At 46.3% G+C, this 68856-nt stretch overlaps 7 protein-coding genes and 2 non-coding genes across 17 annotated transcripts in view; 3 read left to right on the top strand and 6 right to left on the bottom strand.

Moving 5' to 3' along the window:
- Positions 1 to 24565: 24565 nt before the first annotated feature.
- Positions 24566 to 28292, bottom strand: nkx6.1 (NK6 homeobox 1). Its single transcript, XM_068566982.1, has 4 exons — positions 27746 to 28292; positions 26336 to 26508; positions 25433 to 25584; positions 24566 to 25348 (listed from the first exon to the last, which is right to left on the bottom strand). The coding sequence occupies exons 1-4, from the start codon at positions 28290 to 28292 to the stop codon at positions 25231 to 25233; spliced, it is 990 nt and encodes a 329-aa protein (XP_068423083.1). The 3' UTR covers positions 24566 to 25230.
- A 2610-nt stretch (positions 28293 to 30902) lies between these two features.
- rpl17 (ribosomal protein L17) lies at positions 30903 to 34308 on the bottom strand. The gene is made up of 7 exons (XM_068566996.1): positions 34245 to 34308; positions 33791 to 33840; positions 33583 to 33623; positions 32769 to 32903; positions 32179 to 32277; positions 31437 to 31628; positions 30903 to 30986 (listed from the first exon to the last, which is right to left on the bottom strand). Exons 2-7 carry the CDS (start codon positions 33828 to 33830, stop codon positions 30939 to 30941), a joined length of 555 nt encoding a protein of 184 aa, XP_068423097.1. The 5' UTR covers positions 33831 to 33840; positions 34245 to 34308; the 3' UTR covers positions 30903 to 30938.
- Positions 33162 to 33226, bottom strand: LOC137779341 (small nucleolar RNA SNORD58). Its single transcript, XR_011077047.1, has one exon. It is a non-coding gene; the product is annotated as a small nucleolar RNA SNORD58 (small nucleolar RNA).
- Positions 33694 to 33757, bottom strand: LOC137779340 (small nucleolar RNA SNORD58). Its single transcript, XR_011077046.1, has one exon. It is a non-coding gene; the product is annotated as a small nucleolar RNA SNORD58 (small nucleolar RNA).
- A 777-nt stretch (positions 34309 to 35085) lies between the features above and the next one.
- Positions 35086 to 45028, bottom strand: mfhas1 (multifunctional ROCO family signaling regulator 1). Its single transcript, XM_068566992.1, has 3 exons — positions 41713 to 45028; positions 36364 to 36582; positions 35086 to 36259 (listed from the first exon to the last, which is right to left on the bottom strand). Exons 1-2 carry the CDS (start codon positions 44669 to 44671, stop codon positions 36452 to 36454), a joined length of 3090 nt encoding a protein of 1029 aa, XP_068423093.1. The 5' UTR covers positions 44672 to 45028; the 3' UTR covers positions 35086 to 36259; positions 36364 to 36451.
- Positions 45029 to 45697: 669 nt separating this feature from the next.
- Positions 45698 to 48644, bottom strand: ppp1r3b (protein phosphatase 1, regulatory subunit 3B). 4 transcript variants are annotated; one of them, XM_068566967.1, is made up of 3 exons: positions 48554 to 48644; positions 47636 to 47957; positions 45698 to 47490 (listed from the first exon to the last, which is right to left on the bottom strand). In XM_068566967.1, the coding sequence occupies exon 3, from the start codon at positions 47470 to 47472 to the stop codon at positions 46624 to 46626; it is 849 nt and encodes a 282-aa protein (XP_068423068.1). In that variant the 5' UTR covers positions 47473 to 47490; positions 47636 to 47957; positions 48554 to 48644; the 3' UTR covers positions 45698 to 46623. The 4 variants fall into 4 exon arrangements, with proteins under 4 accessions (XP_068423068.1, XP_068423069.1, XP_068423071.1 ...); XM_068566968.1 differs by having other exon boundaries at positions 47802 to 47957; XM_068566970.1 differs by having other exon boundaries at positions 45698 to 47957.
- Positions 48645 to 49894: 1250 nt separating this feature from the next.
- lmbrd2b (LMBR1 domain containing 2b) lies at positions 49895 to 57528 on the top strand. Of its 5 annotated transcripts, none has more exons than XM_068566985.1 (20): positions 49895 to 50071; positions 50580 to 50694; positions 51428 to 51591; positions 51695 to 51905; positions 52003 to 52115; positions 52244 to 52345; positions 52506 to 52673; positions 52826 to 53036; positions 53151 to 53225; positions 53306 to 53419; positions 53529 to 53712; positions 53835 to 54016; positions 54105 to 54238; positions 54365 to 54470; positions 55406 to 55503; positions 55614 to 55717; positions 55801 to 55848; positions 56031 to 56138; positions 56224 to 56329; positions 56412 to 57528. In XM_068566985.1, the coding sequence occupies exons 2-20, from the start codon at positions 50680 to 50682 to the stop codon at positions 56473 to 56475; spliced, it is 2307 nt and encodes a 768-aa protein (XP_068423086.1). In that variant the 5' UTR covers positions 49895 to 50071; positions 50580 to 50679; the 3' UTR covers positions 56476 to 57528. The 5 variants fall into 5 exon arrangements, with proteins under 5 accessions (XP_068423086.1, XP_068423088.1, XP_068423087.1 ...); XM_068566986.1 differs by lacking the exon at positions 49895 to 50071 and adding an exon at positions 50093 to 50502; XM_068566984.1 differs by lacking the exon at positions 49895 to 50071 and having other exon boundaries at positions 50093 to 50694.
- Positions 57529 to 58117: 589 nt separating this feature from the next.
- cfap53 (cilia and flagella associated protein 53) lies at positions 58118 to 62109 on the top strand. Of its 2 annotated transcripts, XM_068566955.1 has the most exons (9): positions 58118 to 58187; positions 58288 to 58363; positions 58455 to 58684; positions 59377 to 59550; positions 59791 to 60094; positions 60211 to 60429; positions 60808 to 61024; positions 61261 to 61363; positions 61692 to 62109. In XM_068566955.1, exons 1-9 carry the CDS (start codon positions 58141 to 58143, stop codon positions 61930 to 61932), a joined length of 1611 nt encoding a protein of 536 aa, XP_068423056.1. In that variant the 5' UTR covers positions 58118 to 58140; the 3' UTR covers positions 61933 to 62109. The 2 variants fall into 2 exon arrangements, with proteins under 2 accessions (XP_068423056.1, XP_068423057.1); XM_068566956.1 differs by lacking the exon at positions 58118 to 58187.
- A 3952-nt stretch (positions 62110 to 66061) lies between these two features.
- The window catches only part of myo5b (myosin VB), a 20962-nt gene continuing 18167 nt past the window's right edge, over positions 66062 to 68856 (top strand). The window contains exons 1-2 of the mRNA XM_068566957.1: positions 66062 to 66334; positions 68744 to 68854. Of these exons, the coding sequence (XP_068423058.1) occupies positions 66308 to 66334; positions 68744 to 68854 (138 nt within the window). The 5' untranslated portion in view covers positions 66062 to 66307. The remainder of the gene's footprint in view (positions 66335 to 68743; positions 68855 to 68856) is intronic.

The following is a 68856-nucleotide window of genomic DNA, read 5'->3' as shown; positions in this document are numbered from 1 at the left end:
GGTATTAATGTCGGAGCAGCAGCAGGTGTTTATTAAAATGAAATGCAGCAGCAGGAACCTGATGTGGATGACATGAATAATGTAGCTGACAGTAAAGGAGGTAATATAAATGCACACATATCTTCTAATCGCTGAGGCTCTGCCGGCGTCTCAGTGGAGGAGCAGCAGAATTAATCCACACATGTATCTCCGCCTCACAATTATTCACATACAGATGCATGATAATGATTCACAGATTAATCCGTGTTCCGGCGCCGCGGCGTCCTCGTCCCCGCTGACCTCTTCCCTCCGCGCGCTGCGCAGCCGCCTGATGGAGGCGCCTGATGGAGGCGCCTGACCGAGGCGGCCGATGGAGGCGGCCGATGGAGGCGCCCGGTGGAGGCGCCCGATGGAGGCGCCTGATGGAGGCCAGCTGATGAAGGCGCCTGATGGAGGCCAGCTGATGGAGGCGGCCGATGTAGCCGCCTGATGTAGCCGCCTGATGTAGCCGCCTGATGGAGGCGCCTGATGGAGGCGCCTGATGGAGGCGCCTGATGGCGGCGCCTGATAGAGGCCGGCTGATGGAGGCGCCTGATGGAGGCGCCTGATGGAGGCCGGCTGATGAAGGCGCCTGATGGAGGCCAGCTGATGGAGGCGGCCGATGTAGCCGCCTGATGTAGCCGCCTGATGGAGGCGCCTGATGGAGGCGCCTGATGGAGGCACCTGATAGAGGCCGGCTGATGGAGGCGCCTGATGGAGGCGCCTGATGGAGGCCGGCTGCAAGGCGGCCCTCGGGGCGCCCAGTTTTAGACTCCAGGAGGGAAACTACAACTTTTAGTCATTTTTCATCTGTTTCTAGTCGGATTTAAATATTGACGATTCGATTCATTTTTAAGTAATGATCAAAAAATGAATCAAACTAAGAACCACACTAGGATTCACATTCATAAATGATTAGTGAATGTTCAGGTTCTTCTACTTTGAGTATTTCCATTTTTATGCTACTTTATACTTCTACTGTAACCTCACAGGTTGTACTTATTACTGCGCTAGGATTCAAACATGGAGGACATGGAGATGGCTATTTTTTTATTATCTTCATTATCTCTATTTGTCCTTTACGTTCTCGAAAGATCTACCAGACACGTTAAAGGAGACAAGAATGGCTTCTATCAACATGCTTTAATACAACAGCAGCTCTGAAACACACACACACACACACACACACACACACACACACAGACACACACACACACACACACTGATCTTCAGACTCTGAAGGTCAGCTTGTGTCGGCCTGCAGCAGGAAACAGATGTTTGATCCAACAGGCTTCAGGTGCTGCTGACACAAATCACTGTGCACACACACACACTCACACACTCACACTCACACTCACTCACACACACTCACACACACTCACGCTCACACTCACACACACTCACACACACTCACACAGCTGGGATGTTAATGCCAGCAAACAGGATTATCCTCAGAAAGGAATTCTCTGTGAATCGCTTCCTCTTAATTAGAGCTGTTAGCTCCTTATAAGGAATTAAAGGGTTAATTAGTGATACAATTGCATTATTGGGAGGAGCCAGGAAGGGAGGCTGACAACTGAAAGTAGCCCCTCTGAACGTAGTCCCGCTGAAAGTAGTTCCCCCTAAAAGTAGTCCCGGACCAAGTGCCTGTTTGCTGCGGAGGTGAGTACAGGTAACACCCAGTGGGTCACATCTGAATGTCAGGTAGGTAGAGACACATTAACCCCTGATGCTCCTGTTTACTACACGCCCACGCTGACTGTTCCTGGTCAATTCATCATTAGGCTTCCTCGTGCACGCCCTCGTGCACACGCCCTCCTCCATGCTCTCCCCCCATCCTCCCTGAACCATTCATCACCGGGCGGCGGCTGACAGTGACGGATGGGGCGGCCCGCCACTGGCACTCTCCCAGCCGGAGACTCATACGGCCACGGCGGCGGACTGACAGCTGGAGCAACATGTCAAGTGGTGGAAAGACTGCGGCCATTAATAACCTCCGTCACATGATCGCCTCGGTGTGTGTGGGGGGGGCACGCCGTCCGGGAGATGTCACGCGAGCGAGGCCGACAGTCATGGACGCCTGATCTTTAATCAAGTGTGCGGGGATGATGGGTAATGAATATATCGCTCACAGATTGGAAGGTGTGTGTGAGGAGGAGGGGGGGTGACCCATCTGATGCTCAGGGCGACCCGGGGGAAGGGGAGGGGTGGGGGTCCTCTTAAGGACGATCCCCCCACTCGCCACACATCTGAGGACATGTGTCGTTCATTCAGTCAGAGATCGTAATCATGTGATCATGTGATCAGGTGATCAGGTGATCAGGTGTACCCATGCAGACAGACCACCTGACCCCATTCACTTTCTAAGGTTTTTAGCTTCTACTTCCTGTTTTCATCCGATTCAGGCTTTCACTGTGGTTATTATTTATTTTAATCATTATTATTACTATTATGATTATTTTTTTTATCATTTAATCAACACTAATCAAACTCTTTTCTGTCCAGATGTTGAAAAGTAGAAAGACACATCTGATGTAATTGTACTTGATACTTCATCGCAGAGGTACCCTCTCATCTTTAAACATAAGATATAACAGGAAAACTTTGCGTTTACTACATTTAGATACTTTTACTTCTGGAGGGTTTTATTGCAGTAATGTACACGTAGTGCAGTATTTTCCCCGTGTGTAGTAGTAAGCAGCTGAATACTTCCAGCAGTGGAAGCAACAGACCTTTCTGGCGGTGAACAGCTGATCGGCTTTGATGGACTTTCTCCTCCTCTTGCAAAGCAGGAGGTGTTTCCTCCTCTCAGAGCCGCCAAGATCCTTTAATCCCATTCTACACGCCAATCAAAGATCCATGAGTCAGGCCGCGATGAGCAGGCCGGGTCCGGCCTCCTGCATGTCATTATGCTAACAAAGCTGCTTTTAATGAGATTCCACAAAGCTCCAAATCAGGCCGTCCCATCATGCATCCTGGCTAATTCACTTAACAATAACTCATCCCCAAAGACGAGGAGGAGGTTTGTCCTTCACAGCCAGCAGGAGCTCCTCGTCCCCACGAGGAAATATCATTATCCATAAGAGGGACATTAGGGGGATGGGAGGGGTGATTAACTCAAACGTCCTCAGTGTCCCCGGCTCTCAGATGCAGATTTGGCAGAAAGCAGAGAGGATGAGGAGAAGTCCCATGTGAAGCTAATTTATGAAGAGAAATACGATGTCATATTGAAAGGATTCAGTCTATGACGTCATACCGAGAGGATTCAGTCTATGACGTCATACCGAGATGATTTGGTCTTTGACGTCATACCGAGAGGATTCAGTCTATGATGTCGTACCGAGAGGATTCAGTCTATGATGTCATACCGAGATGATTCAGTCTATGATATCATACCGAGAGGATTCAGTCTCTGATGTCATACCGAGAGGATCTCCTCTGTGATAAGAGTCTACCAGGGAAAATAGCAAACACATGAAGAAATCTGAGCTGTTCTGAATCTGTTCTGACCCTTCCTGTTAGGACTTCTCCACCTTGCCTTTGGCCCAGGTATGACCCTTCCTGTTAGGACTTCCTCACCTTGTCTCTTTCCTGGTACCACCCTTCCTGTTAGGACTTCTCCACCTTGACTTTGGCCCTGGTGTGACCGTTCCTGTTAGGACTTCTCCACCTTGTCTCTTTCCTGGTATGACCCTTCCTGTTAGGACTTCTCCACCTTGACTTTGGCCCAGGTACGACCCTTCCTGTTAGGACTTCTCCACCTTGCCTTTGGCCCAGGTATGACCCTTCCTGTTAGGACTTCCTCACCTTGTCTCTTTCCTGGTATGACCCTTCCTGTTAGGACTTCCTCACCTTGTCTCTTTCCTGGTACCACCCTTCCTGTTAAGCCTTCTCCACCTTGCCTTTGGCCCTGGTGTGACCATTCCTGTTAGGACTTCCTCACCTTGTCTCTTTCCTGGTACCACCCTTCCTGTTAGGACTTCTCCACCTTGACTTTGGCCCTGGTATGACCCTTCCTGTTAGGACTTCCCCACCTTGCTGCTTCCGTGGTACGACCCTTCCTGTTAAGCCTTCTCCACCTTGCCTTTGGCCCTGGTATGACCCTTCCTGTTAGGACTTCCTCACATTGTCTCTTTCCTGGTATGACCGTTCCTGTTAGGACTTCCCCACCTTGTCTCTTTCCTGGTATGACCCTTCCTGTTAGGACTTCCTCACCTTGTCTCTTTCCTGGTATGACCCTTCCTGTTAGGACTTCTCCACCTTGTCTCTTTCCTGGTATGACCCTTCCTGTTAGGACTTCCCCACCTTGTCTCTGCCCTGGTATGACCCTTCCTGTTAGGACTTCCCCACCTTGTCTCTGCCCTGGTAACCACCATCTTCTGTCCTCGACCCTGAGATTATGTATGTCTTCTCTTTACTGTTGTGTTCTGCCTGAATAAAGCTCTGCTCTTCACTCATCTGGTTTCTTGCATATAGACCACCACATTTTGTTCAGGTTTATAGTTTCATATAAAACAAAGATCAATTCCATAAACATATCAATATAATCAACTGTTGATCAAATTAAAAATATAAGTTGTACATAAATGTAATACTTGTGTATTAGGCTATAAAATATGTTTATAAAATGTTTACATAAACAACAAGAATATTATGAACAGTGCAGCTCATGTGGTTGTTTTACTTGATAGAAACAATTTGTTTCTATCCAGTAAAACATTATGAAACGTATTAATGGGTTCATCTATAAAGTGTCACGACATGAATTATTAAACATTAATAATATAACTAGTGTCTGTCTCTCTCTCTCTCTCTCTCTCTCTCTCTCTCTCTCTCTCTCTCTCTCTCTGTCTGTCTCAGCTTCTTAACCAGAGTTCCTTTAACTAAGCGCTCCCATCTGTTGAGGGTCTTTTGTCTGTTAAGTAATGCAGCTGCAGAGCTGCTCCTCCTCCTCCACTCCTCCTGTTATTATAATACTGTTACTAGCCACTGATTTATTCATTGGCTTTACACACAGACATGAACACACCCCTCCTCCTCCTCCTCCTCCTCCTCCTCCTCCTCCGGCCCATGACTCCTTTCTCTGCTCTTCACATCACCTCCTCCTCTTTCTTTCTGTCCGCTCAGACCTCCCAGCATCCAGCTGTCACTCTGAACCCTGCATGGTACCATCAGGGTTGTAATGTTATCATTGTAATTATTATGAATGTGTTTATATAATCATTATTATGTATAAATATCAATTATATGTATTAACTCCAGAGGACCTTCATTCCTGAAGCAGCTCAGAGTGTTCCCATCTTGGTAAAGGTGTTTCCGTCTGTTTAAAGGTGTTTTTATAGGTTTCTGTGTGTTTCAAGGTGTTTCCAGGTGTTTTTATAGGTTTCCGTGTGTTTCAAGGTGTTTTCATGTGTTTCAAGGTGTTTCCAGGTGTTTCCACATGTTTTAACGGCACAGAAAGACTTTAGCGGTTTCCAGGTGTTTCCCAGTGTTTTATTGCATTTCCAGGTGTTTCCAGGTGTTTCCATGTGTTTTAATGTGATTCAATGTGTTTGAATGTGTTTTCAGGTGTTTAAAGATGGTGTCATCTGTTTAAAGGTGTTTATAAGGGTTTCCATATGTCTCCAGGTGTATAAATGTATTTTTAGGTGTTTTCTTTCAGGTGTTTCCATCTGTGTCAAGGTGTTTCCAGGTGTTGCCACGTGTTTCACAGTGTGTCCACATGTTCTAAAGGTACAGAAAGACGTCCTCAAAGTGACATCACTTAAATCAACAAGTCGGAGAGAAATGTCCTCGAATGTGAGTTTGAATAGTTTGAGACAGAGAGCGTCCTGCCCGCTGTATGACAGACAGACAGACAGACAGACAGACAGACAGACAGACAGACAGACAGACAGACAGACAGACAGACAGACAGACAGACAGACAGCGTTTCAGGGACACGGGTGTGTTTTATGGTGTTAAGTGATAAGTCAGCATCATCGGCTGTGAAGCTGTCAGACCCCAAACTGTGGTGGGAATAACGCTCAGGGGGGGTGGGGGAGAGGGGGGGGGGGGGGGAGAGGGGGGGGGGCACCCACAGCCCGCTGCTCGTTACTCGTTGCTTGGCTTCAGTTCAACACTTTTACAAGCCGTCCAGTAGAGGTGCACGTTGTTGTAATAAAGCCCCCAGTGGACTTTAACTGGTCTTCAGATCGGAGCACGTGAAGCTACTTTCCTGTCCTCGCTTTGTGGCTCCTGAAGCGGTGGAGTGAGATTGTGAAGAGGAGGATGAAGAGGGTGAAGAGGATGAGGATTAAAACCATGAAGAGGAGGGTAATTCTGCTCTTCATCACAAATCAAACTGGAACTCTGAAGATCAGACGTTTAGTTTAGAAAAAGAAAACAAGACAGAAATAAGAATTTATGAATAATATATATATATATATATATATATATATATATATATATATATATATAATGTATATACATATACATTATATATGCTTAGTTAATTAGCCAGACATGCTGAGATCTGTTTGGTTTGATGGTCCAAACCTCATAAAGCTCCTCTTAGTGAGAAAGTCATCTTCTTCTTCTTCTTCTTCTTCTTCTTCTTCTTCTTCTTCTTCTCTGAGGGAAACCTTCCTTCATTAGTAATAACATGTAATTAGTAACTATTAGTCCGATCAGCTGTTCCAAGATTAAACATCATCAACAGACTAATGTGTGTTTGATGGTTTTAACTAACGACCATGACATCATTACATTATGACATCATTACACCATGACGTCATTACACTATGACATCATTACACCATGACATCATTACACTATGACATCATTACACCGTGACATATTGAGATCAGAATGTTGGGAGGTGTGAATTGATTCTCTTCATCTGTTCGACTCATTCATCGTCTCTCAGCACACGACCAGTTAAACTCTCAGTGGGGGGGCAGTGGGGGAGGTGGGGGGTGGGGTGGGGGTGGGGGGGTAGTGAGGGGCCAGTGGGGGGTAGTGAAGGGGTAGTGGGGGTAGTGAAGGGGTAGTGGGGGTAGTGGGGGTAGAAGGGGCAGTGGGGTGTCGCTGCCTCGGCTGTCGGGCAGAAAGAATCTTCAAGTTCATTCCGTGTGATTAAACCTTTTTCTTCCCGGCTAATTATGTGGAAATGAGGAGGACAATAAAGCATCTGGTTCTCATTCTCCCTCTTTCAGCCCACCCTCCATGTTGTGACAGGCTGATGCATTGTGGGTCAGCGGGGAGCAAATAGATGAATTTATAACTTTGTCTTTTCACGCTGAGATCTTTGTCCCTGTTCCACCCCAGAGACCATCACTTATTCTGAGGACCTCAAACCGAGACCGGTCTGGACCACTAAACCCCCCCCCCCCCCATGGGCCCAAAGGGGGAGGACCCTGACCCCCCCCCCCTCCTCGCCGCCCCCCATGGGCCCAAAGAGGGAGGACCCCCCCCTCAGGCGGGCCACCCTGCTCACCAGCTCTCATCAGGTCCCGTTGAACCGTCAGCATGTGAACAAATGTTGAATAAAACGTCATCATGTTCGTTGTTAAGGACATAAATCAACTTTCATCGAGTCGTTTAATAACCGTCAGAGTTCAGCAGCTGTCAATCATCTTCGTCTTTGGACTCGATCCATTAAAACTAATTGAACTGAATGAAAGCGAAGTGGAGCTTTTTGGCTTGTGTTGGGCCTCCAACCAGACAGGAAGTGGGGCAGCACTAAAGCCCGCCTCCCGCTTCATCTGATTGGCTGCCTTGTCTGACAACGACAGCTTCGTAACACTTTTAATTAAAATGAATAATAATTGGTTAGTTTTCAAACTTGTCAATATTTAAACAACTCAATCTGCTGATCTTTACTTTTTACTTTACTCTTTTCGACTTTACACTTTTTTTGTAAACAATAATACAATGACTACAATAACTATTATTGTTATTTTAAGAATATCTAAATAATAAAATATACGTATATAATGTTTTTACTATGATATAATTGTTTGACAATATATGATATATACATATATTATTGTCATTGTACACAGAATATTAAATATATAATATATGTTATTATATGTTACATTATTATTGTTATTATAACTCTTCGGTTTCTCAAAATGCTTTTTTCTTAACTTGTTGTAACAGTTTTGTCTGAGAAGTGAAGTGTAAAACAAACGTTCATGTGTATTTCTCCAGCTGGTGTCCAGCGCCTCCTCCACCGCTCCGCCTTAATTAAATGTGCACTTCATTAATGTAAATTGGGGGCTTTAATGCCCTTGTTGAAATTCTGAAGAAAGTGCAGCGGCCTCGTGAAATGCTCCAGCATCGTTGCAAATGAGATTAGGGAGCCAGAAAGGCAGTAAAATTAGAATGATAATGGTTGATATGGCTCCCTGACAGGCATGAGTATTCAGGGATCAATGGGACGCTGGATGCTCCGGCGGAGGCCGGGGACCAACGTCAGCCTACAGATGTGCCTTTTGGAAGCACTTGAAATTAGTTTAATTTGGTAAATGGTAGGGATTTAGAAGCTTTTAGCCCGACTGTAACGAGACAGGAATACATTGAAATGTTTTGCCCCGTTGGCATTAGCATAAAACCATTTGCATTCCCAACAAGTCCATTCGTTCCCTCCTCTCCCGGATTACATTTGCATTCGCTGCTGCTCAGCATGAACACTGTTTTTTAACTCGCCGTAATCCTTTTAAAGGGGCGGGGACGGCTTGATTCTATTCCAGCTAATCTAATCAGAAACACCAATTACACGATAATTCTGATTAAAGTCCAATAAGTCTAACGAGGAGGAGGCCTGAGGGAGGAATTATCATCTGTGACGAGTCCAGAAGCTCAGATATGGAAATGTCCGTCGCGCTGGAGACGAGGAGGAGGAGGCAGGTTAAACAGTCCTTTAATGACATCATTGACCCCGTGGCATTGTGGGTAAACAAACGGACCGTCTGTGGGGGAAGTGACTTTTTAATTCTCTTCAGCAGAAACAGACCTCTTCCCTCTAAATAGATTTCATGGAAGTATTCAATATATATTATTATATCATGAAGAATTCTACAGCAGCAAAAACACACCGGACAGAAAAATATGAACAATATTGTTCAATCTGCAGATTATTTCCAAAGTGAACGGATTATTTGTCTTCATGAGCAGAAAACACAGAACAGCGTGAAACATATTCAGATCATCATACGTTCATAAAGCAATTCATCAACGATCTTTATTACGTCTCCACATGAAAACAAGACGCAGCTCAAACTAACAAAACATTATCAACAAATGTATGTATGTATGTAATAATATATTTATTTATATTGTTTGAATGTGAGAATCTAAGACATTACATTAGACATATTGTATTTTAATATCATATTCATGCTGTGACCAAAGAAACAACGAGCTGCCTCATAATTATTCAGCTTCCTCTGTAATTAAAGCATCAAAACGCAGAAGAAACATGAAGGATCAAAGAGTTCACCTGTAACGAAGGATGCCGGCTGAAGGTCACCGGCCTCCTGAAGGTCACGGCCTCCTGGAGGTCACAGCCTCCTGAAGGTCACAGCCTCCTGGAGGTCACAGCCTCCTGAAGGTCACAGCCTCCTGAAGGTCACGGCCTCCTGGAGGTCACAGCCTCCTGAAGGTCACAGCCTCCTGAAGGTCACAGCCTCCTGGAGGTCACCGGCCTCCTGAAGGTCACAGCCTCCTGAAGGTCACAGCCTCCTGAAGGTCACAGCCTCCTGGAGGTCACAGCCTCCTGGAGGAATATTTCTCCTGTAGTATTTTTATGTATAAATCAGATGTTCGTGTTCTTTTCCTGGTTTAGTGAAAAACTTTTTTCTTTCAAATCCTGCCAATAAAGTGAATAATTGGAGCTGAATCCAGCGGCAGGTTGTGGCTCTGTGACCTTTGACCTTTCTGAGCCAGAAACAAATTCATTGTTCCTTCTGGGGATCAATAAACGCCATCTGCTGAATGGAAATGTTCCGATCTTCAACCAGCTTTGTTGTGACGTCTCCACGTGGAGGTTTCAGGACCTTCTAGTTGCTAAAAGCAGCGTCTACATGCATCGTTGTCCACATGCAGCGGCTACATGCAGCGTGTACATGCAGCGGCTACATGCAGCGTCCACATGCAGCGGCCACATGCAGCGTCTACATGCAGCGTCTACATGCAGCGTGTACATGCAGCAGCTACATGCATCATTGTCCACATGCAGCGTGTACATGCAGCAGCTACATGCATCATTGTCCACATGCAGCAGCTACATTCAGCGTGTACATGCAGCGGCTACATGCAGCGTGTACATGCAGCGGCTACATGCAGCGTGTACATGCAGCGTGTACATGCAGCGGCTACATGCAGCGTGTACATGCGGCGGCTACATGCAGCGTGTACATGCAGCGGCTACATGCAGCGGCTACATGCAGCGGCTACATGCAGCGTGTACATGCAGCGGCTACATGCAGCGGCTACATGCAGCGTGTACATGCAGCAGCTACATGCATCGTTGTCCACATGCAGCAGCTACATGCGTGTACATGCAGCAGCTACACGCGTGTACATGCAGCAGCTACACGCGTGTACATGCAGCAGCTACACGCGTGTACATGCAGCAGCTACATGCGTCTACATGCAGCAGCTACACGCGTGTACATGCAGCAGCTACACGCGTGTACATGCAGCAGCTACACGCGTGTACATGCAGCAGCTACACGCGTGTCCATGCAGCAGCTACATGCGTCTACATGCAGCAGCTACACGCGTGTACATGCAGCAGCTACACGCGTGTACATGCAGCAGCTACACGCGTGTACATGCAGCGTCCTGCGGCCCCTCAGTCGGGGATCAATGGGGAAAGAGGAATTAGTCATTGTAAATCATGCAGCTGTGGTCGAAGAGAGCTCCTCCAAAAATCATTAAACAATCATGTATTCTCATTGATTTATTCTAAATACCTGAGGGGAGAGCAGATTAAAGCAGAGAAGAGCCGGCTAATGCAGATGAAGCCGCTGAAGGATGGCCGGTCCTCTGGGAACGCTTTTGTCCTAATCAGAAGGAAACAATACTGCTGCAATTACCAGCCTAAGCAGGTCTATTAAGGCTCCTTCACTTGACATATTTATGTATTTCAGACACTGCAGGCCACATTAAATGGACTTTATTCAGGCACTTTTACATTTGTGCAGTAAACAGCGGGTCCACCGGGGCCGAGGTGAACTACCCATCTGCTCCTGTTGAGCAGCAGCAGACGTCACGTTCACATAATCAATCAATGTGCTGATTGTTCTCTCCCTTAATCAACTGATTGTTCTATAAAACATCAGAAAACGCTGCAAAGTGTCACCACGTCTGGTTTTGTCTCCAGATATCTTCACTGCAGGAAAACAAATGATTGATCTATTTCCTGCATTGATCAGCTGATCAGCTGCTTCACCGCGACAACACATGAAGCTTCTGCTTCTTTCCTCCGGACGACGTCACACATCACATGTGAACCTTCGCAATAGAAGACATGGTTTAAAACATAATGTCTCCTTTTCAACGTCTTTATTGAAGTTTTAAATAAAGCTTTGCGTCCACGACGTCGTGTTCTAGAAGAAATAGATTGTGTGCTTCATGAGTAACGTTCCTCCAAGGAAGAGAAACTAAAGACTAAAGAAAGATTAAACCAGAAGATTCAGTTTGATTCAAACATCCATCTTGTATTAAATGTTTGGATCACATGAATGAATATTCTGATATTATTAGTGAAGCAGCGTCTGATGCTGCAGACGGAAATATGAGAGATTGTAACGTTAATGTCAAACGTCAACACCAGAGGTCTGAACTAATAAACATCACAGATGCTCAGGGTTCAGTCTGGAGGAAGATTTCTAATAACGATCGTTTATTCTGTCATGAAGGATCAGCTGTGAGAGACCAGTGGAACCGGACCCTCTGAGGTTCCTCTGAGGTTCCTCTGAGGTTCCCCCTGTGGCCCTGTGGGGGGTGGAGCCTCAGCTTGAGAACCCTGCATGAGACTCAGAGATTATCCCTCACAGCTGCCGCTGACGCGGATATACAGATGTTATCATCCACTGAGACACAGATTAAAAGGTAATATCAGTGAAGATGAGAATAAATATGAAAGATTTAAATAAGTCTCACAAGTTGTTCCTCGTGAGACTTTAAAGCCTTGAAACTCATTCCCTCCCAAATATTAATCACAGCAGATTAAGAACTCGCGTCAATGTCTCGGAGGAGAAGTTTGAGATTAAAGCTCCAAAGGAAACGATGTCGTCTGCAGGAAGCTTCAACGCAGCGTCCTCGACCTCTAGTCCAGCTTAAACCTCTAGTCCAGCTTAAACCTCTAGTCCAGCTTAAACCTCTAGTCCAGCTTAAACCTCTAGTCCATCTTAAACCTCTAGTCCAGCTTAAACCTCTAGTCTATCTTAAACCTCTAGTCCAGCTTAAACCTCTAGTCCAGCTTAAACCTCTAGTCCAGCTTAAACCTCTAGTCTATCTTAAACCTCTAGTCCAGCTTAAACCTCTAGTCCGGCTTAAACCTCTAGTCTATCTTAAACCTCTAGTCCATCTTAAACCTCTAGTCCGGCTTAAACCTCTAGTCCATCTTAAGCCTCTAGTCCAGCTTAAACCTTAAATTACTTAAGCCTCTAGTCCAGCTTAAACCTCTAGTCTATCTTAAACCTCTAGTCCATCTTAATCCTCTAGTCCATCTTAAACCTTAAATTACTTAAACCTCTAGTCCAGCTTAAACCTTAAATTACTTAAACCCCTCGTGCAGTTTACTCTGTAACTTAAATTTTAGCCGCGGCTCGGTGGTTGGAGACCGCTGCTTGAAGAGACAGATTCATGCGTTCACCTGGTCACTGACTGGCTTCATGTGTTCACCTGGAGAGTCTCCGGCAGCGCGGTGTGTATCAGGTGTTTGATTATCAGAGTCCTGGATCAATATATTATGTGATCTTGTTCATCATTATTTGATTATCTGACGAGCAGCAAGAAAACAAAAAGTCAATTCAACTTTGATGAAACCTCAAAGACACCGTGTGTGTGTGTGTGTGTGTGTGTGTGTGTGTGTGAGATCGATATTCCTTCAGCACAAACACAGACCATGAAAGCACTTTTAAAGGCTGAGGTGACGGTTCTGCACAGCAATCAGCTCCAATGCTGATCGACTGCTGCAGCCTGAGAGCCAATCAATGAGCGGCAATGATGAACTCCATGAGGGGTCCTGAGAGGGGTCCTTATGAGGGGGTCCTTATGAAGGGTCCTTATGAGGGGTCCTGAGAGGGGTCCTTATGAGGGGTTCTTATGAGGGGTCCTGAGAGGGGTCCTTATGAGGGGTCCTTATGAGGGGTCCTGAGAGGGGTCCTTATGAGGGGTCCTTATGAGGGGTCCTTATGAGGGGTCTTATGAGGGGTCCTGAGAGGGGTCCTGAGAGGGGTCCTTATGAGGGGTCCTTATGAGGGGTCTTATGAGGGGTCCTGAGAGGGGTCCTGAGAGGGGAGATCCATACCTGGACATTTGTCACCACGTTCTGAAACTGCTGAACATCACGGTGCTCTGAGAACGAGAAGAAACAAGAAAAAAGAATAAAGTAGAATACTCCACAATGTTCCATTATCATGTAAATAAGGCAGGTTGATGATGTCATCACGTGTTCCTTCTGTGTGTAACCCTGATGATGTAATACCAGCTTCAATGGCTGCTGCTTCATGTACACAATGAAGAGGATCAATAGGAACAACCTGGTGACACCTTGTTATTTACACCTCAAACACTTCCTCCTCCTCTTCCTCCTCCTCCTCTTCCTCCTCCAGGAGGTAACGTATTGCCTTTTAAACGTGGCAGAGAGGAGAGGAGGCGGCCATTACTCTGATCCATCATGTCATGTGACCCAGCAGCTCAATCTGAGCTGGTCAACACCGTGTCCTCATCAGTTAGGAGCGTCACCACGACACACACACACACACACACACACACACACACACACACACACACACACACACACACACACACCCCATGTGACCTTAAATACCTTCAACATGAGTATCGTTGGTTATTTCTCCATCCAACTCGATACTTTCAGGACTGAAACTGATGTTATTGATCATCGATCAATCAGCTGATGACGGGCTGCAGCCTCGTGTGATGATGAGACATTTAGGCCACGCCCTCCTCCAGGGTCTAAACATCAGCAAACAGGAAGTAGCTCGACCGTTACGGGGTCGCCGGGTTTCCAGGTGAAACCTGCGACCTTCAGGTGACCTTCAGGTGCAGCTGGTGGGAACGCAGCGCGTGTTGCAGACGTCAGACTGGTTTTATCACACTGGTTTATCTCCTCCAGTGATTGAGTGTGTGAGTCTTTAAACTGCGGATCAATCATTACACTCTTATCAGCAGCAGCTCGGTTCCCACCGGCCGCGCTGGGGTCGGCTCCCAGTCCTCTGCTCCCAGTCCTCTGCTCCCAGTCCTCTGCTCTCTGGTTTCCTGGACTGGTTTGTGGTGTCCTGGACTAGTTTGTGGGTTCTTGGACTGGTTTGTGGTGTCCTGGACTGGTTTGTGGGTTCTTGGACTGGTTTGTGGTGTCCTGGACTGGTTTGTGGGTTCTTGGACTGGTTTGTGGTGTCCTGGACTGGTTTGTGGGTTCTTGGACTGGTTCCCTGTGTGTGGGTCCTCAGAGGCTCGGCGGTCCGGCTGGTCCGGCTGGCTGACAGCGAGGCGCAGTGAGCCGGACAGCTTCCTGCGGCGGCTCCCCGGCTGCAGAGTCTATCAGGATGTAAATGAAGGCGCTTGAGCCAACACGCCGCTACTTCCTCTCTATCATGAATAAATATTGGTGCTTCTCACTCGCCCGCATTCCTGCTTCCTGTTGCTGCAGCGAGCGTCTTCATTGTGCTGCTTATCAAACAGCGAGTCATTAACCTGCGACCCGCCGCCTGTTTGGAGAGCACATTCCCTCCGGAGGGTTCTGTCTCCTCCGTTTAGATGAAGCCAGGAAGCCTCGTGACCGCAAACACCAACGAAGAAGAAGCGCTCCCACCAGGTGAAGGTTCATAGTTAAACATCTCTGACACCAAACAGGAAGTAAGAAGATCCTGAGAGTGAACATCAAAGTCTCTGCTGGAATATGATCTGAGCTTCAGACAGGAACAGGAAACACTTCTTACAGGAAGCTCATCAGAGGAGCTGCAGAACAATTATCATTATATCTTATTACATTTTGTATTTTTTTAAACATTTTCATATTCACTAAATGATTTATCATTTTATTTTGTTATTTAGCTTTTGTCAACAAAAAAACGTAATATAAATCAGAGATGAAGATGAACTCGTCTTCCTCTTGGCTTCAGAGCGACAGCGGTAAAGACCCTCGGCATTGTGGGAACTGTAGTCCTCGCTTACAGGGTGATAAACTGTGTCTGGAGGGTCCAGGAATACGTCCCACAATGCACCTCTCCTTTTCTCTCTCTTCAATGATGAATTTAGAAAAGCATCAACATGTTTATGAAGGCAAACTTCAACAATATTAATAACAACAAATAAATCTAATCATGAAGTCATTAGTCAAATCTAATTGTTTTAATTTCTACATGAAATATTGATCTTAATCTTTAAAAGATCATATATCATGTATGTGTGTATATAAGTATAATTTCAGGAAGCATCTACTATGAAAAACTTATGATTTCTTGTTCTCTTATTAGTGAGTTTGTTTTTGTATATTTATTCCATAATTCTTGTATTTTCACTGTGAAACCGAGCCGGCCTCTTCGTTTCTATTGATCCGGTTTATGGTTTTAATCTAGTAATTGTGTCTCTTGACCCCCTAAATCATGGAGTGAATCATCTGTGAGTATTATTTCACAGCTGTTGCTTTCATTCATAGTCATCGTTATTGAACATCTGCAGAATCAAAGCGTTTAAAGCTGCTGAGGTGAAGAATCCGATGTCTGGCTGTCAAAGTATGGATTTAAACATGATTTAAATAATCCATCCGGCCGCAGCTCTGATCCATGCTAACGGGAGGATGCTCTGATCCATGCTAACGGGAGGATGCTCTGATTCATGCTAACGGGAGGATGCTCTGATCCATGCTAACGGGAGGATGCTCTGATTCATGCTAACGGGAGGATGCTCTGATCCATGCTAACGGGAGGATGCTCTGATTCATGCTAACGGGAGGATGCTCTGATCCATGCTAACGGGAGGATGCTCTGATTCATGCTAACGGGAGGATGCTCTGATCCATGCTAACGGGAGGATGCTCTGATTCATGCTAACGGGAGGATGCTCTGATCCATGCTAACGGGAGGATGCTCTGATTCATGCTAACGGGAGGATGCTCTGATCCATGCTAACGGGAGGATGCTCTGATCCATGCTAACGGGAGGATGCTCTGATCCATGCTAACGGGAGGATGCTCTGATCCATGCTAACGGGAGGATGCTCTGATCCATGCTAACGGGAGGATGCTGCTGTGGGCTGGGCTTGGTCAGTCCTTTAAGGCCCCTTTAAGGATCATTTAATGCCTCAGAGAAGACGTGATGGACGTCAGCAGCCTCACAGTTCGTGGATCAGCAGCAGGATTCACTCTCATCATCACAATAGCCATAAGCTCTGGACTTCAGCCGTCTAAGTGGACTGGGAGGGTCATCGATCCGCAGAACTCGGAGGGTTTCATCTGAACCGGAGGATCCATAACACTAAAACTCCTCCTGGAGGATCCTCTATCGACCCGGACATCAGAATTCATCTTGCTGCTCCAGCTGAACAAAGACCAATCAGCTGTCTTTATCGCCGTCTGATTGATGCGCAGTGTCGGCGGGGTCAAAGGGCGTCTGCAGGAATGAACTGTGTGTTTAATGTAGGGGCCGGCTGCTAGCCGCTAGCTGCTAGCTGCCAGCTGCTCGTAATCTCAGTCTCCGGTGACTCCGGTGGTACGGTTACCTTGTAATGTTGGTCAGTCCAGAAGCAGCGAACTCACCGTGTAGTTTACAGTCACAGCAGCAAAGTTACTGATACACATCGATATGAAACCAAACAGACTCCGAGCTGTGACTTCCTCAGAACGGTAATTTACACAGACTTGTGTTTAATGAGCACGTCTCATGAGCTTGAAGGTTTCTTCACACTGCTCTTCAGGAGATGAGAGGACGTCTTCCTCCAGTGGAGCAGAGAGTTTGTTTAGACCAGCAGACTGACCCTGACGGGTCTGCCAGCTGATTCAGAGCCTCTTTGTTTCCCTGACCCCCCTTCAGCCCCCCCCCCCCCCCCCGGGCTCAGGCTGTGGTCCACAGAGACGCCCCACAGGGGCCCCTTTGTAATCCTTTAAAGTGGAAAAATACCAATTTGTAACGATTTGTCCCACCACGGTGTTTGGTGTTAAAGTGTGCTTTAACCAGCCACCATGACAGTTACCCAGCATGCACCACTGCTGGCAGCTACATCAGAGATCCTTCTGTTGACTGAAAAACTAACAGACTTCAACATGAAGGAGGAGGAGGAGGAAGAGGAGGAGAAGAAGAACATAATAAATAACAATAATTGTAATAAATAATAAACAATAAAAATGGATATGAGTAATACATAACAATGATAATAATACAGAGCTTTGTGAGCATAGAGATGACAGCAGATTATATATTTACTTTCATATACCTTTCATAGGGGACACATCTATAAATATATACATCAGTGGCGGGCCCACTGCGCAGCAGACACCCAACCCACAGATCAATAACTGATCAGGTTTATGACACCTGATCAGATCAATAACTGATCCTCAGGCTTCTAGCGGTTCATGTCTTTGTGGTCTTTGTCCCCAGAGGACGAACCAGGACCCCAGATCGTGGTTATGAATGCTTCATCGTGGAATCACAGAAGCCGCCGCGCTATGACTCATCAATACCCGCTCCTATTGATCGGGGGCGGGGCTTCTGACGACCTCAGAGGAGCTGTTGATCCCAACACCGATGGATCGGACCGAAGGCGGTCTAAGTGCACAGGGGGTCTGTACCTCCTTTTACTCCCCTTATGACCGCTTCCCAAGGTCAGAGGTCAGAGGTCATGAGCCCACCAAGGTCACGCCCACTAACAGAGGTCATTCACTTTACACACAAGAAGACCAACATCGGGGGCTCAGCCCTTCGTCCAACGTCTTCATCGATGGAGTCCATGTATGAGCCTCTGGTGCGATGCAGCAGTAAAAACGCCACTTCCTGGTCCTACAAGTCAATAATATGAGAATGCAAGTCATTTTTTCATGTTTATGACACTCCTCCACAATAAATATGAACATAAACCATAAGTATGACTCTAAGGGACTCGGTGTCAGCAGCTGGGACCCGAATGCCGTTGCAACAGTTCAAGTACATGTTTTGTCCAAAGCAAAACTCAGGTCAGGCGTGGACGAGGTGCACGGACCCTCAGGGACAGAAGACAACCAGTAGCACACAGCAGGAGGCCGCGAGGGGTTAAATACCTGGGCGAGGTGACGAGGCTCAGGTGGACAGGACGAGGGCAGCAGGAAGACGACGGCGGCGCCTCCGGGATGCGGGCCGGCTGTATGGAGGCCAGGTCGAAACCGCACGGCCGCCATCGAGTGAGTGCGACCCCTCTCGGGCTGCGATGAACCTCTCGGTGTTTCTGCTGAGCTCGGCTTCTTCCACCTGACTCTCTGTTGACTTTACGCGCTCGTGAAACGCCGCGCGAGGCCGCGAGCCGTTAAAGCGTGAAGCCGTCAGGCTGCCAATAAAACACGAGAGCCAGTTGAGCCGACGCGGCGCTCTGCGGGCCGTCGATAAAGCAAACAGCCGGCCGGAGACGACAAGGTCACCGCGGCATCGGGACGCTTCGACCGGATGAAGCGCCGATACGTTTGAGTCCCGATCGGGACGTCTGATTGGTCGCTGACGATCAGCTTCATATTCATGTGTTCATGCTCTGTCATTGTTATTGATGCACAGCTCAGAGTCACTAATCCTTCACTAATGAACCTCGAGGTGCAGGAAGGACTCGTTGCTGCCCCCGGAGGCTGGAGGGCAGAAGCAGACATTCATTAATTATTCATAAATTACTCATTATTGTCTCTGAACCATCAAAACTAAATGATTTCATTCCAAATGAATCACATTCCATCCTTTTTGTTGTCTTTTTAAACAGATTGCGTCACTTTCAAATGTATTTTTAATATTACATTTAATTAATATTGGACCATAGTTTCACTTTGTTTGTATATTCATATTCTCTATAACATGTGATATTATTTCCCTGAACATGTGAGAATGAAGTGAATATGAATAAAAACATGAAACTCTGAGTGAACACGGAGCAGCGACACGGTTCCTCAGTTTCATGAGATCGTGCACAAAATAAATGTTCTCTGTTGTTTGGTCTTTTAAACGAGCTGAACCCGTTCACCGGTTTTAATACACGTCTCCTCCTCCTGCAGCACCGGGAGGAGGAGACGGATGAGGAGGCGCGCTTCATCTTTCAGGAGACGCCTCCTCTCTGCGATGGAGTGACACACACCATCAAAACTCAGCTAATGTGAGGCTGTCCCTGTTTATCATGGGATGGAGGAAGAGGAGGAGGAGGAGGAGGAGGAGGAGGAGGCCCATTGTGTGCATCATGCAGCAGCTGCATTGGTCCAGCATGATGTGTGTAGAGTCTAATGACCCGCGAGATATTAATGACTCCATAAAGGAGAAAAATCCAGCGATCAGCCGACGGTGACAGAATCCTGAGACTTTGATAAACCGTCAGGTGACAGGTGATCAGGGGGCGGGGCTTATCTGGGTAAGAGGTGCTGTGTCTCTATGTGAGCTGTACATGAGGAGGTGCTGTCTGTGTGAGCTGTACATGAGGAGGTGCTGTCTGTGTGAGCTGTACATGAGGAGGTGCTGTCTGTGTGAGCTCTACATGAGGAGGTGCTGTCTGTGTGAGCTCTACATGAGGAGGTGCTGTCTGTGTGAGCTCTACATGAGGAGGTGCTGTCTGTGTGAGCTCTACATGAGGAGGTGCTGTCTGTGTGAGCTCTACATGAGGAGGTGCTGTCTGTGTGAGCTCTACATGAGGAGGTGCTGTCTGTGTGAGCTGTACATGAGGAGGTGCTGTCTGTGTGAGCTGTACATGAGGAGGTGCTGTCTGTGTGAGCTCTACATGAGGAGGTGCTGTCTGTGTGAGCTCTACATGAGGAGGTGCTGTCTGTGTGATCCATTAAACAGCATGTTTCAGAATAAAAAAAAGTACTTTTCTGTGTATATGTATGTATTTGTACACCGACACTGCGTGTACTGTGTTACAAAGAGTACACGTGGTACTGCAGTACTTCCTGCAGCTCGTCTCCAGTGTTGTAATTTCATTAATGTAGTTTATTACCTTCTTAGTGTCGCCTCACTTTACGACACTGAGGCGCAGAGTGTTTGCAGAGCTGCTGACCGTATGCTGCCCCACAGCTGTAACTCTGCTTCATGGGGGGGGGGGGGGGGCAGCCTGTAGCTGCTCACTGGGGGGGGGGGGGGGCAGCAGCCTGTAGCTGCTCACTGGGGGGGGGGGGGGGGGGCAGCCTGTAGCTGCTCACTGGGGGGGGGGGGGGCAGCAGCCTGTAGCTGCTCACTGGGGGGGGGGGCAGCAGCCTGTAGCTGCTTCACTGGGGGGGGGGGGGGCAGCCTGTAGCTGCTCACTGGAGGGGGGGGGGGGGCAGCCTGTAGCTGCTTCATTGGGGGGGGGGGGGCAGCCTGTAGCTGCTCACTGGAGGGGGGGGGGGGGGGCAGCAGCCTGTAGCTGCTCACTGGGGGGGGGGCAGCAGCCTGTAGCTGCTTCACTGGGGGGGGGGGGGCAGCCTGTAGCTGCTCACTGGAGGGGGGGGGGGGGCAGCCTGTAGCTGCTTCATTGGGGGGGGGGGCAGCCTGTAGCTGCTCACTGGAGGGGGGGGGGGGGGGCAGCAGCCTGTAGCTGCTCACTGGGGGGGGGGGGGGCAGCATATTTGCATAGAGATGAATCACGGCCTGACGTGACTTTTAAAAGATGATGGAGGAGGTTGTTACTGCTGCTCTGTGGTTCCTGTTAGCAGGTTATTGTAGCAGCGCGCGCTAATAAACCAGAACAAAGGACTCAGGTGAGGAGGCCACGCCCCCTCCGACCTCGTGATTAATCACAGTTTGTTTCTACACCCTGAGACTCTCGAGGGGGCGGGGCCACGCTGTGATTGGTCACAATCACTGCGTGGAGGTGAGACAGGAGGCGGAGTTTCAACACCTCATTTGTGTCTCCAGATTAATCAGCAAAGTACAACATGTATAAACATGCAGTACATAGAATAGTATAAAGTAATACATACATCTGTGAGATGTAGTACAGTAGAAAGTACACTAATATACCTGTAAGATGTAGTATAAAGTACTTGTAAAGCTCATCACTGGATTATCTTCGTGTTCTTAACATCGTTCTCTGAAAAGCAGACGGAGGGAGACTTCATCACAGGAGATTATCTCTGAATAAACAGCTGAGGAGGAGCAGCTCTCCTCCTCAGGTGCTCCTCCAGGAGGAGGGCTGCTCCACCTGCAGGAAAAGAGCTGCTCCACCTCAAGGAGGAGAGGTACTCCTTCAGGAGGAGCAGAAGTGTGCTCCTCCTCCCGGTGATGAAGATGCTGAGCAGACGGAGTAATTATCAGCTGATGATCACATCCTGTCACAGGGAGCTGCACAACGCTGCTCTCAAGCATGACTGTGTTAGAGGGAGGAGGAGGAGGAGGAGGAGGAGGAGGAGGAGGAGGCTCCTCATAATGGAGCTCCCGAGGCGCTCCTTATCTCCGTCCTGCAGCAGAAGATAAGGAGCTCAGCTCGTGTCCTGGTGTGTAATCTGGTGTAGAACATGGCTGCCTGTCAGAGAGCTCTTTGTGAGCATGCTAACAGAGCCGTCAGGGGGTCCACAGGGGTCCACAGGGGTCCACAGGGAGGGCACAGGGGGGGCTCAGGGGGAGGCGCGACAGGTGGAGACTCTACAGGTGGAGGCAGGTGGAGATACCAGCAGGAGATCCATTGAACTTAGATGTGTTTCACACTAAAGCCTTTTGACATATTAACATCATCCATCTTTTAGACCATCCTCTCCTCCACCTCTCCTTCTCCTCCTGCTCTCCTCCTCCTCTCCTTCTCCTCCTCCTCTCCTCCTCCTCTCCTTCTCCTCCGCCTCTCCTTCTCCTCCGCCTCTCCTCCTCCTCCTCCTCCGCCTCTCCTCCTCCGCCTCTCCTCCTCCTCCGCCCCTCCTCCTCCTCCTCCTCCTCCTCCTCTCCTTCTCGTCTCCTCTCCTCCATCAGTAGACCACTGCAGAGGGTACCAGCAGTCTGAGTGCTGCAACAGGAAGAGAGAGAACAGATGCTGCAGAGGGTTCCTGGGGTCTTGGGTCTTGGGTCTTGGGGTCTGGGGGTCTTGGGTCTTGGGGTCTGGGGGTCTTGGGTCTTGGGCCTGGGGTCTGTGTTCATCACCTGGACCACGTTGTTCCTGCAGCTGCAGACGTCAGTGTTGGTGGTTTGATGCTTCAGAAGTTACAGTGAAATAGTTCAACAAGTTGTGCTCTCATTGAAATCAGAGGGATGTTTTTTTATGTTTTTATATTTTTGCATTTTCATATTTTTATATTATTATGTTTAATTATTTTATATTTAGAAGGTTAACTGCTCAAACACATTCAGACCTTCATCGGAGTCTTCGTCATTTTTATATAATTATTAATAAAATGTGTATTATATATATTAATAAAATTAACTCAACAAAGTGTTTTAATATTGTATTGACATATGATGAAATGTTAAATATCATTATGAAAAATCTTTCGTCTGATGATATTTTGCTGTTAAATATTACTCAAATGTTTAAAACGATCAGAACGTTTTATTTATTATTTACATTGAAATGTTTCTCCATAATTTAAAAATAATGAAACTTTCATCCAGGGGGCGGAGCTAACCCGAGGGGCGTGGCCAAACTGAGGGGCGGGGCCAAACTGAGGGGCGGGGCCAAGAACCCGAAACACAAATATATTCAATTATAAACAAAAAGATGTTTGAGGTCTAAACATTGAACGTTGAGTTTCAGTTCATGTTGAGATCCAGAAGAAACATTTGAATATTACTCGATTACTCAATATATAAATATACATATATATATACATATATATATATACGAGATAAAAATGTGGTTTCCCTTTAATTACAGATTAATTATTATGTGTTATTAACGGCTTCATTAAATCTTAATTGAATTCACAGGATGTGCTCATCATGTTATTTATGTATTCATGTATTTCTGTATATTTCATAGATGCTCGTTATGACTTCATGTGATGAAGATGATGATGAAGAGCAGAAATATTAAAGCTCTGAAAAAACCATAAAATATAAATATGTTGAAATATTCTCAAAGATTCAGCTGAAATATGAAATTATTATAATCATTATGAATATATATGATTATATGTAGTAGAAATATATATGGTCATATATAGTATAAATATAAATATATGGTCATATTTAGCATGAATGTATGATCATATACAGTATAAATATATATAATCATTTTTAGTATAAATAATTATATATGATCATATTTAGTATAATTATGATCATCTATAGTATAAATATATATGATCATATATATATATATGATCATATGTAGTATAACTATGAAATTAGATTAAACTTCTGTTCTTTAATGTAAAATAAAACGTATATTTCTGTCATTTAAACTGTTTTTATGTGAAATATGAATATACAAAATGTGTATTTGTTATTTATCATAAAAACAGGATTTCTCACTTTCACAGAAGGAAGTTCAAATTTTAAAGTTTCTTTCACTTTGTAATAATTCATTAAAATATTTTGTGTTTTCTGCACTTTTATTTCTTCTTGGGGGCGTGGTCTCCCCCACATCCGGGTCCTTTGGGAGACCGGAAGGAGACCCGTTATGAGACCGGGAGAAGACCGGGAGAAGACCGGGAGGAGACCGGGAGGAGACCGGGTCCAGCAGGCTGCGCCCCTCAGAGCTGCTGGTGTAAGGTGAAGCTTCACGGGAACTTACTATATATATAAATATACAAATATATATATATATATATATATATATATATATATATATATATATATATATATATATATATATATATATATATATATATATATAGGATGTTTTTTCTGTCCTCAACATTTAGTTATTTTATTAAAAAGTTCAGTGAATGTTTTTCGTTCAGAAAATGTTTTTATTCATTATTAATTTTAAAAGGGAAATAGTTCTCATCATGAAATACTAATAATAACAACCATACATATATCACTAATAAAAACAAGAGTATTACTATGGTAATAATGAAATCTTAATATAATAATAACAATAATATTAATATTAAAGTTAATGAATAAATGAGTTTGTGGTGAGACAAGAAGCCATCATTGTAGTTTTATTAAATAAAAGTGCATTACATAATGAGACTCTTCATCAGGTCACAAACATATAAATAAAGTAAAGAAGTCTCCTGTACAGGTGCGCGGTGCGTTCAGGGGCCTGGTGAGGCCTTCACTGCGTGCGGTGCGTTCAGGGGCCTCTGAGAGGTCTTCTCTGCGCGCGGTGTGTTCAGGGCCCCCGGAGAGGCCTTCACTGTGCGCGGTGCATTCAGTGCCGCACGTGGTGCGTTCATTGACCGAGTGAAGGTTAAATATATTTAGTTTGTCTCTGTGACGCCGAAACCAGCCGAGAGTCTGTTCTCTCAGCTTCTATTTACAACTGGAGCTCACAGGAAGTCCCAACAGGAAGTCCCAACAGGAAGTCCCAACAGGAAGTCCCAACAGGAAGTCCTAACTGGAAATCCCAACAGGAAGTCTTGACAGGAAGTCAAAAACTGAAAGTCTTGATAGGAAGTTTTGACAGGAATTCTCAATAGGAAGTCTTGGCAGGAAGTCCCGACAGGAAGTCCTAACTAGAAGTCTTGACAGGAAGTCCCGACAGGAAGTCTTGACAGGAAGTCCCAACTGGAATTCCAAACAGGAAGTCTTGACAGGAAGTCCCGACAGGAAGTCTTAACAGGAAGTCCCAACAGGAAAATGTTTGACTCAGAGAGTTCGTCTACTGCTCAGAAGAGGAAGAGGAGGAGTTACGAAGTTAGGAAGAGGAGGAGATGAAGAAGAGGAAGAGGAGCAGCAGCAATTAGGAGCTATCGTTCTCTGACGTGTGCAGCCGAAGCCCCGCCCCCGGCAGCAGAAGCCCCGCCCCCGGCTGCTGGTGCTTGTGCAGCAGCATGGAGATCTTGTCGTCGTCGGAGTCCAGGGGCTTGTTGTAGTCCTCATCCGGGTCCAGGGGCTTGTTGTAGTCCTCATCCGGGTCCAGGGGCTTGTTGTAGTCCTCATCCGGGTCCAGGGGCTTGTTGTAGTCCTCGTCCTCGTCCTCGTTGTCCGACGTCCCCTTCAGCCGCTCCGCGTCAGAGTCCTGCTTCTTCTTCGCGGTCGCCATCTCGGCCGCGTGCTTTTTCCTCCACTTCGTGCGTCTGTTCTGGAACCACACCTGCGCAGGCACACGCACAAACACGCGCGCGCGCGAACACACACACACACACGTTTCTGACAAGAACTGGATGAAGGATTCTGAAATAAATATTATTATTTAGACTGAATATATCATGTAATAATAATATAATCATAGTATAATAATATAATATCAATATATACTTAACGCGCATGTTTCATTATAATAAAGTTATATTAAAGGTAATAAAACATGATTTATAGATGTAAAGATGTGAAACCATAAATATAACAATAATAATTGCGTTATGAGCCATAAGGCTCGAGCATTAAATGTCGTTTAGCTCATGAGAGAAACATTAATAAAATAATAAACATTAAACATGTTTAACGTTAAACACCTACAATTATTTATTAATTATAGTCTTAAACTAATTAATTGCATATTATATTATAATAATATAATATTGATGTTCAGCAAAAATAGAAGATATTATTTATATTATTATTATTTAGCATGAATAACAGTTATTACTGTCAAGTATCAGCATAAATAGAAGATATTACTAATATTAATGTGCATCATGAACAGCATGATGAGTTTGAATATTATATTAATATAAATTTGAACATGTTTATGATGAGCTGTCTGCGGTACGTCCATATCGTATTATAGTATATAACAATATAATAAGATATAATAGAATACCTTGACCTGGCTCTCCGTCATGGCCAGGCTGTAGGCCAGCCTCTATATGATATATATATATGAATATAATAGTGTAGAATACCTTGACCTGGCTCTCCGTCATGGCCAGGCTGTAGGCCAGCCTCGCGCGCTCGGGCCCCGCGAGGTACTTCGTCTGCTCGAAGGTTTTCTCCAGAGCGAAGATCTGCTGCCCGGAGAACGTGGGCCGGGTGTGCTTCCTCTTCCCGTCCTTATCCAGCAGGATGGAGCCGTGGTCTGCACGGGGTTATGAATGTATTCATATTAATATATTAATATGAATACAGTTATTATACTGCATACAGTTATTATAGTGTAAACAGGACGGTGTGCTTCCTCTTCCCGTCATCCAGCAGGATGGAGCCGTGGTCTGCATGGAGTTATTAATATATATATATATACACATATATAAATGCTTATATATATATATATATATATATATATATATATATATATATATATATATATATATATATATATATATTAATACAATACAATAGTTTAAATATTAATATAACAGTGTATATTAATATCACAGTTTATATTAATACAATAGTTTATATCAGAGGGTTTATTGTAAATAATCTGCATTCATCTATAGGAAATATTTATTATTATGATATAAAATAATAGTTCATATTATATTTTATTAATTTGATGGAGATATTATAGTTTATTATATTATAAACAACCTGTAGTTTTATTGACATAATTACCATGATTATATGAACCTATGATTTATATGATTAATATAATGATCATGTTCATCATCAACATGATTAAGATGATGCTGCACATGAGTTATATATTTTAAACATAATGATTAATATGAAGTTACATTATAATAAGTATATTTTAAACACAACGATAACTATGAATTGAAATTATAGTTATATATTTTAAACATATTAATTAGCGTGAAGCTGCATTATAGTTATTATATTTAAAAAACAACGATTAATATGAAGACACATAATTATGAAATATAAAGCTTCATTACAAATATATATTTAAAACATGTTAACCAGCATAACGCTGCAATGTAGTTATTATATTTAGGACATATTAACCAGCATAACGCTGCATTGTAGTTATTATATTTAGGACATATTAACCAGCATAACGCTGCATTGTAGTTATTATATTTAGGACATATTAACCAGCATAACGCTGCATTGTAGTTATTATATTTAGGACATATTAACCAGCATAACGCTGCATTGTAGTTATTATATTTAGGACATATTAACCAGCATAACGCTGCATTGTAGTTATTATATTTAGGACATATTAACCAGCATAACGCTGCATTGTAGTTATTATATTTAGGACATATTAACCAGCATAACGCTGCATTGTAGTTATTATATTTAGGACATATTAACCAGCATAACGCTGCATTGTAGTTATTATATTTAGGACATATTAACCAGCATAACGCCACCTGGTCCCCCTCTCTCTTCCTCTCTCTTACGCGGGGAGCAGGAGAAGCGCGCGTCCCTCCAGTGCGGGCTCTGCATCACGCCGGGCCAGAAGATGGGCGTCCGGCCCGGGAGGTCGGCCAGCGGCTTCGGGTACCGAGCAACGGCCACGGCGGTCCCGGGGCTGAAGTACAGCCCGGGCGGCGGCGGCGGGCTGAGGCTGCTGAAGCGGGGCAGCGCCGCCAGGAGCCCCGCGGGGCAGGACGCGCCGGCCGCGGCCCCGAGCGGCGCCGCGGGGGGCCGGCTCAGGATGTCGTTGATCCCGTGAGGGGTCGCAGAAGACGAGCAGAGCTGCGGGGACCCGAGCCCGGAGCCCGGGCCCGACGAGCCCTTTCCCCCCGGGGACGAGGACGCAGCCACGCCGCCCGGGTTCGGGGACGTGGTGGCCGGGGACGTGGAGCAGTTGGGCCCGGCGCAGGACAGCGGGTAGGCCGGGTACAGAGGGGTCTTCATCTCGGCCATGCTGTGCAGGGCCGCCAGAGGGGGGGTGCTGAGGAGGAAGCTCTGCCGGGACCCGTCCATCGGGCCCAGCGCTAACATCACCGCTCTGCGGGGTCCGGGTCGCGGGAGCCGGGTCTGGGTCTCGAGGGCCCCCCTGCACACCTGACAGAGTCCGGACTGCGACTAGACCAGAACCCGCGCTGCTATGGACGCGCAGGGAAAGTCCATCTCAGACCCGATCCAGAAAGACTTCAGCAGCAAAGACCAGACAGAGAGAGGACTCGGTGGTCCGGGTCTCCTACAGACAGAGAGAGGACTCGGTGGTCCGGGTCTCCTGCAGACAGAGAGAGGACTCGGTGGTCCGGGTCTCCTGCAGACAGATGAGGACTCGGTGGTCCGGGTCTCCTGCAGACAGATGAGGACTCGGTGGTCCGGGTCTCCTGCAGACAGATGAGGACTCGGTGGTCCGGGTCTCCTGCAGCTGAGGAGCAAGTTAGAAAGTAACAGGAGCCTCTGTTCTGCGCGCGAGCTCAAACTTCAGAGAGGGGGCGAGGCCGAGGGGGAGGGCCCGAGGGGAGGGGGGGCGCTGCGCTCCGATTGGCTCACAGGACGGTGACGCGGCCAGCTGGGTTTCGGGAAGCCACCTGATTGGCTGAAGCTCTAATCAGAGAAGAAACAATATTTGATTTTAAAATAAAGTTCAGAAAAAGAATGTGGATTTATTAAGTCTTTATGTTCCTGTCGAGAGGAAACGAGTTATTCACATCTTTAAATGAGGGGTAATTATAATTATAATAATAATAATAATAGTTATAATTATTAGTGTTTAGTAAAGGATTAGAAGGTAAAGTTATTTAAATATTGAGTAACTTTCTTAAACTTTAAAATATATGAAAACATGAACTTCAATATTTATTATAATTTAAAGAAAATAAATGGTTTATTATTATTCAACATGTAAAGTTGCGTCGAGCATTAATGTTGATTTATATTAAATATGTATATTAATGTGAAATAAATATGATAAATTCATATTATACTATATTAACATTATATTAAAATAATGTGAAAAATATAATTAATTAATATTATATATAAAGTATATTAATATAATAATTATAATTAATGTGAAAACAGTTTAAGAAACAATAGTTCCGACTGTAGACCAGCTCCTCTCACTCATCTGATCTTAATATAAATCATTAATAAATCTTTAATACATCTTTAATAAATCTTGAACACATGAGTAAGTCAGTAATCAGTGCAGTGGTGCATCATGGGAGCCGGCAGGACGGTCATGTGACCAGAGAACAGCTGTCAGAACATTTCATCTTTTCATTGTTTCTTCTTCTGCGCCTCCAGCTGCTCTTATTGGACCACAGAAGAAGAACACTGAATATTAATGTACTTGTTGACATTAATCTGTTTGCAGATGTGAAACACAACAAAACATCTGGACTCACTTCCTGTTAACAAAGAAACATTCATGATTTATGACTTTAGAGGCCGAAAGTAATGAAAGAAAAGATTCAGAATGAAAACATTCAAAATTAAAACTGTTGAAGAAAGAGTAAAAATCAAAAAGAGTTAAAATCAAAAAGAGTTAAAATCATGAAGAGTTAACATCATAAAGATTTGTGATTTTAAAACAGTTGTGATTTAAAATCATAACGCGTTACGATTTTAAATCCTAAAGAGTTAACATCATAGAGTTAAAATCATACATAGGTTAAAATTAGAGTTTTTAAATAATGTAATAACTCATAATATACATTGAGTTTTTAATGACTCATAATGTAATAACACAAGATGATCAGTCTCTGTTAATCTATAATGTATGTCTAAGCATTATAGAATAAATAAAACATAAAATTAAAATAATGATTTGAGGCAGATGTAAATACATATGTATTAAATGAAATAAGTATGTTGTTGTCGTGAAGGTCCAGTTTGATATTAGTTTGTGTAAATAGTTTTAATATGAATACATTAATTTCCTGTGTGAGACTCTAGAGGAACAGCAGCGCCCCCTGCTGCTGGTGTGACGTCATCACAGGTCTTGATCAGAATAACGTGTGTGTGTATACACACACACACATATATACACACACACATATCTATATGTATATACACACATATATCTATATCTATATACATACACCATCTGAGTCCATGTGTACATAGTGTATATACTGTGAATGCTACCTTTAAGTACATGAATACCCCTCAGAAGAGGAAAGTGTTTGTGTGTATAAGTTTTACCTTTAAGGAGATTTACGTAGATATTAATTTTATTTGTACCACCAGAGAACAGTGTGGACATACAAGTACCCCTGAGTATATGAGTCTATAAATACTCCTGAATATATCTATAAGTAGCCCAGAGTACAGTGTTAAAAAGTACTACCTCTAAGTACATGTAGGAGTACCCCATGATAGACAAGTGTAGAAACACCACGTAGTACACAAAGTGTGTACAAATACCCGCGTGGTACACAAGGTGTGTACAGGTACCCCCATAGTACACAGTGTGTACATGTACCCTCGTAGTACACAAAGTGTGTATAATTACACCCCCTTGGGAGTACACAAAATGCATTTAAGTACCCCCGTAGTAAACAATACAAGTACCCCATGGTAGACAAAGTGTGTATAAGTACCCCAAGGTAGACAAAGTGTGTATAAGTACACAGAAAGACGCAGCAGAAGTTTTCCGGTCAGAATGTGTAGTTTTTATTTATAATTTTATTCGCGAGCCATCAGCTTCTGCTTCTTCAGCTTCTTCTGGGAAACCTGAGGAGAAAACACAAACCACAGGGTGAACACACAGACCCACAACACAGACCCACAGGGCGACAACACAGACCCACACCACAGACCCACAGGGCGACAACACAGCTGATACCCGTCGTGATCAGAACGCTCAGGTCTTGTAAGTCTCTTCATGAGGATCAAAGGTGTCCTAAATCATCATCACTGCGTTCACGGTTTAACTCGAGAGGTCTGACGTTCACGTCTACAGTTTAATGTGCCGCTGCAGGGCAGCATGACGCCCATCTATTACAAATATTCGTATACATTAAAAAATAAATTCTAAAAATATTCTTATATATTAAAAAAAACATTCGTATATACCATATATTTATATATATAAATAATATTTTTCATCTAATTCAGTTATGTTCTTCGTTTAAAATGGCCGCTGTAGTTTTATTTGGGTCAGACCAGCAGAACAGGACCCACCTTCTTCTTCTGGGCCACCTCCTCCTCGGGTTTGGGTACGATGGTCTCCTTCTCGGTGAGGATCATCTCGATGTGGCACGGAGAGCTCATGTACGGGTTGATGCGGCCGTGAGCGCGGTACGTACGGCGCCGCATCTTAGGCGCCTTGTTGACCTGGATGTGCTCGATCACCAGAGAGTCCACGTCCAGACCCTGCAAACCAGACCGGATCAGAACCAGAACACCCAGACCAGCTCGGAGCTTCAATAACACTATAAAAACACTAAAGCACCACAGAAGAAGAACAAGGGTCAAACAAATGTGAAACTGACGTCTGCAGTGATACTCTTCTTCCTCTTCACCAGTTACGTAATCAGAACGCTCAGATCTTACAAGTCATCTTCATGTGGATCAAAGGTGTCCTAAATCATCATCACTGCGTTCACCATGTGATATAAAATTATATATATATATATATATATATATATATATATATATATATATATATATATATATATATAAATAAATAAATAAATAAATAAATAAATAAACACTATTCAGTTATAAATCTCACTTCATTTAAATTGACCTCTTTAGTTTTATTTGTTTTTTAACTCTGAATGTTCTGTTTGTTTTACACTAAAAATTATTTCAGTTTTAAAACCACATCTATCCTGAAGCCCCGCCCCTTTCAGCGCTGATTGACAGTTGTCTCTTTCAATAGGAGTGTCTTCAGACTTCTTCCCGTGAGGCGTTCAGGTACCTTGAGCTCTGCGTTGCTTTCGGCATTCTTCAGCATGTGCAGCAGGAACTCTGCGCTCTTCTTGGGCCAGCGGCCTTGAGTCCAGCCGAACTGCTTAGCCTGCAAACAACAACAACAACAACAGTGTTTACAAGTACTAACCTCAGGCACAGTATGCACAAGTAGTACCTTTAAGTAACTACAAAGCATGTAAAAGTACAACCAAAAAACACTAACTACTAACCCTAAGTACGAAATGTGTGTGAGAACACAAAACATGTAGAAGTATCCTTAAATACGTATATAGCATGTACAAGTACCTCACTGTATACAAAGCGTGTACAAGTACACAGAAGGACGCTCTTAGGTCAAAAGTACTACTTTTAGGTACATCAAGTGCTTATCAGGGCGCTAGGGAACCAGGGGAACCACCGCAGAACTGGTTCCCGCCGCAGGAAAGAACCATTAGCTTCGTGATGAGAAGCGCCAGCAGCCGTTAGCATCTCAGCAAGCTAACTGTTCCGCTGCGGGGGGAACCGGGCTATGGTTCTGCGGGGAACCGGGCTATGGTTCTGCGGGGAACCCGGCGGTGGACCTGCGGGAGCACGTACCTGAGCGCAGCGGCCCACGCCTCCGTTGTAGCGCCGGAACGGGACGCACTGGTGCTTCACGATCACGTCCCGCAGGTACTTGTTGGCTTTGCGAATGTGCATCCCCTTGATGGCCTGGGCCGACTCACGGGTGTTCTGGTGGAGAAAACAAGCGCCACGCGGATTATGAAGGGGCGGAGCCAACAGCGGGGGCCAATCAGAGCAGTAATAAACCCATTTAACAGTTTGCTTCCTGATTAAACTACTTTACACAAACAGATGGTTTATCATTACTTAATTATCTACATGCTACTAGCCTTCTCCTCATAACATTTAAATCCTTTTTTATACATCATAATATTCCCATCACCTTCATGTTATTGATCCGCTACACTAGTGATCAATACTCATCAGAACGCTCAGATCTTATATTTCATCTTCATGTGGATCAAAGGTGTCCTAAATAATCATCACTGCGTTCACCATGTAATATATATATATACACGCAATATTCAGTTCTAATGTCATGTAAACTGACCAGTAATCAATATAAATGTGTTAGAGACATTTATTTTGACATAATCTAAAACAATAAATAAAGTACTTTTCTGCATTTTAATTCCTGTTTAATATTTCATGAATAAAATTCAAGAAAAAATGTAATATTTGTAAATGTCTCCACTACCAGACAGTATGATGTCTGACTTATAAAAAGATGATTATAGTAATATTCACTTCCTGGTGGGGAATAAAGGAACAGATAACCAGGTTTAAAACATTTAAGTAAAATAAACTAAAAGTTAAAACAATAAACTACAAGTGAAACACTTCAAACCTTGAAGTGAACGCGCAGGTTGGAGCCCCTCGACTTGCATGCTGTGGAACAAACCAGCAGAACCATTAGCACCATTAGAACCGGCCTGTACCGTTAAAATAAACACGTGCAGCAGCTCAGGTCATCGTGTAGTTTCACAGTAAATCAAAGGTGTCCTAAGTCTTCATCACAGCTGCAGAACGAGGCTTTAACCCCACGTGGGACTCACATTTAGTCGGGTTCTCCGGGTCGAGAGAGTAGCGGACCATCTTCAGGTATCTGGAGGATCGGAGACAGTTTATTTATTAAATAACACCACAAAAGGTTTCTCGAAACTTCCGGTTGATATCAGCTCGTGTTAGATGATGTTTCGGCTCTAACGGCCTCCACAAACAGGGATCAGAAACTACAGGACCCGTTGTGAAACACAAGAAACTATAGTTCAGAAATTAGCGTTTCTTGGCTGGGGTTTGGTGCAGAAGGATCCAAGATGGCGGACAGCAACGCAGAGTGACAAATATCACAATACAACTAATTTCCCGTCTTTAAACACAGAAATGCAACATTAGCTGACATGTTTAACGGTTGTTAGCTAAACGCAGCGGGTTTAAACGAATGATGGTAAAGATTCGGTGAAGATTGAACGTAGATTCTCGTCTCCGCTAGCGGGACGGTTGTGTTACCTCTGAGGCCGCGGAGGGAAGAGGAAGAACCGGGGACGGCGCGCCTCCTCTTCAGCCTTCCACGCCGCGGCACCGCCCCCTGGTGGCTCGGAGGCGCAGTGCGTCCACTCGGACAGCAGGGGGCGGTGTAGCTCAGCTGTTCTCACGCAGACGTATATATATATATATATATATATATATATATATATATATATATATATATATATATATATATATATATATATATATATATAAAAATATATATATATATATATATATATATATATATATATATATATATATATATATATATATATATATATATATATATGTATTCTGTAAGTTATACTTCTTGTTTACATTACACCATCTGCTGTTGGATTATTAAAGTATTATCTCATATTATAGTATCTATATTATCCTACCTATATTATGTTATCTTACATTTATCTGACAACTAATAAATGATGTATTATTAATTACACATTAAAATTTTAAATAAGTAATATATAATTCTGCATCAGGAGTAATTACATTTTGATCCTGATACTTTTACTTAAAAAAATAAAACACATAAAGTTGTTTAATTTGATTGTCTGATCTCAAGTTCATGAGATCACACACTCAAACGTGAACAAAAACGAGTTGAGTGTTTCCTGACATTTAATAACAATATTATCACGTTGGTTATTTAATAGTAATGTAATGGAATAATATTGTTACTTTAATAGTAATGTAATGTAATATTATTCATGTTGTTACATAGTAATATAAGGTAATATTCATGTTACTTAGGAACATAAGGTTCTCATTAAGGTTCCCTACAGAACATCTTAATAAAACACAGAGTTCTAAAGCAGTTGTTTATTTGGTTACTTCCTGTTGATTGTTTGTTCTCTTGTTTACAAAAATAAATTTATTATTTACACATTCAGTGAAAAACATTCAGACAAACAAAAGACCTGAAACTCTCCTGAAGATCCTCGAGGTCAAAGGTCATCTCATGTTGATCTTCCTCCTCCTCTTCCTCTCTCCTCTATGGAGATGCAGCTGTGTCACTTAGCATTTATTTTTATATATAGATATAATTTCTCCCTTTTGTGACTTTATGTATTTTCTATTCATCATGGTTGTGATAATTGGTGGAAAGTAATTACATGTACTCAAGTACTGTACATTTCTGAGGTACTTGTACTTTAGTGGAGGTACTTGTACTCCTTCAGTACACCTGAGAGTAAATATTGTACTTTATCATCCTTACATACTTTTACTTTAGTACTTTCAGTATATTTTGACGCTGATACTTTTTGTACTTTTACTTGCAACAAAGTATTTGCACAATGGAAAAAAAAGCATTTTTGCTGCAGTAAAACACTTGTGATAAATATTATATTGTGCTGCAGCTTTAATAATAATAGTAGTTTTTATAAAATCAGCCTCAGGATTATTTCACATGAACAGAATGTAAACACAGATGTGATGCATCACGGAACCAGGCTAGCAGTTTGCATCCGTTTACAGTCTTTATGCTAAGCTAAGCAGCTGACGGCTCCAGCTCTTCCTGCTTTGCTGCGTTCAGGTCGAACATTTCAACACATTTCAGTCCAGAAGGAATCAGACGTGACAGGAAGTGGAGAAACGTCTGATTGTCCTCGGAGGAGACGCCACGTTGTCCTCGGAGGAGACGCCACGTTGTCCTCGGAGGAGACGCCACGTTGTCCTCGGAGGAGACGCCACGTTGTCCTCGGAGGAGACGCCACGTTGTCCTCGGAGGAGACGCCACGTTGTCCTCGGAGGAGACGCCACGTTGTCCTCGGAGGAGACGCCACATTGTCCTCGGAGGAGACGCCACATTGACCTCGGAGGAGACGCCACATTGACCTCGGAGGAGACGCCACATTGACCTCGGAGGAGACGCCACATTGTCCTCGGAGGAGACGCCACATTGTCCTCGGAGGAGACGCCACATTGTCCTCGGAGGAGACGCCACATTGTCCTCGGAGGAGACGCCACATTGACCTCGGAGGAGGAGCAACCTGCAGGAGGAGAGAGCCAAAGTCATGTATGAAGACAAACACACATTATAAACACTTATCCCTAAACCTGCAGACATGAAACTGAGTAATGAAGGAGTACGTACGCGTGAGCCAGTGAGCTGCTGTCAGTATGGGCGTGGCTGCAGTGGGCGTGGCTGCAGTGGGCGTGGCCACAGGGGGCGGGCCCTCAGCTCACTTGAGCCCCGGGCTGACCACGGTGGGGGTGGGGGGGTAGACCAGCGCCACGTCGACACGCTCAGACCCGTTCTCTGGACAGATGAGCTCAGTCAGACCTTCAGGCCTCTGCTGACTCAGCAGCTCACCTGGAACACAGACAGGAAGTCAGACAGATAGACAGGAAGTCAGACAGATAAACAACAAGGAGCGTCACATCACATCATATCATATGTGTGAGAGAGAGTGAGTGTTGCACGTGGCCAGCAGGGGGCACCTGGTCTCTGTATTAAAGAGCACATGTTGAACCTGTTACTGCTGTTGTCATAGTGATCAGGGCCCGAGCTCTGACAGTCAGAGCGGAGGACCCATTGAAATGCAAATGTTGATTATAATTTGGTATTATTCACGTTCTCATGCGTCATATTATATTTCATCAGATATTTTCATTTTTCTTGATATCTCATTGTGTGTGGAAGATACAACCCAAGTAACCTCTTCGGGGCCAGACTTCGTACGTCGATACATAAAACTTCCAAATCACTTAACCTATCGCGTTGTAGTGCATGTCAACATCGTGTCCCTTAACGTACACACTTTTTTTAAACACCAGGGGGCGCTGCAGTGAATTGCTCAATTTTGGCGTTTTCCTTGATTTCAGGCATTGTACTCCAATTATTCCTACAAATTAAATACAATTGTTTTTTAAAGTGTTTTCAGTTTTCTAAGTTTAAGTGATTTAAGTTTTTTAAAAGTAAGTTTTTTAAGTTTTAAAAACTTAAACTCAAATTTTAAAAACTTAAATTGTCTGGTCTCCGACATGCTTGAGCGAAGGCCAGCTCACAGCAGCTCTAATTATTATTATTATGATTATGATTGTTGTTATTATTATTATTATTATTATTATTATTATTATTATTATTATTATAGGGGGCTTCTGTTGAGAGAATCAATCATAATATTGATAATAACCTGATGTTACTGAGTTTAGCAGAGTAGCTGCTAAGTTTATGAAACTGTCTGTTGGAATAATTTAGTAAATATGATCATTTGTCCTCTGACCATCAGGAGCAGCGCTGCTGTGAAGAGCGTGTTCCCTCTGCTCAGCAGGAGGAGGAGAAGTCTCACCCCCTCACCCCCTCACCCCCTCACCACTCAAACCATTCGGCTTATTGATCCGTTTACTTCTCTCTGCTGGTCTGGAGACGACTGGTCTGTCTGGAGCCGGAGATACTGGATCTCTCAGCTACAGCCAGAAGACAGTCAGAGTACAGCCAGAAGACAGCCAGAAGACAGTCAGAGTACAGCCAGAAGACAGACAGAAGACAGTCAGAAGACAGACAGAAGACAGACAGAAGACAGTCAGAAGACAGACAGAAGACAGTCAGAGTACAGCCAGAAGACAGTCAGAAGACAGACAGAAGACAGCCGACAGTCAGAAGACAGACAGAAGACAGACAGAAGACAGTCAGAGTACAGCCAGAAGACAGTCAGAAGACAGCCAGAAGACAGTCAGAAGACAGCCAGAAGACAGTCAGAAGACAGACAGAGTACAGCCAGAAGACAGTCAGAAGACAGTCAGAAGACAGCCAGAAGACAGTCAGAAGACAGACAGAAGACAGCCAGAAGACAGTCAGAAGACAGACAGAAGACAGACAGAAGACAGCCGACAGTCAGAAGACAGACAGAAGACAGTCAGAAGACAGTCAGAGTACAGCCAGAAGACAGTCAGAAGACAGACAGAAGACAGCCAGAAGACAGACAGAAGACAGCCGACAGTCAGAAGGCAGACAGAAGACAGACAGAAGACAGTCAGAGTACAGCCAGAAGACAGTCAGAAGACAGCCAGAAGACAGTCAGAAGACAGACAGAAGACAGACAGAAGACAGCCGACAGTCAGAAGACAGTCAGAGTACAGCCAGAAGACAGCCAGAAGACAGTCAGAAGACAGTCAGAAGACAGACAGAAGACAGCCAGAAGACAGACAGAAGACAGCCGACAGTCAGAAGACAGTCAGAAGACAGTCAGAGTACAGCCAGAAGACAGCCAGAAGACAGTCAGAAGACAGTCAGAAGACAGCCAGAAGACAGTCAGAAGACAGCCAGAAGACAGTCAGAAGACAGCCAGAAGACAGTCAGAAGACAGTCAGAAGACAGCCAGAAGACAGTCAGAAGACAGCCAGAAGACAGTCAGAAGACAGTCAGAAGACAGCCAGAAGACAGTCAGAGTACAGCCAGAAGACAGACAGAAGACAGACAGAAGACAGAGTACAGCCAGAGTTGAATGTCCTTATGGAGAAGTCTCAAATAAAGCAGTGACACACTTTCACTTCATAAATATGTAAATATTTCTTCCACCAGATTAGATTTGTTTTTCATTAGTAAGCAGCTCATGTGTCCAGCTGTGTGCCCGGAATTAGACCTCCTCCTCCTCCTCCTCCTCCTCCTCCTCCTCCTCCTCCTCCTCCTCCTCCTCCTCCTCCTCCTCCTCCTCCTCCTCCTCCTCCTCCTCCTCCTCCTCCTCCTCCCCTTCCTCTTCCTCCTCCTCCTCCTCCCCTTCCTCCCATTCCTCCCTCCTCCCTCCTCACATTCCTTCTCGCCGGCCGCCTGCCTCCATAAAAGGAAAGAGAGCGGCTCCTGTGAGGAGGTACTCTTCCTGTTTCCAGGAAGCTCTTCAGTCACTTCCTGTTCCATTGTGAGCCTCTTTCTGCTTTTATCCGTTTTATATTATGAGAAAGTCTTCATGTCTTTAAAGAAGTTACACACGTTCCAACATGTTTTTGATGCTGAATGATGTGTAAATCATTATGTACTAAACATTTCCTTCATGGGAGAAAAGAAAGTGAAGCTACTCCTCAGTGTCCTGATCTACATGAACTACTTCATAAATAGAAACACATCAATCTGAATCTCTTTGAATGTCCACATTCTTATCACAACAACAACAATAGCTGATCACAACGAGCGCTCAGATTAACAACGTCCAACTGCTTCAACCGGATTACACTGCTCCTCACAGTGGCGGCCATTTTGTTTCTGATCCGATAGAACGACATCGCATCACTTCCTCCTGCTCTCCGATTGGCTCGTCCAGCCGTCACTTTCATTTAAATATTTACAATCTTCCACCCCGAAATAGAAATGAGTTCAAGAGCCAAGGAGAGGAAGACTCCTCCTCTTCCTCACCCGTCACCTGGTAACTGGGTCACATGACCAGAACCAGAGATCATGCGAGCTTACGGTCACTAATCCTCCTCAGGACCAGAGCTGCTGCTCCCATCATGCACTGCTGCTCTCATTTCAGTTTCTGTAGTTCTGGTCTGCACATGCTCAGTAGGGAGCAGGAATATTCACGCTGAACATTAGTTATTAAACTAATCAATAGTTGTTTACTTTCCTATTGATCAACAAAACGTTCCTTCAAAACAAAAGAACCCGTCAGCCTGCGAGCTAACATGCTAGCAGCAGTCAGACAGCTCTCCGTCTCAAGAGACTCAGAGGAAAACCAGGACGTGAGAAACAGATCTGCTGACGAGAGGATCAACATAATCCTCAGTGATCAGCAGCTGCACCACTGAGAGCTGCTCAGGAATGTGTCCTACTTCAGTCCACAGGAAACACTCCAGAAATAACTCAGAGCCACAGAGTCACAGAGTCACAGAGCCACAGAGCCACAGAGCCACAGAGTCACAGAGCCACAGAGCCACAGAGTCACAGAGTCAAAGAGCCACAGAGTTACAGAGTCAAAGAGTCACAGAGTCAGAGAGTCACAGAGTCACAGAGTCACAGAGTCAGAGAGTCACAGAGTCACAGAGTCAAAGACCCACAGAGTCACAGAGCCACAGAGCTACAGAGTCACAGAGTCAAAGAGCCACAGAGTTACAGAGTCAAAGAGCCACAGAGTCACAGAGCCAGAGAGTCAAAGAGTCACAGAGTCACAGAGCCAGAGAGTCAAAGAGTCACAGAGCCAGAGAGTCAAAGAGTCACAGAGTCACAGAGTCAGAGAGTCACAGAGTCACAGAGTCACAGAGCCAGAGAGCCAGAGAGCCAGAGAGTCACAGAGTCACAGAGTCAGATTATTTAGTCTTCACCAAGTGAAGGTAACAATAACATCAATAACACCTTTAAAAGAGTCATCAGCTGATCAGCATATTGCTACATCACACCTGATAATGTCATCACAGGCCGGCCCGCCGGTCACATGACGCACGATGATGTCACTTCCTGTCTGAGCCGAGTCAACATGAAGCAGCAGACGAGTTTCAACATGTCGACTACAAAGAAACGCTGAGCTGTTAGTTTACTATGTACAGACACAAACTTACAGTCTGGAATCAATACACAGGAATTATTCATATAAATAAATAATTACACACACACACACACACACACAAAGAGAGAGAGTGAGGGTGAGAGAGAGATATGTGTGTGTATGTATGTGTGTGAGGCTGGTCGGTCGCAGCACTTTCCCTCTTGTGGATCTTTTCTCTCACTCTCTGCTCGTTTTAATCCAGTTACAGGATTTAAATCGGATTAAAACCAGAGAAGAAGAAGAAGAAGAAGAAGAAGAACCTGTTCTTCCTGACGTTTTAGGTTTCAGTCTGAACATGTTGAGACTCAAAACGGATCAGGATCCTGTACGTTTAGTATTTTGAGTTGTTTGTAAAACTGCTGCAGGTCTTTTATTTTGAAGGAGAAGTTATAAAAAACAGAAACTAGTTTAAAGTATTAGAACTTAAAACTCGGGAATCAAGCAGAAACATCCGCACAATGTCTGTCAGCGCATAGAAACCTTCTGACTAAATTATTGATTATGAATCAGAATAATCACATCAGGCCGCCACAATAAAAGCTCTTAAAAGCTGAGTGTTTAATGGATCAGAAAAAAAGAAAAGAAAACGAGGATGAGGAGACGACTTCCATCATTTAGTGGAATCCTCTTCCTCAGTGTCCCTCTGAAGCTGGTTAGCTTAGCTTAGCTTAAAGACGGGAAACCGGGGGAAACTGTTAGCCTCTGATAAAATTATTCATGATTTTACCCTTTGTGTCCTTTAATTTTTAAGAATCAAAGATCTCATCTCAAAAACGCATCTCATAAAATAAATGTTATTACTTTAAACATGTCTCATCTCTTTGGTGCTTTTCTTTGTAATATATCTTATTGTTATCGCTCTAAGTAAAATATTAGTTATGTCTAAATGTCGAATAAACACATTCCAACTGAGTATTAGTCATTACACTAGTCGGTTGCACAGGTGTGGGCGTGTCCTCGGGTCTTACCTGGGAAGCCGTGCGGCTGGGCTGCGCCCCTCTTCAGGCACTTGGAGCAGAGCACGTGGGCGGAGTACAGCAGACCGGGCCACTCCTGCAGCAGCGCGTCCAGCTGCTCCACCAGCGGTGTGACGGCCTGCCAGGCGGTCCAGATGTTGGGCAGCGAGGCGTGGCTGGCGATGGACAGCGTCTCCGGCCGCTGCGTCCCTCCGGCCGGCCGGTGGCTGATCACCACGGGGACTTTACCTCGGTAGGCCAGGATCTGCCGCCGGCCGTCCGCCCGCTGCACCACGTGGCTATTGATCTGCACGCTGAAGCGCGCGAACAGGCCGGGTGGAAACAGGAAGGGGAAGCTGTACCGGATGTGCAGCTGCTCCACGGAGAAGAAGGGGCACGGCGGCGGCGAGGAGCCGCCGGACGAGGCCTCCGCCTGCGGCTCCTCGCTGCTCACGTAGCTGGGGAACTTGTACCAGGCCGGAGCGCCGTTCAGCGGCCGGCCGCGCGGCTTGTTGATGCAGTAGCAGATGCCCATCTTCTCCAGAAGCTCCATGACAAGCTGCAGGTCCTGCTGCGTCCGGATGAGCGGCCGCAGCAGCAGGCGAATGACATTGGAGGGCAGGAGGCCGTGCTGAAGGAAGCCCTCCACGTGGGGCTGCAGCGGGGTCACTCTCAGGGGCTCCCCCGCCTCGTCCTCTACCACCAAACTCACCCGGCCCCTGTCCCCCCTCTCGCCCTCGGAGAGCAGCCGGGCCAGCAGAGAGCGCTCGTCCCTCTGGAAGAACACGTTCAGGATGGCGATGAAGCGCGGGAGGTTGTGGAACACGTACTCCTTCAGGGTGAGGCTGTCCTCAAAGTACAGCAGCTTGCCGCTCTCGTGCAGGTAGGACAAGGCGCTCTGCAGCCGGTCCTCCGTTAGCCCGGCCTGGAGGCCCAGACGGGCAGAGTCCCACCACGACAGCCACAGGTCTCTGGGCTTGATGTGCAGCTCCTCCAGCACCTGCCAGGACTTGGGCAGCACGCGGTGAAGGTTGGGGAAGATGTCCCTGTGGTCCGCAACGGACATGAGCTTGTCCCGCAGCCGCTGGATGTTCCTCTGGCTCTCCGTGCAGCTGACGCTCAGCACCGGAGACAAGATCTGCAGCCGGTGGTTCAGCATGTACTGCAGCTGCGACTTCCTCCGCCGCAGGTTTCTGTCGGAGACGCCGTAGAAGAGGACGTGAGGACTGGAGCAGCGGAGGTTGTAGCCCTGCTCCAGCCCCTGGTCCACCTGCAGGGCCTGAGTCCTCAGGACGTGGACGTCCCTCTTCTCCTGCAGGCCGATCTGTCTGTGGATGTCCAGACTCTTGTCCTCCAGCTCCGCCTCCCCACACAGGTCTGCATGCGTCCCCACCAGGCACACCACCGCATGGGGCACTTTGGCCCCGAGCAGGTGGAGGAAGTACCCCACGTGGGCGTAGAAGTCCTGGGGCAAATACGCCTTCAGGTTGACGGCGAGGACGTAGAGCGCCCCAGGCGAGAGGAAGAACGGGTTGATGAGGTCATAGTTCGGCTTCCCCGACAAGTCGAACACCAGGAAGCTGAGGCAGCGCTCTGCGTCCGCCACCCAGTTGGTGACTTCGATCCCTTTGTTTCCCGGAGCGCCCTGAACGCCCGGCTGCACGCTCGCCACGCTCTGCCTCAGTCGGGTCTTTCCGGCATTGCTGGTCCCCATCAGGACCAGCTTGAGGCGTGGCTTCACGGCCAGCTGCACTTGAGCCAGCTCCTTCTGGTAGGCCGCGATGTACGGGATCCCCTTCATGCAGACCTCGTACGGAGGCTGGATGAGGGGGTTGTCCTTCACCTTCCAGATGTTCACCTTGGACAGGTTCCCAAAGTCATCTGGGAGAATGGCGATCTGGTTCCCCTGGAGAACCAGCTCCTCCAGTCTTTGCAGATCCACGATGGAGTCGGGCAGGTACGTGAGCTGGTTGTTGTCCAGCCAGAGGTTGGCCAGCCGCCCCAGCTGCCCAACCTCCTCTGGGATGTGGGTCAGCCTGTTCCTGCTCAGGTAGATCTCCTCCAACCCTGCGATGTTCAGGATCACCTGGGGGAAGTTTTCGAACTCGTTAGAGGACAGGTTGAGCATCTTGAGTCTCTGCATGTTGCTGAACGCCGCGGGCAGCGCCGACAGCTGGTTCCCGTCCAGCATCAGGCTCTCCAGCTGGCACAGTAGGCAGAAAGAGTCCGGCAGCGTGGACATGTGGAGGCTGCTGAGCCACAGGATCTTGATGGACCGCAGCTTCATGATGTCCGCCGGCAACGCCTGGAACTTGTTGCCGGAGCAATCCAGCTCCTCCAGCTCGCCAAGGGCCAGGATCTCGGGGGGGAACCGGTTCAGCTTGTTGTGATCCACGTCCAGAGTTCGCAACCTGGCGAGGGCGGAGAAGGACCCGGGGAGGTCGTGCAGGTCGTTGAAGCTCAGGTCGAGTTCCTCCAGAGACCCGAGCGCTCCGATCTGAGCCGGCAGAGTCTGGATCTTGTTGTGGCTGACGCACAGCTTCTTCAGTGCCGTCAGCTGGCCCACGCTGTCCGGGAGGCCCCTTAGGCCATTGTGGCTCATGTCGAGCTCCACCAGCCGCACTAGCTCCAGCACCACCCGGGGGACCGCGCAGAACCGGTTCCTGCGCAGCATGAGCACGCGCAGGTTGTTGAGGCTGGACCCCAGCGCGTCCGGCAGCTCCTGCAGGGAGTTGTTGCCCAGGTTCAGCGCCTCCACCTCGGCGATGTCCTCCGGCAGGACGATCTGGTTGTCGGTGGAGCACAGCGTGAGCTGCCGCAGGGTGCTGCGCAGCTTCCTGGAGCGCAGGGCGGCGTCCCTCCACAGCCTGGCGGTCTTCAGGTCGGTCTCCTTGTCCTGCACGGCCCTGCAGCCAGACCCCCCTTCCTCCTCCGCCGCCTCCGCCTCCTTGTTATCATGGAGAGTCTTCATGGAGACCCGGCGCGCAGCAGCATGGTGGACGCGGAGCTTCAGAAACCTGCGCGCCCCTCGGCGGAACAAAAGACGGGTCGTGTCGCGGGATTACGAGGCGTAGGAACGGCGGCAGGAGCGCGTGCGGCCGCGAAGGCATCGTCTGCTCGTGCGCCACAGAGACCACAGCGCGCTACAGCTGCGGGTTGAAGCCCCGATGCGAGGCGCAGCGCCGCGGGGTCACTGCGTCCTTCAGCGGCGTCCTCATCGCTCCGTGCCCGGATATAGAGCCGTGTCTGTGGGGAGCCGCTGCTCTCCTTCCTGGGAGCGGGGAGTGGAAGTGAGGCGGCCCGCACACTGCGTCAGATCTGTGGACCCTCCTCCTCCTCCTCCCCTCTCCTGCGTGGGGAGGAGGAGGAGGAGGAGGAGGAGGAGAAGAAAGTGATTGTTACAAGTGAATGTTAAAAAAGGTGGTTGGCTTTAATATAAACCGTTCCAGAGTCACAATCAGTCAGCTTTATTTATATATATATATATATATATATATATATATATATATATATATATATATATATATATATATATATATATATATATATATATATATATACACACACACACACACACACACACACACACACACACGTAATCTTTAAATAAATTAAGTGATCATAACATGATCTAAAATCTTTACCTGAGAGACAGAAGAGTTTGTCTCCACCTGCAGGACACGATGAGTAATGACCATCAACAACAACATTTACTCATGTCCAGAACCACATGATCCAGAACCAGGACCAGGAGTCCGGGACCAGCAGCAGAGTCCAGTTCTATATCAGACAGTTTCCTCACATAACTTTGTTTTATTAAACTTTTCTCTTCAAATATATTCAGACTCTTTGTTTATATTTTGTGAATTTAAATAAAACTAAATGTTTCCTTAACCGTGTTACAAGATTAAATAATAAACAACATTAATAACATACAACAAGAAGTAAAAATGTTTCACTTTATTAATTAATTTATTGTCTAAAACATGAGGTCCATCAGACATTCAGGATGATTTTAATAACAAACAGACAACACAAGTAAAAAGGTGCAAAAGGTTCAGATCAATAACAACAAGACGACCTCATTAAAACCATTGTTTGTTTCAATGAGCAGCAACACAACAACAACAACTTCAGGTTCCTTCAGAACACGGTCACCCAGAGCCGGTCTGGTGGTCACCTGGGAGGGCGGGTCCGACCGGGAAACATGTCCTCAGTACTACAGTCACCTGTCCTCAGTACTACTGTCACCTGTCCTCAGTACTACTGTCACCTGTCCTCAGTACTACTGTCACCTGTCCTCAGTACTACAGTCACCTGTCCTCAGTAATACTGTCACCTGTCCTCAGTAATACTGTCACCTGTCCTCAGTACTACAGTCACCTGTCCTCAGTACTGCAGTCACCTGTCCTCAGTACTACAGTCACCTGTCCTCAGTACTACTGTCACCTGTCCTCAGTACTACAGTCACCTGTCCTCAGTACTACTGTCACCTGTCCTCAGTACTACAGTCACCTGTCCTCAGTACTACTGTCACCTGTCCTCAGTAATACTGTCACCTGTCCTCAGTACTACAGTCACCTGTCCTCAGTACTACAGTCACCTGTCCTCAGTACTGCAGTCACCTGTCCTCAGTACTGCAGTCACCTGTCCTCAGTACTACAGTCACATGTCCTCAGTACTACAGTCACCTGTCCTCAGTACTGCAGTCACCTGTCCTCAGTACTGCAGTCACCTGTCCTCAGTACTACAGTCACATGTCCTCAGTACTGCAGTCTTGTGTTCTTGTGTCCTCAGTACCCGTGACCTCAGTAGTACAGTACCCGTGACCTCAGTAGTACAGTACCCGTGACCTCAGTAGTACAGTACCCTTGACCTCAGTAGTACAGTACCCGTGACCTCAGTAGTACAGTACCCGTGACCTCAGTAGTACGGTCCAGTGTTCTCGTGTCCAGCGTAACTCGGCCAGTCGGGGAAGATGCCGTGTGAACATGTGGGGCTTCCGTAGCGGTCGAAGTGAATCCCAAAGTCAATGGCGTCTGCGTGGCTGCTGGCAGCCGGCCGGCGCCCCCTGCTGGAGGCCCAGACGATGCGGTAGTTGCTCCCCTGGTTGCTGTCCCAGTGCTCGCGCCCGCAGACCTCATAGCAGACGGCGAACTCCACGTGCTCGTGAGGCCCCAGGTGCTCCGGCAGCGCAGCGCTGAAGGAGAAGGTGTCGCTGTAGGCGGTGGGGTACGAGTCCTTCACGTACTCGCAGCTTACGTCCCGGTGGCTCCGCCAGCCGTCCGACGTCAGCCGCAGCTTCACGACCTTCTGGAAGGACACGTTCTTCACCTTCACGGTGCCGGCCAGAGCACGCTCTTTCAGCACGCAGTGCTCCAGACACACCAGGTTCCTCTCCAGGCTCTGGCGGAAGTGCAGGTAGTCCGAGGAGGGCTGAGTGAAGTCCAGCACCAGCGTGTCCTCCGTGCACACCAGCGACAGAGACAGGGCTGAGCTGAGCATCTCCTGGACGTTCAGCGGGATGTCGATGGGGTCGTCGAACTGGGAGAAGGTCTTCACTCTGGTGAGGGACAGGCCCTGGTGGTCGGCAAACGTCACCTGCTTCTTGGCCTTACCGGAGTCTTTACTGAGGGCCGGCCCGTCCTCAGGGTCCGCCTGGTCCACGCAGGGGGGGCCCTGCAGTCTCAAGCAGGAGCTCAGAGCAGGTTTGCATGTCTGAGACATCCGGTACACAAACGCCTCCTTGGACAGGTACAGGGGGAGGGTCATGACGAGGCCTGCTGAGGTCTGAAACAGAGAGCAGATGGTCAACAACAGAGACCTGATTGTCTGTATATACATGTATGTATAAATGCACACATGTATGCATGCATGTCTGTATCCATACACGCATACATGCGTGTATATCAGTGGCGGGCAGTGGATTTTCTACCTGCACATTAGTCTCAATCAGTTGGGCTGATTTTAAAATTAAAAAAAGTTTAAACAATAAAATATAACTGTGTGATTGTCCAGCAGAAGGCTTCGCCGGCCCTGACGGCCCGTCACTGGTATGCAGCTCATTCAGTCAGAAACATGTGAATTCTCTTTTTCAGTACTTTTGAACTTTTGGACTTGAGGACGGGTCCCCCGCCGTGTGGCTGAGGCCTAAATATGGAGTCCACTGGTTGGTTACAGTGAGGTGTTGAGCTTGAGTAGAGCGGGTCAGGGCAGCCGATTGGTCAGGAGCAGAACCAATCAGGGGTCTTGATGGTCTATGAGAGACAGAAGCAGGTCATGGCTCTGGAAGTACTTTAAGTTCATGGTTACCTGTCATACAGGTCTAGTTTCTGCTACTTGTCCACATGAACAGACCTGGAGCTACCTGCAGATACAGAGAGTTACCTGGAGCTACCAGTGTGCTGCTACCAGTGTGCTGCTACCACACACACACACACACACACACACACACACACACACACACACACACACACACACACACACACACACACACACACACACACACACAATAACTTGACTAGCTCTTGTGCTTCATCTCCTCCTCTTCCTCCACCATAGATAACGCCTTCATCCTCTTCCTCCATCATAGATAACATGTTCCTCCTACTCTTCCTCTCCTGGTCATTAAACCTGATGACGCCATCAATCAACAGCTTCACTACTTTCTGCTCCAGCTCGCGAGCACCGGACTAACTTTTCCTCCTCTTCCTCCTTTTCTTCCTCTTCCCTCCCCCCTCTTCCTCTCCGCCGGCCACTCTTCTCTGTTTCTTCTCTCCTTCCTTCCTCCACTCCTCCACCTGCTTTTCCTCTCCGGTCGCCTGTCGCGCGCCTCCGTTACCTGCGCACTCACCTTTACTGCGCTTCTGTCATGGCGACGGTCTGCTCTTTGATGCGCGCGTCCTCACATCATAATCCTGTTGCACGGTCTCACTCGCGACCACAAGAGCCTACCCGGAGTGCACGTGAACAGCTGCACGTAGCCAATGGGGAGGCTTCCGAGGGCGGGGTTATGGGTTAGGGGGCGGGGCCTCCCGCCTGTCGCTCAGATGCCTGAAGTACGGAAGCTCCTGCAGGTCAGAAAGATGACGTATTCACATTATTTAGACAGTTACAGGCCCGTTTCTATTCATTAACAGTGAAATCTTTATGGAGATTAACTCGGCTTCATAACAATTACTTATGTCATAATTATGGCATGAGTATTATTTTGTTATTTTATATTTTTCTTTTTTAGTCAGAATTTTTATTCAGAACAAAAAACATCAGAATCAGAATCATTTATTATAAAATGAATAGTATGAGGTGAAAGCTGCACAACAATAAACACAGAACAAAACAATAAAACAATAAAGATAAACATAGAATAAAACAATAGACATAAAATAAAACAATAAACATATACATAGAATTCAAAAATAAACATAGACATAGAATAAAACAATAAACTGTTATTATTACCAGCCTACCAGCCTCATAACTTGACATCTTAAATAGATTAGACCTGTTACACGTGTTTTGTTAATGTTCTATAAATGATTGCTTTTAGGTCGTATTCATAATCAGCTCATGAAGTTCTGATCGGTGCAAAGTTATTTTGGCTTCTGCTCAACAAAGTTAGGAAACGAGCGGCTGGTCGTGTCAATATTTGATGAGGGACAAACTGAACACGGTTCAAGAGGAGAAGAGGCCGGGGAGAGGTCTCTGATAAGGACTCCCTGTCCCGGACTGCCCCCCTGCTGTGACCTGAAGCGCTGTGGAGAAGCAGGGGTCTGGATCCAAGCAACCTGGACCAGTGAAGCAGGGGTCTGGATCCATTATATATATATATATATATATATATATATATATATATATATATATATATATATATATATATATATATATATATATATATATATATATATATATATATATGTATGTATGTATATTTATATATATGTATATATGTATATTTATATATATATATATATGTATATATATATATATATATTCTGTATAGACAGTATATTATATACACAGTTAAGAATAATAACGTTAAGTAATTCCTTCCCCTTCCTGTGGAGGGCAGTAGTGAACCCTGCAGCATCTGAAACCGAAGAAAAGAAGAAGGAAGAATCTGAAGAAGGTGTGGCCAAAATAAACTACTGCGCATGCGTCACCGCTGGTCGGCTCGTGTTTGACGTCCCCGTCCTCTCCTCCTGGCTGGAATACCCGGATGTACCTGGTGTTGGCAGCAGCCAGCGCTTCATCCAGCAGGAAACGGGTGTTTTTAACGATAAAGCTTGGCGGAATATAAACACGCAGTCGCGTAGAGAGTTCGCTGGACGTCCTGCTTCCGCATTGGAGGTGTAGAAACATATAAATACAGGTGAGAGCCAGCACGGCGGTGGCGGTCGTTTTTGTTTTGCTAGCAAACATGAGCTAACTGCTAGCTAGCTGTCATGTTAAGGTAGCTAGGTGACGTGGTTGCGGTCACGTGGCTCTGGTCACATGGGCGGGGACCAGCAGCTCGTGTTGACGTTGTGATGAATAACCTTTATTTCCTGTTTTTAAAGCTGATGAGTGACGTGTGCAGCGGTGTCTCTAACAACAGAGACCAGCTAACACATCATTCATTTATTATTATTACTGGTATTATATACAGTGAATGTTATTATATAGTATTATCTAGTATATAGTATTATTATTATTATTATTATTATTATTATTATTATTATGTAATATATAGTATTATGATATGTTACATATTGTCGTTGTTATTACTGGGTGTGGTGGAAGAAGTACTCCGAGACTACTGCAGTAAGTACTTGTGCTGTGGACACACTGCAATGAAAGCCCCCAGCTGTAACGTAATGTCTGGTTATAATTCTGCAAAGATTCCCAACATAGACGTGAACTGATCCAGAAGGAAGTTAACCGTAGAAGGACGTGCATATATTACAATCGCACAAAGCATGAGCGACCAGGAGGAATACTATGACTCACCAACAGGTATTTAAAGAATGTGCTGGTCTTTGTCTCGATGGGACCAGACCAGTGTGGTGCTGGTGCTTACTGGTGCCCCCCTAGTGCAAACACACAAAAGACCTTTTCATGGTTAACAGGTCAGCTCCTCCTGCTGCATAGTCCACATCTTCAATAACAGCCTCCATTATTATCATGTAGAGAGCAGTGAGGAGAGAGAGTTTCTGTTTGTCCCATCATCATCATCATCATCATCATCATCATCATCATCAGTTTGAATAAGTGGATTCCAGTTGTGTGTTGTGGTTTTTCCTCTCCCTATATATATATATATATATATATATATATATATATTTATATATATATAGAAATATATATAGAAATGTTAACATTAACCCTAAATGTTAACATTAACCCTAACCCTAACATAAAATCATTCATAATTAAAAATAGTTTCAAATAAAAGTCGTCATAATTATATTAAACATGTTAAATTAAATTTAAAAAAAATATTACTAATTATGTTTTAAAAATAAATACAAATACAATTAATACAAAAAAAAATAAAAATGAAAGTATTCATAATTAAATATGTTTAAATATACAATTATTACTATTTAATATGTTTTAAATATAGAATGTTCACATAAGGAATTAACACAGAGATGTTTGTCAGTGTGTAACCTGCTGTTGATCCTCATAACATAATGTGATGGAATGTTTTCTTTGCTGTGATTTAATCTCAATAAAACGGGTAAAGCAGCAGGGACGGCACGGTGGTTTAGTGGCTAGCACTGACACCTCACAGCAGGTTCAGATGCCGGTCTGGCAGGGTGTCCAGGGGGAACCCATTGACAGCTGGGATCGGCTCCAACGCCCTGCAAACCTAAAGAGGATAAGCGGTTCGGATAATGGATGGAATGGGTAAAGCAGGAGTAACAATGAGTCTCTGTGACGGTGCGGTCGTCTGGGTGTCTCCTGGTGGGTCTTGTGCTCATGATCCGGACCTGGTTCTGGTCTCCTTCAGGTCTGTGCCGGCTGCTGAGCGGAGGAGCGCCGGCGGGATGAGCGGCGCGGCTCTGGGCATCGAGATCGTGGTGGTGTTCTTCCTGGCGCTGTTCCTGCTGCACCGCTATGGAGACTTCCGGAAGCAGCAGCGCATGGTGCTGTTCGGCACGCTGCTGGCCTGGTACCTGTGCTTCCTCATCGTCTTCATCCTGCCTCTGGACGTCAGCACGGTCGGTACCGAGCAGGGAAGGGGGGCACGACCCCACGGGACTCGACCCCAAGTCCCCAGAGGACTTGACCCTAAACCGTGTCTTTTTGTCCTCACAGACCATCTACAAGCAGTGCCGGATCGACCACGAGAGCCACGCCTCCGCTGCCACCGCCGGCCCGCTTCCGTCCAATCACACGTCAGCTAACGCGTCCGTCACGCCCACCACAAGGTGAGTCGGACTGAAGGGGGCGAATCAAAATGACCTGTTGTTACGCCCAGTAGACGTCAGGGAGGAGACCGTGAACGCATCTGACCCTGAACGCGTTCTCCCTCCTCCTCCTCCTCTTCCTCCTGTAGCAGCGTACTGAAGCCCTGCTACAAGCCGTGGAGTTACATCCCAGATGGCATCATGCCCGTGTTTTGGAGGGTCGTGTACTGGACGTCCCAATGCCTCACCTGGTCCGTATGATGAACCTTTAATATATAAATATGTGTATATATATATATATATATATATATATATATATATATATATATATATATATATATATATATATATATATATATATGTATATATGTATATCTGTGTGTGTGTGTATATGTTCTCTACGTGTCCCAGGCTGCTGCTTCCCTTCATGCAGTCCTACGCTCGCTCTGGAGGCTTCTCCATCACCGGGAAGATCAAGACGGCGCTGATAGAGAACGCCATCTATTACGGGACATACCTGCTGATCTTCGGCTCGCTGCTCATCTACGTGGCCGTCCACCCGCAGTGGCACCTGTCCTGGTGAGTGGGCGGTCTATTGGGGGTTGTGCAGTCAGAAGTGAACAGGGAGTAGAGGAGAGGACCAACCATGCAGCCCTGTGGAACACCAATGTTCAGGGTTAGAGTAGAGGAGGACCCAGGACCTAACATACTGGGGTCTGTTTGTGATCCAGGTACGAGCTGCAGACCATCGGGATCACGGCGGCCAACACCTGGGGCCTGTTCCTGCTGGTGCTGCTGCTGGGCTACGGCCTGGTGGAGATCCCCCGGTCCTACTGGGACGCCTCGCGCCACGGACACATGCTTGTCAAGACCTACTTCAAGGCCTCCAAGCTGATGACGGAGAAGGCGGACGCGGAGGAGAACCTGGAGGATGTCATGGAGGTCAGCAGGGGACCTCAGAAGGTCTAGACCTCCTGAGGTCTATAGCGCTCCCCTCTCAGGTGTGAAGGTCGGCTTCATGTCAGCGATTTCACTCTGACGTCTGCTTTGTTGCAGGAGGTCAGGAAAGTCAGCGAATCCATCAAGTACAACCATCCACTGAGGAAGTACATCGACACGATCCTCAGGAAGGTGAGAGGGAGTCCTTCAGTGGTTTACATCAGTGGTTTACTTTGGTGGGAGAGCAGGTACTGATCCACGTGTCCCCTCAGTGCCCGGTGGACTACCAGGAGAAGATGGGCCGCAACATGGACGACTACGAGGACTTTGACGACAAGCAGAACTCGTATCCCAGCGAGAAGAGTCTGGTGAAGCTCCACAAACAGGTGAGAGCTGCTCGTCCTCGTGTTCCACTACAGAACCAACCCCACAGAACCATTACTAACTGGTTTGGTCCCAGGTCTCCAGGGTTACCTGTCGTGTCTCTGTATCCAGGTGATCTATGCGGTCCAGAGACACAACAGGACTCGTGTCCAGTGGCAGATCCTCTTGCAGCAGGCCATTCACCTGGAGGACGTGGCCAAGAACGAGACCAGTACAACCCACCAGTTCGTCCACAGCTTCCCGTCCTCTGAGCCAGCCGGCTGGTTCAGCAGATACGTGTACACGCCGACTGTCGGTGGGTCCAAGTCTCCGTGTGTCCACGTCCCCATGTCTCCAAGTGTTAACGTGTGTGTGTGTGTGTGTGTGTGTGTGTGTGTGTGTGTGTGTGTGTGTGTGCGTGTGTGTGTGTCTACACAGAGTGGTTCTGGGAGTGTCTCCTGAAGTGCTGGTTCTCTCGGCTCCTGTCGGTGGTCCTGACCCTGTTCAGCGTGGCCGTGGTCTGGTCTGAATGCACCTTCTTCAGTACACGGCCCGTCCTGTCCCTGTTCGCCGTGTTCATCCAGCTGGCTGAGAGGGACTACAACTACCTTTACATTGAGGTGAGTACCTGTACACGTAACCTGTATGTACAGGTGAGCCCACCCCTCCAACAAAACCTTACATCCTGGGTTCCCCTCTCTCCTCTAGGTGGCGTGCTTCGTCACCATCTTCTTCCTCTGCACCTGCGTCTACTCTACCGTGTTCCGCATCCGCGTTTTCAACTACTACTACCTGGCCTCGCACCACCAGACCGACGCATACAGTCTGCAGTTCAGCGGCATGTGAGTGACAGGAGGGCGGGGATGAGGCGGGGGTGAGGCGGGGGTGAGGCGGGGAGGTGAGGCGGGGGTGAGACGGGGGTGAGGCGGGGAGGTGTGTGTCCAGTGTGTGACTCTCTCTCTCTGCAGGTTGTTCTGCCGCCTGACTCCTCCTCTGTGTCTCAACTTCCTGGGTTTGATCCACATGGACTCAGCCATCTCCCACCAGCAGAAGGAGCAGACGGCGTACACCTCCGTGAGTCCTGTGTGTGTGTGCGTGCGTGTGTGCGTGTGTGCATGCGTGTGTGTGTGTGCGTGCGTGTGTGTGCGTGCGTGTGTGTGTGTGCGTGTGTGTGTGTGTGTGTGTGTGTGTGTGTGTGTGTGTGTGTGTGTGTGTGTGTGTGTGTGTGTGTGTGTGTGTGTGTGTGTGTGTGTGTGTGTGTGTGTGCGTGCGTGCGTGCGTGCGTGCGTGCGTGCGTGCGTGCGTGCGTGCGTGCGTGCGTGCGTGCGTGCGTGCGTGCGTGCGTGCGTGCGTGCGTGCGTGCGTGCGTGCGTGCGTGCGTGCGTGCGTGCGTGCGTGCGTGCGTGCGTGCGTGCGTGCGTGCGTGCGTGCGTGCGTGCGTGCGTGCGTGCGTGCGTGCGTGCGTGCGTGCGTGCGTGCGTGCGTGCGTGCGTGCGTGCGTGCGTGCGTGCGTGCGTGCGTGCGTGCGTGCGTGCGTGCGTGCGTGCGTGCGTGCGTGCGTGCGTGCGTGCGTGCGTGCGTGCGTGCGTGCGTGCGTGCGTGCGTGCGTGCGTGCGTGCGTGCGTGCGTGCGTGCGTGCGTGCGTGCGTGCGTGCGTGCGTGCGTGCGTGCGTGCGTGCGTGCGTGCGTGCGTGCGTGCGTGCGTGCGTGCGTGCGTGCGTGCGTGCGTGCGTGCGTGCGTGCGTGCGTGCGTGCGTGCGTGCGTGCGTGCGTGCGTGCGTGCGTGCGTGCGTGCGTGCGTGCGTGCGTGCGTGCGTGCGTGCGTGCGTGCGTGCGTGCGTGCGTGCGTGCGTGCGTGCGTGCGTGCGTGCGTGCGTGCGTGCGTGCGTGCGTGCGTGCGTGCGTGCGTGCGTGCGTGCGTGCGTGCGTGCGTGCGTGCGTGCGTGCGTGCGTGCGTGCGTGCGTGCGTGCGTGCGTGTGTAGACCGATAACTAAACCTCCCGTTTCAGATCATGGGGTCCATGCGCGTCCTCTCCTTCATCGCTAACGGTTTCTACATCTACTACCCGATGCTGATCGTTATCCTCTGCATCGCCACCTACTTCAGGTCAGCCTCAGCTCCCAGCATGCACCCTGCTAGCTCCAGCTGCCATGTAAATGTAACAGTAGTTGTTAGCAGTAATCTAGTTAATAATGCTAACACTCCTCCTCTACCAGTCTGGGGACGCGCTGCCTGAACCTTCTGGGCTTCCAGCAGTTTGTGGGCGACAGTGAGATGACCTCTGACCTCATCGACGAGGGCAAGGAGCTTATACGCAGAGGTGAGAGGCTGCTGATGAAGACTCAGGGTGACGAAGACGCTGGGTGATGAAGGCTAACAGCTGGTCGTGTGCTTGTTCCACAGAGAAGAGGAAGCGGCAGAGGACCGAAGATGGAGAGAACAGACGGAGAGTAAGAAACATTTTACTCTCCTTAAATGATTCGTTTTCTAGACTTGTGCTGAGTGTGTGTGTGTGTGTGTGTGTGTGTGTGTGTGTGTGTGTGTGTGTGTGTGTGTGTGTGTGTGTGTGTGTGTGTGTGTGTGTGTGTGTGTGCGTGTGTGTGCGTGTGTGGGTGTGTGTGGGTGTGTGTGGGAGTGGAAGGAGCGCTATGGAAACCAGAGAGACGAGCACACAGCGAGGAACCGGACCAGTCACGAGCTGAAGGAAACCAGTTACTCTGACACTGTGACGGCCAGCAGACGTGAGTATTATTTATATATTATTACTGATCATAGTAATAATAGAAGTAATACTCATGATAATAATCATAAGCTGGTCCCTGACAGGCCCTCGCTCAGAGAGGGACTGCGTAGAGCTGCTGCAGGACGCAGAGCCTCTGGACTTTAACGCTGACACTCTGACCGACGCCCCTCTGGAGGCGGAGGCTGGCAGGTAGAGACCACGTCCTGATTCTGTTGCCACGGCGACAGCTCTTAGGCAGCTCTAACTCCGCCCCCTCCTGTGTTTGTCTCAGACCCGCAGGAGGACGATACCTGTCCATGTCATCGTCTCGGAGCCGGATATTTGACGACGTCTGAGAGAGGAGCCGGGGACAGGAAGTGAGCCGGGGACAGGAAGTGAATGTAGCACGTGACCTGCATGGTAACTAGAACAGGGCTTTGCATCCGGTCCCCATCCCGCTGGAGCTCTATGAGGAACATTAACGTTACAGGAGGCCTCTGAGGGCCTGTCATGGCCGCTGGAGGCGGAGCTACTGCTGCATGGCCGCTTCACAGGAAGCTCCGTTATGTCTTATTTATGTCTATTTATGTATCTGTTGTGAAGGAAACCTCTCTGACGCCCCTCGCAGTGCATCCTGGTTACTGTAGTATAGTTATAAACCAGAACTCATGTTGTCACTTTATTTACGGCATCTGAACGCATTTTAGATTAAATTGTGTTTTAATGCTTTTTGTTCATTCTGAGACATTTCACTGAGAGACAAATGTCACAGAGATAATATTTAGTGCAATCAGTTGATTATTAGATGAAGTATAGTTTCTTTATTGTTGTTTATATTCATGAACATACGGTTTTACTTTCTCCACTTTGAGCTCAAATGGTTCCAAATGTGCCATAAAATATAAAAATAAACAAAGTGTAAATATGAAAAGACAAAGAAGTGACCTTTAAAGGGACAGACCTGTGTTTCACTGAGCAGAGCCTGAACGCACCATGAGGACGTTATCGTGTACCTTCAGCCAGTGCTCATGTTCACTCAGAGCCTGAACGCATCATAGTGTAACCTGATCACATGTTCTCTTGAAAGATCAATAATGTTGTTCTCTGCAGTGGCACACAGGTCCTGCCCTTTAAGCACATTAGCATGTAGCTTAGCAGTGGGCGACCCTGCAGGCGGCTCCGTGAGCGGTTCTGGATCACGATCATGTAAATATGTGCATATGTTTTTATGAATGAGCTCGTATGGTTCACAGGGAGGTGACGTGCTGCTCATGGTTTGATGAAGTATTTATGTTCTGGATGTATCCTAAAGACGACCCGTTGATCTCTTTGTTGTTGTGAATCATGAAAAGATTATTATTGTGTTACTCTGCTGCCAGTGTTGTGTCAATAAAAACATGTTGCAGACTGAGGACTCTTTTGTGTGTGTGTGTGTGTGTGTGTGTGTGTGTGTGTGTGTGTGTGTGTGTGTGTGTGTGTGAGAGAGAGAGAGAGAGAGAGAGAGAGAGAGAGAGAGAGAGAGAGAGAGAGAGAGAGAGAGAGAGAGAGAGAGAGAGAGAGAGAGAGAGAGAGAGAGAGAGAGAGAGAGAGAGAGAGAGAGAGAGAGAGAGAGAGAGAGAGAGAGAGAGAGAGAGAGAGAGAGAGAGAGAGAGAGAGAGAGAGAGAGAGAGAGAGAATAGGAAACATACTCTAATGGTCAGAGGACAAATTATCATAGTTACTAAATTATTCCAACAGACAGTTTCATACCTTTAGCAGCTACTCTGCTAAACTCCGTAACATCAGATTATTATCAATATTATGATTTATTCTCACAACAGAAGCCCCCCTATAATAATAATAGACTGTAAATATTTACATATATATATACTTTACATTTTTAAGTATACTGTCTACTTGTACTCCGTGTACTTACTGATGTATTTGATTTACCCGGTGTATTATATACGGCGAACTTCCGGTTCCGGTCTGGGGCTCGCGACGCTGTTGTCGGCCGTGACGTCGTGGTGTTTGTGGTTTCCATGGTAACTTTGTTTGTGTTTTCAGGACGTGTCCGTGAGTCCAGCAGGTTTAACTTTTAGTTATTAATAATATCATTACTGTATCATCATTATTCATGTTGTAGGAGGCTCAGCTTCGTGTTATTAACATCATTCATATTGATATAGGTCGTGTTTGAAAATGCCGCAAAGAAGAACAAAATGTCGCGAAGTCACGGGACCAACTCCTCACTCCGTGGCTCTGGTGAGACACACATCTATGTGTATATATATATTATATCATATCATATTAATGTACTTGTCGTATACTTCATATGTGTTTCTGTGTGGGACAGATAGCAAAGGTCCCGTCCTCGCGGCCCCTGGACCACGTGATCCTGGAGCACCAGAAGCAGAACTCCATCAGGGACCAGGCCCAGAAGTTCACCCGGCAGCGGCGGGCCTGTGAGCTGCAGAACTCGTGGCTGGACGGCTCAACCCGGCGCTTCCTCAGGGGGGCCGTGGACCGGGGGGTCCGACAGGCTCTGGACCAGCAGCAAGTCCACCTGGGCCAGAGGAGAGACAGGTACGTGTGGGGACCGACAGGTGTGAATAACTACATTTAGTATTTGAATGAAAATTATTATTTTTTAAAAATAAATTTGCAAAAATTTGAAAACATTAAAAACATTAAATACATACTCAACAACTCAAGTATGATACAACTAAAGTACTTTGTCTGTGTGTTACTTTATGAGATTTATAAACAAAAGATTTAAAGTTTATGAAATAAAACATTATTGTTAAAGTACTACATGCTATGTCAATCAAGTATTAGTACATGTTAGTACACCTTTAATAGTGGTAACTGATGACTTATAATACATTATTTATTATGATTTATCCGCGACCCTAAACAGGATAAGTGGTTCGGAAAATGGATGGATGGGTTATGATTTATAGAATAATTCAAGTTGTATCCTCCTGGTACTAGTACTTTACACTGTGGTGCTTTTACACTGTGGTATTAGTACTTTACACTGTGGTGCTTTTACACTGTGGTATTAGTACTTTACACTGTGGTACTTTTACACTGTGGTATTACTAGTACTTTACACTGTGCTACTAGTACTTTACGCCGTAGTACTAGTACTTTACACTGTAGTATTTGTACTTTTACATTTACATATCTTGTCTTCCTGTCTGTCCTCACCTGTCTGTCCTCACCTGTCTGTCCTCACCTGTCCATCCTCACCTGTCTGTCCTCACCTGTCCCAGGCTGCGAGTGGTGCTCGAGGCGGAGCATCAGCAGCTCCTGCAGGAAGAGGCGGAGCTACAGGAGACTTCAGTAGAGCGACAGCTGAAGATGAGAGAGAGAGCTAGAACCCTGAAGGGCGAGAGAGAGACAGAGAGACAGCAGCTGGTCTCAGAGAAGCTGGATCAGCTGTTCAGGTACTTATACTGCATCTCAGAGGTACATGTTGTACTTATACTGCATCTCAGAGGTACATGTTGTACTTATACTGCATCTCAGAGGTACATGTTGTACTTATACTGCACCTCAGAGGTACATGTTGTACTTATACTGCACCTCAGAGGTACATGTTGTACTTATACTGCACTACATCAGCTTACACAGCAGTACTACATGATGTACTATATGACATAATGTCTCTGGCTCCGCCCCCTCAGCGAGCAGTGTGAGGAGGTGCGCAGCATGCAGAGGCAGCGCACTGAGCAGCAGGTGAGTCTGGAGCGAGCGGCTCAGTTGAGGAGCCGGCAGCAGCGGCAGCAGGAGGAGCGGCAGGAGGAGGAGCAATGGGAGGAGCTGCAAGAGGCGCAGCGGAGAGCCCAGGAGCAGCAGGAGGCGCAGAAGGAGGAGGCGCGGCGGCAGAGCAGCAAGCAGCAGCTGCTGGACATCAGGAAGCAGAGGGAGGAGGCGGAGCAGCGGAGGCAGGACCTCAAGAAGCTGAAGGAGGAGGAGGCGGAGCTCCTGGTGAGGGGTTCCACCTGACACGAGGAACACGCCGAGTATTTTCATTACTGATTATTGATTATTGATTACTGACTTCTGCTCATTGAACCCTGGTCTCTGGTCTCTGGTGGTCTCAGCTGCAGCAGCAGGAGACCCAGCGGCTGCAGCTGCAGCGTGAGCAGCAGCAGGTCCTGCAGGACCAGCGGACCCGGCGCCGGCAGCTGGACCTGGATCTCCGGCTGAAGGTGCAGCGCCAGAGCCGAGAGCAGCAGGAGGAGCTGCAGCTGGACGTCAACATCCTGCAGACACTGCTGCAGCAGGAAGTGGACGAGAAACACGAAGCAGCCGGGAAGAAGGTAAAGAGGGGCACACCCACAGGTACTGTAACTGGGAGAAAGGTAAAGAGGGGCGCACCCACAGGTACTGTTACTGGGAGGAAGGTAAAGAGGGGCGCACCCACAGGTACTGTTACTGGGAGGAAGGTAAAGAGGGGCGCACCCACAGGTACTGTTACTGGGAAGAAGGTAAAGAGGGGCGCACCCACAGGTACTGTTACTGGGAGGAAGGTAAAGAGGGGCACACCCACAGGTACTGTAACTGGGAGAAAGGTAAAGAGGGGCGCACCCACAGGTACTGTTACTGGGAGGAAGGTAAAGAGGGGCGCACCCACAGGTACAAGAGTAAACACATGAAAGAGTGAATACATGAATCATAAACGCGTCTCTGGCGTGCAGGCCGAGCGGCACGAGGAGCAGCGGAGGTACCAGCAGCATCTGTCCCGCGAGCTGCAGGAGCGCCGGAGGGAGGAGCAGGAGGCGGAGCTTCTGATGGAGGAGGCGCTGAAGGAGCTCTGGTCCAAGAGGGATCAGCAGTGCCGCCAACAGAGAGAGGCGAGGAGCAGACTGATGGAGGAGGTGATGCAGGGGCGGAGTCTGCAGGTCCAGCACCAGCGTAAGCAGGAAGGGGCGGAGCCACACATCTAATACACTATAACTTCATGTTCAAGTCACTCCCAACAAGAACCCTGAAGGCTCAGAGATCAGTTCTGGCTTGTAACTAATACACGTATATTACTTCTATAGTATTAATATAGGAGTACTATAGTATTACTACTATAGTATTAATATAGTCTGTGCGTGTGCGCGTGTGTCTGTGTGCGTGTGCGTGTGTGTATACGTGTGTTGCAGTGGACGTGAACCAACAGAAACAAATGGAGCTTTCCAAAGAAAGAGACGAGTTGAACAAAGTGATGGAAGAAACGAAGCTGAGGGACGAAGACGAGAAGAGACGGTAACGATCCTTTAGACACGCCTCCATGTTTATCTGTAAGGTCACATGTTTATCTGTGAGGTCACATGTTTATCTGTGAGGTCACATGTTTATCTGTGAGGTCACATGTCTATCTCCATGAGGTCACATGTTCATCTCCATGAGGTCACATGTTCATCTCCATGAGGTCACATGTCTATCTCCATGAGGTCACATGTTCATCTCCATGAGGTCACATGTCTATCTCCATGAGGTCACATGTCTATCTCCATGAGGTCACATGTCTATCTCCATGAGGTCACATGTCTATCTCCATCCAGTCTGAACTGGTCTCTGTTGGTGCTCCCAGTCTGAAGCAGACCTCGGAGGCGTACCTGTCGGCACTGAGGGCCCAGGTGCAGCAGCAGCAGCAGCTTCGGGCTAAGCTTCAGGCTGAGGTCCAGGAGGAGCAGCAGCAGGCTCTGGTCCTGCAGCGTCTGTACGAGGAGAGGAAGGACCAGATTCTGAGCCAGCCCACATCTCACTGCAGCACCCATCCCTTCAGACGAGGTGGGGGACCCGGATCAGCCTCCAGACCCCACCTCACATAGTCCTCCTGCCGCTGAAGCACATGTAAAGTACACAGAAGTACAGATCGATGTACACAGAAGTACAAAACGAGAGAGTACAGGACTCACTAGAGCACCAGACTCAAGCGTCTCAGAGGAACTCTTGTTCCTCACATTTCATCTGTTTCGCGCCTGGAAAATAAATCAGAATCATCTTTTTGTCTGTTTGACTGTCACAGAAATAACACCCAGTACCTTAAAGTACTAAGTACTTCTGCCTTAAAGGACTTAGTACTTCTACCTTTAAGGACTTAGTACTTCTACCTTGAAGTACTTATAACTTCTACCTTAAAGGACGAAGTACTTTTACTTCAAAGAGCATGTTTCTTCTCTGAGTGAAATATCTTCATCATTATTTTATGAGTGTTATTTTGTTTTCCTGGGAAGAACTTTATAATTATGATAATCATCATAATTAAAGCAGAAACAAAGCTGCTCAACGTGAGTCATGTTCATGTATTAATAAACATATATAAATATGATTAAATATGTGATTATTATTAAAGGACTTATTCCGTTCGTAGATGTTCTGACTAAACTAAGAAGAAGAAGAAGAGATAAATCAGCTAGAAGCTCAGATTGAAACAGGAACAACTTCCTGTTTCAAGAGTCCTCTAAACTAATCACAGTTTGAACCTCCGATCAATATTTACTGATCAATAATCAAACTGATTCATCTGGAGTCTGAGAGGTAACATGGTTATTATTAAACAAGAACAATAAAGCAGCTGATGAGTAACTTTTCTTATCAGCCAATGAGGAGCTCCCACATAGTTATGATGTCACGTGACATCCGCAAATCACAGTCCCTGGTACACAGGCGAGGGGCGTGGCCTATAAACAATAGGCGAGGGGCGTGGCCTATAAACAACAGGTGAGGTTTCCTCATGCTGAGGAGGCTGTGATGATGTCATCTTTTCCGCTTTCATTTATTGAACTAAATATTACAAATCACAGGAAGTGGATATAATCATGTTATGAATAAATTAATATAATGTGACTAATATTAATAATAATAGCAGTGGATATAATAAAATAATATTAATAACAACATAATATAAAGGTGATAGCAGTGTGGGTGGCCGGCAGACATACCTACTACAGGTAAACATAGCTGCTACAGGTAAACATACCTACTACAGGTAAACATACCTACTACAGGTAAACATACCTACTACAGGTAAACATACCTACTACAGGTAAACATAGCTGATACAGGTAAACATACCTACTACAGGTAAACATAGCTGATACAGGTAAACATAGCTGATACAGGTAAACATACCTACTACAGGTAAACATAGCTGCTACAGGTAAACATACCTACTACAGGTAAACATACCTACTACAGGTAAACATACCTACTACAGGTAAACATAGCTGATACAGGTAAACATAGCTGTTACAGGTAAACATAGCTGTTACAGGTAAACATACCTACTACAGGTAAACATAGCTGTTACAGGTAAACATACCTACTACAGGTAAACATAGCTGTTACAGGTAAACATACCTACTACAGGTAAACATAGCTGTTACAGGTAAACATACCTACTACAGGTAAACATAGCTGCTACAGGTAAACATACCTACTACAGGTAAACATACCTACTACAGGTAAACATAGCTGATACAGGTAAACATAGCTGTTACAGGTAAACATACCTACTACAGGTAAACATACCTACTACAGGTAAACATAGCTGTTACAGGTAAACATACCTACTACAGGTAAACATAGCTGTTACAGGTAAACATACCTACTACAGGTAAACATAGCTGTTACAGGTAAACATACCTACTACAGGTAAACATAGCTGTTACAGGTAAACATAGCTGTTACAGGTAAACATAGCTGATACAGGTAAACATAGCTGCTACAGGTAAACATAGCTGTTACAGGTTATCATACCTACTACAGGTAAACATAGCTGTTACAGGTAAACATACCTACTACAGGTAAACATAGCTGATACAGGTAAACATAGCTGTTACAGGTAAACATAGCTGATACAGGTAAACATAGCTGTTACAGGTAAACATAGCTGATACAGGTAAACATAGCTACTACAGGTAAACATTGCTGATACAGGTAAACATAGCTGATACAGGTAAACATAGCTGTTACAGGTAAACATAGCTGATACAGGTAAACATAGCTACTACAGGTAAACATTGCTGATACAGGTAAACATACCTACTACAGGTAAACATAGCTGTTACAGGTAAACATACCTGTGGAGGGCGTGTCTGGGCGGGACCAGTACCTGTTGTAATGAGGTTGTGCTCAGACAGGTCTGAGAGGAGCGGCTTCCAGTCACATGACCAGTGTGGCACAGCGTGCTGGTCTCTGGGCAGAAGGACTCATGAGGACGTATTGATCTCCTGCTGTATTGATCCATTGATGCATTGATCCTGATGACAGGATGACCAGTGACTACTACCCCTACTCAAAGGTAAAGTCCTGCTTCTCTTCCTGCGTCCTAGTCTTTATCAGCGCTACACGAGGCGGCGATAAGACGCTCGTTCAGGGCGAGTCAGCACTTTCCTCTCACGACGGCTCAGGACACGTCTCCTCATGAGAACATGAAGATATGAAGAGTGAAGTTATGTACATGAGGTTCTGAATGCTGTGTGGACAAAGCTCTTCAGAGATAGTTACTCTGCAGGTGACCAGGTCATGACCTCATGACCTCACGGACACGTTCATACACAACACTTCACCACTGACACTAAGGCGACTTATTGTGTTACACCTTTATGAAATGTTGTTCAACCCAATTCTGATCCAGTCGAGCTGTGATGATGTCATCACTAGTGATAACGTCTGTGACGCTGACGTTTGATTGGCTAAATGAACACACATAATAAATACATGAATAAATACATTCTGAACATCTTTTCTTCATATTCAGAATCCGGTTTATTGAAGTTTTCAGATCAAACTTTCTGTTTCAAAGCAAAAGATTAAAGAAAAGAACAAAAAATGACCTTAAATTGATTAAACTACACTAAAGATGAACAATGTCTCAATGAATACAGTAAATAATACAACACAATAGAGTCGTGTGCAAAAGAACAATAACAACAAAAACTCATGATTTTTATGATACATATATATTTAAACTAAATCAGATCTTTAGTTTGACAAGCTGGGTGTATTCTTTGACGTGCAGCGCCTGCGAGATGGCGTGGACGTGTGATCGGTCAGTGGCCCAGCGTGACTTCTGTCAACCAAACGAGAAGAAGAAGAAGCTTCTAGAAACCTCGAGCTTCCACCGAGAACCGAGAACCTAAAAACTAGAATCTCAGACTGAAGCCTGAGAACCGGACTTGCTGGAGGATTTACTGCTGACGCCTTTATGTGCATCCAGTGCTGGTTGTGCTACTGTTTTTACATCTCTTGTCATATTTAATCTTACACAAGCCACAGTGCTGTTGCTGCTGGTCGAGTCGGGCCTGGTCCCTCTGCCTCTGGCGGTTGTCGGCGAGCTAACGCTGACAACACTTTTGATATTTGTGCTGAATTTTCCGTGTTGTTTACTAGAATTCAAATAGTGTGCAGGGCAGCAGCTGTTGCTCGTGCTGCGGCCGCATCGTCCTGTGTGTGCAGCGTGTCAGTGGATTGTTTACTTTTGTCATGATATAACTGGCGAGATGCACAACATCATCAAGGCGAGGTAGGAGGCATATATATATATATATATATATATATATATATATATATATATATATATATATATTCATATATATATATATATATATATATGAATATAAATAAATAAATCAAACTGTACTGTAAAGTAAAGAGAAAAGTGTTCTAAACTCTAAACTTGAAAATAAATAGTGAATAAATTGAAGATAAAAAGTTAACTTTATTAATTCCTCCCAGAAAAGATCATTTGTTTTTATTGATCAATAGAAAAACCTTTCACCTGCGGCCCGGTGAGTGTGTGTGTGTGTGTGTGTGTGTGTGTGTGTGTGTGTGTGTGTGTGTACAGTAGGAACAGGAAACAGCCAATCAGAAACTCTCTTTTCCGTCCGGAAGTCTTCGTCCTGCAGCCGCTCGTTGGACTCCTTCTCCGGCTCGTTACCGGCTCTTTACCGGCTCGGTACCGGCTCGGTCCCGGGCTTTAGGCGTCGGGTTGAAGTGCGAAACAACGGGACCAGCGCGGTCTGATTACCGGAGGGAACACCTGTCCGCCACCGGAAACGCACGAGGCAGCACCGACGAAAACCAACTGACCGAAACTCTACCGGGCACCTGTCCGCCTCCCGCGGGGACATGCGCACTGAGCGCCCGGTGGCTCACCTGGTGGCAGCGTAGTTCGTTGGGTCGTCGTTCACGAGCCGCACGATGTCCGTGAACGAGCTGTTCACGAAGGTGAGTCTACCTGCCCGCGCGCCGCGGCGACGTCACACCTGCTGCTCAGCGGAGCCCGCGTGCGCGCGCTGTCCGCCTGCTTCTCACTTGAGCTCGCGCGCGCGCACGGTCCACCTGCTGCTCGGGTTCATTTAGAACTCCACCGAACAAAGTCTAGTTTTTAAGTCCCGCCCGAACCAGACCTCGCGTTACCGCCGCGTCGCTTTAGAGCGGCGGCTCACCTGCTCGCTCCGCTCGGTGACGTCTTCAGCGGTGAGGAAAGTTTGAATAATGTCTAAATCACGTGTCCGCGGAGGCTTTGATGTGAGCCGAATGAACCGGAGGCTCGCGGGGAGTTGTGCTGCAGAGTCCCGGTGTGAAGCTCATCACTATAAGCGCTACGACTGAAAATATTCATATTTCTGAATGGAGCTCTGCGGCTAGTTCTTCTCACGGGGCAGTCTGGAGGGCGTAAAGCAGAAGTTTGATTGTTTTTGAGAAGCTGGAACTTTGTTTTGGAGCTTAAACAGTGATTTAAAATCAGATTGATTTGTGATTTATTAACACTGATAATAACAATTACCAGTCAGTAATAGTTTATTAACACAACAAACCTAAAACTGATGAGGTTGACAGCGACGTCACAGTGACGTCATCGTCCTAAACGTCTGTCAGTCGGGTTTGAAGGCTGTAGCCGAGACCCCTCCAGGTGCATTGTGGGAAACGTGTGCCCCGCTGCGAGACTAAGTTAAACCAGGACTTTTTTTTACTCGTTTATTCCTTAAAGACATGTTTGTGGATGCAGAAGAGTTGAAAACATAACATCTTTATGGAGATAAATACTGAAGAGTACTCTGGAAACAATACCTATTGTTATCCATGAAGAGTTAACAATATCTATTGTTACTCATGGAGAGGTAATAATATTGATCCTTATCCTCATCAGCATCGTTGTAACAGATTCATGAGAAAACTATATGAATATATGTGTATATATATATTTATGCACCCAGCCTGTGTAATCCTCCTGCTGGACTCGTCACCCACGTCGTCATTAAGTCCTAAATCCTCTTCCTGCTGTGAGACCTAACGGATCCTGAAGACCATCTGGACTCTGAGTCGGGCTTCTGCATTGATCCTCTTCTGTATTGATCCTGATCAGTCTGATCACTTCATGTTCATGATACACTCAACATTAAAACATCGCAGTCCCTTTAATTATGAGGTTATTGTAAACATGAGTTTAGTGTATTTGATGTCAGCTGCAAGCTTTGTTTTCTTTTTTGACTCTTCAGTCAACAGGAAGTCAACATGAATACATTTCCTGTCTCCTCTTAAGTTAATTACAGCTCAAGCTGATGACCCTGAAGGGGTCTCTGTGGAGAGGAGAGAGACTAGAAGAAGACTTGAGACTAGAGATTGAGACATGAAGTCATGTTTACAATGTTTACTGAGGGAACACATCAAGAGAGAAGTAGTCTTTTTGAAATGTAGATTGGGTAAACGTCAGAGATCCCCGTGTGACTCTGAAGATATAATAATAATAATAATATAGTTAACATTAACAATAGTCTGAACATTAACCCGTCAGCAGATCAAAGTTCCTCTTCAGGTTTACAGGTGTGTTGTTGTGATTCCTCTCAGACACACCCGGCCCCGCCTCCTGTGACGTCACTGTGTGACTCATCAGTGGGCGGAGACTTCACCTGTCTCTGTGTGAGTGGGCGGAGACTTCACCTGTCTCTGTGTGAGTGGGCGGAGACTTCACCTGTCTCTGTGTGAGTGGGCGGAGACTTCACCTGTCTCTGTGTGAGTGGGCGGAGACTTCACCTGTCTGTGTGAAACCTGAGACTCGGCTGCTCTGAGCAGTGAGACAGATTTCATTCAAACGTGTTCATACTAAACCTGTTCAACCACTTCCTCCAGTCATGTACACATTTGAACTATATATATATATATAAACTACATATAAACTATGTAGAAACATATAAACTATATAGAAACGCGCTGGTTTATACTCATACTGGTTTGTACTGGTTAATCATTCAGAGCTTCAGTTTTGTCCTCATCCTAATTACTTCTGTGTTTTATTGATTAATGAACTTCCTGGATAGACAGCTGCACTTCCTGTTTGAGGACGAATGATTCGTTCCTTTGATTTGATACTAATCCATAATATCTTTTAAATGTCAGCCTGTAATATTTATATATGCACATATTTAATTAATCACTTCTACAGGCTTCACACATGTTTTAGGTTTTTAATAATTAATTAATTAGTTCATAATACAATGTATGCATAAACAGCAACATAACGATGACCTCATCATAGTGATGACCTCATCACTGTGATGACCTCATCACAGTGATGACCTCATCATAGTGATGACCTCATCATAGTGAGTAATGAGCCTCTGTGTTGCGTTCCAGTTCACGCGGGTCTGGATCCCAGACCCTGCTGATGTGTGGAAAGCTGCAGAGATCGTCAGAGACTACAAGGAAGGAGAGCCGGTGCTGCACCTGCAGCTGGAGGATGAGACGGT

This window comes from Clinocottus analis, unplaced genomic scaffold, assembly GCF_023055335.1.
Source record: "Clinocottus analis isolate CAN_PGR_092001 unplaced genomic scaffold, fCliAna1.0.p SCAF_72, whole genome shotgun sequence".
NCBI classification, from domain to species: domain Eukaryota; kingdom Metazoa; phylum Chordata; class Actinopteri; order Perciformes; family Cottidae; genus Clinocottus; species Clinocottus analis.
Note: the sequence above shows the minus strand (reverse complement) of the source record. Positions and strands in the feature narration are given on the sequence as shown.

What these genes read in the sequence shown, in the direction of transcription:
- nkx6.1 (XM_068566982.1), bottom strand. Translation starts at nt 28,292, where the DNA reads ATGTTAGCGCTGGGCCCGATGGACGGGTCCCGGCAGAGCTTCCTCCTC. An exon ending in GCGCTTCTCCTGCTCCCCGC is followed by an intron (nt 26,509 to 27,745) that starts GTAAGAGAGAGG and finishes AACCCCGTGCAG; the next exon opens with ACCACGGCTCCATCCTGCTG. An exon ending in TGACGGAGAGCCAGGTCAAG is followed by an intron (nt 25,585 to 26,335) that starts GTATTCTACACT and finishes GTGCCTGCGCAG; the next exon opens with GTGTGGTTCCAGAACAGACG.
- rpl17 (XM_068566996.1), bottom strand. Translation starts at nt 33,830, where the DNA reads ATGGTCCGCTACTCTCTCGACCCGGAGAACCCGACTAAAT. An exon ending in CCCGGAGAACCCGACTAAAT is followed by an intron (nt 33,624 to 33,790) that starts GTGAGTCCCACG and finishes TTTGTTCCACAG; the next exon opens with CATGCAAGTCGAGGGGCTCC. An exon ending in AGGTGGCCCAGAAGAAGAAG is followed by an intron (nt 30,987 to 31,436) that starts GTGGGTCCTGTT and finishes TTTTCTCCTCAG; the next exon opens with GTTTCCCAGAAGAAGCTGAA.
- mfhas1 (XM_068566992.1), bottom strand. Translation starts at nt 44,671, where the DNA reads ATGAAGACTCTCCATGATAACAAGGAGGCGGAGGCGGCGGAGGAGGAA. An exon ending in CCAGCCGCACGGCTTCCCAG is followed by an intron (nt 36,583 to 41,712) that starts GTAAGACCCGAG and finishes TCTGTGTTCCAG; the next exon opens with GTGAGCTGCTGAGTCAGCAG.
- ppp1r3b (XM_068566970.1), bottom strand. Translation starts at nt 47,544, where the DNA reads ATGTATATACAGACAATCAGGTCTCTGTTGTTGACCATCTGCTCTCTG.
- lmbrd2b (XM_068566983.1), top strand. Translation starts at nt 51,380, where the DNA reads ATGGAATGTTTTCTTTGCTGTGATTTAATCTCAATAAAACGGGTAAAG. An exon ending in TCGACACGATCCTCAGGAAG is followed by an intron (nt 53,226 to 53,305) that starts GTGAGAGGGAGT and finishes GTGTCCCCTCAG; the next exon opens with TGCCCGGTGGACTACCAGGA. An exon ending in TGGTGAAGCTCCACAAACAG is followed by an intron (nt 53,420 to 53,528) that starts GTGAGAGCTGCT and finishes CTCTGTATCCAG; the next exon opens with GTGATCTATGCGGTCCAGAG.
- cfap53 (XM_068566955.1), top strand. Translation starts at nt 58,141, where the DNA reads ATGGTAACTTTGTTTGTGTTTTCAGGACGTGTCCGTGAGTCCAGCAG. An exon ending in AGGAGGAGGCGGAGCTCCTG is followed by an intron (nt 60,095 to 60,210) that starts GTGAGGGGTTCC and finishes TGGTGGTCTCAG; the next exon opens with CTGCAGCAGCAGGAGACCCA. An exon ending in TCTGCAGGTCCAGCACCAGC is followed by an intron (nt 61,025 to 61,260) that starts GTAAGCAGGAAG and finishes CGTGTGTTGCAG; the next exon opens with TGGACGTGAACCAACAGAAA.